At 46.4% G+C, this 72089-nt stretch overlaps 1 protein-coding gene and 1 long non-coding RNA gene across 2 annotated transcripts in view; both read left to right on the forward strand.

Annotated features, from left to right (window-relative positions):
• Window positions 1-4763: 4763 nt before the first annotated feature.
• LOC130121153 (uncharacterized) lies at window positions 4764-55917 on the forward strand. The gene is made up of 3 exons (XR_008811025.1): window positions 4764-4970; window positions 17221-17505; window positions 55577-55917. It is a non-coding gene; the product is annotated as an uncharacterized LOC130121153 (long non-coding RNA).
• A 7127-nt stretch (window positions 55918-63044) lies between these two features.
• LOC130112942 (protein yippee-like 1) overlaps window positions 63045-72089 on the forward strand; it is a 16108-nt gene continuing 7063 nt past the window's right edge. Inside the window, exons 1-3 of the mRNA XM_056280467.1 lie at window positions 63045-63078; window positions 63167-63293; window positions 64194-64302. Coding sequence (XP_056136442.1) covers window positions 63045-63078; window positions 63167-63293; window positions 64194-64302 — 270 coding nt within the window. The remainder of the gene's footprint in view (window positions 63079-63166; window positions 63294-64193; window positions 64303-72089) is intronic.

The raw sequence follows: 72089 nt of genomic DNA on the forward strand, positions 1-72089 counted from the left end.
CCCATGACACCGCGTTGTAAGTATCGAACCCATGACATCACGTTGTAAGTATCGAGCCCATGACATCTCGTTGTAAGTATCGAACCCATGACACCACGTTGTAAGTATCGAACCCATGACACCGCGTTGTAAGTATTGAACCCATGACATCACGTTGTAAGTATAGAACCCATGACATCACGTTGTAAGTATAGAACCCATGACATCGCGTTGTAAGTATCGAACCCATGACATCTCGTTGTAAGTATTGAACCCATGACATCACGTTGTAAGTATTGAACCCATGACATCTCGTTGTAAGTATTGAACCCATGACATCTCGTTGTAAGTATTGAACCCATGACACCGCGTTGTAAGTATCGAACCCATGACATCTCGTTGTAAGTATTGAACCCATGACATCTCGTTGTAAGTATTGAACCCATGACATCTCGTTGTAAGTATTGAACCCATGACACCGCGTTGTAAGTATTGAACCCATGACACCGCGTTGTAAGTATTGAACCCATGACATCTCGTTGTAAGTATCGAACCCATGACATCACGTTGTAAGTATCGAGCCCATGACATCACGTTGTAAGTATCGAACCCATGACACCGCGTTGTAAGTATCGAACCCATGACACCGCATTGTAAGTATCGAACCCATGACATCTCGTTGTAAGTATCGAGCCCATGACATCACGTTGTAAGTATCGAACCCATGACATCTCGTTGTAAGTATTGAACCCATGACATCTCGTTGTAAGTATCGAACCCATGACATCTCGTTGTAAGTATTGAGCCCATGACATCACGTTGTAAGTATTGAACCCATGACATCTCGTTGTAAGTATTGAACCCATGACATCTCGTTGTAAGTATTGAACCCATGACACCGCGTTGTAAGTATTGAACCCATGACACCGCGTTGTAAGTATCGAGCCCATGACATCACGTTGTAAGTATCGAACCCATGACACCGCGTTGTAAGTATCGAACCCATGACACCGCATTGTAAGTATCGAACCCATGACATCACGTTGTAAGTACTGAACCCATGACATCTCGTTGTAAGTATCGAACCCATGACATCACATTGTAAGTATCGAACCCATGACATCTCGTTGTAAGTATCGAACCCATGACATCTCGTTGTAAGTATTGAACCCATGACACCGCGTTGTAAGTATCGAACCCATGACATCTCGTTGTAAGTATCGAACCCATGACATCTCGTTGTAAGTATCGAGCCCTGGACATCTCGTTGTAAGTATTGAACCCATGACATCACGTTGTAAGTATTGAACCCATGACATCTCGTTGTAAGTATTGAACCCATGACACCGCGTTGTAAGTATCGAACCCATGACATCTCGTTGTAAGTATCGAGCCCATGACATCACGTTGTAAGTATCGAACCCATGACACCGCGTTGTAAGTATCGAACCCATGACACCGCGTTGTAAGTATCGAACCCATGACACCGCGTTGTAAGTATCGAACCCATGACATCACATTGTAAGTATCGAACCCATGACATCTCGTTGTAAGTATCGAACCCATGACATCACATTGTAAGTATCGAACCCATGACATCTCGTTGTAAGTATCGAACCCATGACATCGCGTTGTAAGTATTGAACCCATGACATCTCGTTGTAAGTATTGAACCCATGACACCGCGTTGTAAGTATCGAACCCATGACATCTCGTTGTAAGTATCGAACCCATGACATCTCGTTGTAAGTATTGAACCCATGACATCGCGTTGTAAGTATCGAACCCATGACATCTCGTTGTAAGTATTGAACCCATGACACCGCGTTGTAAGTATCGAACCCATGACATCACGTTGTAAGTATCGAACCCATGACACCGCATTGTAAGTATCGAACCCATGACATCTCGTTGTAAGTATTGAACCCATGACATCACGTTGTAAGTATCGAGCCCATGACACCGCGTTGTAAGTATCGAACCCATGACACCGCGTTGTAAGTATTGAACCCATGACATCACGTTGTAAGTATCGAACCCATGACACCGCGTTGTAAGTATTGAACCCATGACATCACGTTGTAAGTATCGAACCCATGACATCACGTTGTAAGTATTGAACCCATGACATCCCGTTGTAAGTATCGAACCCATGACACCGCGTTGTAAGTATCGAACCCATGACACCGCGTTGTAAGTATTGAACCCATGACATCACGTTGTAAGTATCGAACCCATGACACCGCGTTGTAAGTATTGAACCCATGACATCACGTTGTAAGTATCGAACCCATGACATCACGTTGTAAGTATCGAACCCATGACACCGCGTTGTAAGTATTGAACCCATGACATCACGTTGTAAGTATCGAACCCATGACATCACGTTGTAAGTATTGAACCCATGACATCTCGTTGTAAGTATCGAACCCATGACATCTCGTTGTAAGTATTGAACCCATGACGTCACGTTGTAAGTATCGAACCCATGACATCACGTTGTAAGTATCAAGCCCATCACATCACGTTGTAAGTATCGAACCCATGACATCTCGTTGTAAGTATTGAACCCATGACGTCACGTTGTAAGTATCGAACCCATGACATCTCGTTGTAAGTATTGAACCCATGACGTCACGTTGTAAGTATCGAACCCATGACATCACGTTGTAAGTATCGAACCCATGACATCACGTTGTAAGTATCGAGCCCATGACATCTCGTTGTAAGTATTGAACCCATGACGTCACGTTGTAAGTATCGAACCCATGACATCTCGTTGTAAGTATTGAACCCATGACATCACGTTGTAAGTATCAAGCCCATCACATCACGTTGTAAGTATCGAACCCATGACATCTCGTTGTAAGTATTGAACCCATGACATCACGTTGTAAGTATCAAGCCCATCACATCACGTTGTAAGTATCGAGCCCATGACATCTCGTTGTAAGTATCGAGCCCATGACATCACGTTGTAAGTATCGAACCCATGACATCACGTTGTAAGTATCGAGCCCATCACATCACGTTGTAAGTATCGAGCCCATGACATCTCGTTGTAAGTATTGAACCCATGACGTCACGTTGTAAGTATCGAACCCATGACATCTCGTTGTAAGTATTGAACCCATGACATCACGTTGTAAGTATCAAGCCCATCACATCACGTTGTAAGTATCGAGCCCATGACATCTCGTTGTAAGTATCGAGCCCATGACATCACGTTGTAAGTATCGAACCCATGACATCACGTTGTAAGTATCGAGCCCATGACATCTCGTTGTAAGTATTGAACCCATGACATCTCGTTGTAAGTATCGAGCCCATGACATCACGTTGTAAGTATCGAACCCATGACATCACGTTGTAAGTATCGAGCCCATGACATCTCGTTGTAAGTATTGAACCCATCACATCTCGTTGTAAGTATCGAGCCCATGACATCTCGTTGTAAGTATCGAACCCATGACATCACGTTGTAAGTATTGAACCCATGACGTCACGTTGTAAGTATCGAACCCATCACATCACGTTGTAAGTATCGAACCCATGACGTCACGTTGTAAGTATCGAGCCCATGACACCGCGTTGTAAGTATTGAACCCATGACGTCACGTTGTAAGTATCGAGCCCATGACATCTCGTTGTAAGTATTGAACCCATGACGTCACGTTGTAAGTATCGAGCCCATGACATTGCTCTGAACTCAGAGAACTTCCGGTTCTAAGTGTACTGGATCGTGCGCCGCAGCAAGATACTGACGTCGCTGCGCTCGGTTTAATGGGTTTAATGGGTTGTGTTATCGTCCCGCTCGCCCGCCATATCTCGGTCAATAGGGCTCATGCCACGTGAGCTGATGACAAATACCGTGAAGGCGGCGCGTCCATTTCACAAGCTTCACGCGCAGACGCGTGGTTTGCGGAGCCGGCTGGTCTTGGCGTCGTGCATGGGGCCGTGCAGGTCCTGCCAGCGCGTCCGGTCGCCTCATGGCATCTGTTGGCAATGTTGCACATATTGCAAACGGTGGGCTCATGTTGTGTTGTCAACACCCCCACCTCCCCCCCCCCACCCCAAAAACAACACCGACCACAGTGGTGTGTAGGTGAGTGGTCGCTGTTCTAATGGACGGCAGCTCGCTGGTTTAACGGGCTGTTGCAGAATGATGTAATGTAGGTCTTTAATTATTATGGTGAGGTATTGCAGCTGTGCAGGGTGGTGAAGCGATGGTGGACCAGAACAGCTGTATCAAAGAGTGGAGGAGGGGGAGGAGGGGGAGGAGGGGTGGTGGTTTGGGATGGTGGTCCTTCCCCTTCATGTCTTTAAGGACCAAACTGGTGTTGTTTGATATTAATATGAAAGATGCGTGTCACGGACATGTCTATCACCCCGTCAGGGAGACGGCGGGAGGGGGGGGCACCTAGCCACCCATTAGACTCATCAGCGTGGTATCGGTAACCACCGGGTGGAGGGCCGTTGGGCGAGTGGTGTCCGTGGTGTCCACTCGTCCTGTGCGGTATCGGACCCACGTCGTGATAATTCGGCAGCGGAAGAGGTGAAGCGCCGTGAGGGGAGGGTGTCATGTTCCCAGGCTGGCGCTGTATTTATTTACACATCCGGGTGCCTGGGCGCCCCGCCCCCTCCACTCCGTGGCGCACAGGACACCCAGCACGCCCATTGGCTGCCGCCGCTGTCAGTCAGCGTCAGGCTCGTCCCACGGTGACGTCGCCGTATGAAAGTAAGCAGGCCAGTCCCCATCACGAACACAAAAGAGTCAACAAAGAGATGGTAGACACCGACACCTAACACAACGGACACACAACCCGTCATCCGGCAGCCCTGAGCCACATGGAGCGGCGGCCCGCGAGGATTTATTAACGAGTCACCACGAGGGAGGGCAGCGTCGCTCCGTGCTATGAAAGACACACGTTTAAACCCAAAGAGCAGTCACGTCTTACCCAGCTGCGTTTTGCTCAGATCCGGCTCAGGCGGTGAGTAGCTCGCGCGCGCGCAGGCGCGTGTGTGTGTGTGTATAGATGTATGGATGTATAGATGTATGGATGCATGGATGTATAGATATACATGTGTGAGTAAAACGCGGGTTAAGGGGGAGATGCATCTCCAGCCATACGAGCGAGGAGCACGCGGGGTCCTCAGCTGGCGTCGCGCGGCTCTTTGTTGGGAATAAACTCGGGGCTCCGCCGCCGAGCACGTGTCACCTTATTATCCACAACAGGTTATGACACGAGCCTGACACGAGCCTGACACGAGCCTGAGCGTGAAGGCAGTCAGCGGTGTTGTGTTTCTTTGTTTGTGTGTGTGTGTGTGTGTGTGTGTGTGTGTGTGTGTGTGGTGGTGGTGGTGGGGGGGGGGCTTTGTTAGGATGTTCTTCCTGTTAGCAAGACGCGCGCCGCCGTGCGTCTCTTGTTTAGGATCTGCTGCATAAAACAACATCATTAGCATAAACAACATCATTAACATGATGTTTAACCAGCATCATTAGCATAAACAACATCATTAACACGATGTTTAAACAGCATCATTAACATAAACAACATCATTAACACGATGTTTAAACAGCATCATTAGCATAAGCAACATCATTAACGTGATGTTTAAACAGCATCATTAGCATAAACAACATCATTAACATAACATCATTAACATGATGTTTAAACAGCATCATTAGCATAAACATCATTAACACGATGTTTAAACAGCATAATTAACATAAACAACACCATTAACACGATGTTTAAACAGCATCATTAGCATAAACAACATCGTTAACATAACATCATTAACATGATGTTTAAACAGCATCATTAGCATAAACATCATTAACACGATGTTTAAACAGCATAATTAACATAAACAACACCGTTAACACGATGTTTAAACAGCACCATTAACATAAACAACATCATTAACACGATGTTTAAACAGCATCATTAGCATAAACAACATCATTAACACGATGTTTAAACAGCATAATTAACATAAACAACACCATTAACACGATGTTTAAACAGCATCATTAACATAAACAACATCATTAACACGATGTTTAAACAGCATCATTAGCATAAACAACATCATTAACATAACATCATTAACATGATGTTTAAACAGCATCATTAGCATAAACACCATTAACACGATGTTTAAACAGCACCATTAACATAAACAACATCATTAACACGATGTTTAAACAGCATCATTAGCATAAACAACATCATTAACATGATGTTTAAACAGCACCATTAGCATAAACAGCATCATTAACATGATGTTTAAACAGCATCATAAACAGCATCATTAACATGACGTTTAAACAGCATAATTAACATAAACAGCATCATTAACATGATGTTTAAACAGCATCATTAGCATAAACAACATCATTAACACGATGTTTAAACAGCATCATAAACAGCATCATTAGCATAAACTACATCATTAACTTGATGTTTAAACAGCACCATTAGCATAAACAACATCATTAACACGATGTTTAAACAGCACCATTAGCATAAACAGCATCATTAACATGATGTTTAAACAGCACCATTACCATAAACAACATCATTAACATGACGTTTAAACACCATCATTAGCATAAACAGCATCATTAACATGATGTTTAAACAGCATCATTAACATAAACAACATCATTAACATGATGTTTAAACAGCATCATTAGCATAAACAACATCATTAACACGATGTTTAAACAGCACCATTAGCATAAACAGCATCATTAGCATAAACAACATCATTAACATGACGTTTAAACAGCATCATTAGCATAAACAACATCATTAACTTGATGTTTAAACAGCACCATTACCATAAACAACATCATTAACATGACGTTTAAACAGCATCATTAGCATAAACAACATCATTAACACGATGTTTAAACAGCACCATTAGCATAAACAGCATCATTAACATGACGTTTAAACAGCACCATTAGCATAAACAACATCATTAACATGACGTTTAAACAGCATCATAAACAGCATCATTAACATGACGTTTAAACAGCACCATTAGCATAAACAACATCATTAACATGACGTTTAAACAGCACCATTAGCATAAACAGCATCATTAACATGACGTTTAAACAGCACCATTAGCATAAACAACATCATTAACATGACGTTTAAACAGCACCATTAGCATAAACAGCATCATTAACATGACGTTTAAACAGCACCATTAGCATAAACAACATCATTAACATGACGTTTAAACAGCATCATTAGCATAAACAGCATCATTAACACGTTTAAACAGCACCATTAGCATAAACAGCATCATTAACATGACGTTTAAACAGCACCGTTAGCATAAACAGCATCATTAACATGACGTTTAAACAGCACCATTAGCATAAACAACATCATTAACATGACGTTTAAACAGCATCATAAACAGCATCATTAACATGACGTTTAAACAGCACTATTAGCATAAACAACATCATTAACATGACGTTTAAACAGCACATTAGCATAAACAGCATCATTAACATGACGTTTAAACAGCACCATTAGCATAAACAACATCATTAACATGACGTTTAAACAGCATCATTAGCATAAACAGCATCATTAACACGTTTAAACAGCACCGTTAGCATAAACAGCATCATTAACATGACGTTTAAACAGCACCGTTAGCATAAACAGCATCATTAACATGACGTTTAAACAGCACCATTAGCATAAACAACATCATTAACATGACGTTTAAACAGCATCATAAACAGCATCATTAACATGACGTTTAAACAGCACCATTAGCATAAACGGCATCATTAGCATAAACAACATCATTAACACGACGTTTAAACACCATCATTAGCATAATCATTAACATAAACAACATCATTAACATGATGTTTAAACAGCATCATTAGCATAAACAACATCATTAACACGATGTTTAAACAGCACCATTAGCATAAACAGCATCATTAACATTATGTTTAAACACCATCATTAGCATAAACAACATCATTAACACGACGTTTAAACACCATCATTATTATAATCATTAACATAAACATCATTAACATGATGTTTAAACAGCACCATTAGCATAAACAACATCATTAACACGACGTTTAAACACCATCATTATTATAATCATTAACATAAACAACATCATTAACATGATGTTTAAACAGCACCATTAGCATAAACAACATCATTAACACGATGTTTAAACAGCACCATTAGCATAAACAGCATCATTAACATTATGTTTAAACACCATCATTAGCATAAACAACATCATTAACATGATGTTTAAACAGCATCATTAACATAAACAGCATCTGCTACTACTTTCAGCTGTTCCCGTTAGGGGGCGCCACAGCGGATCATCCGTTTCCATCTCTTCCTGTCCTCTGCATCTTCCTCTGTCACACCAGCCACCTGCATGTCCTCCCTCACCACATCCATAAACCTCCTCTTTGGTCTTCCTCTTCTCCTCTTCCCTGGCAGCTCCATATTCAGCATCCTTCTCCCAGTATACCCAGCATCTCTCCTCCACACATGTCCACACCATCTCCATCTTGTCTCTCTTGCTTTGTCTCCAAACCGTCCAACCTGAGCTGTCCCTCTAATATACTGGTTCCTAATCCTGTCCTTCTTCATCACTCCCAATGAAAATCTTATCATCTTCATCTCTGCCACCTCCACCTCCAGCTCCACCTCCTGTCTTTTCATCAGTGCCACTGTCTCCAAACCATACAACATAGCTGGTCTCACTACCATCTTGTAAACTTTCCCTTTAACTCTTGCTGGTACCCTTCTGTCACACATCACTCCTGACACTCTTCTCCACCCACTCCACCCTGCCTGCACTCTCTTCTCCACCTCTCTCCTGCACTCCCCGTTACTTTGGACAGTTGACCCCAACTATTTAAACTCATATTCCCTCATCACCTCCACTCCTTGCATCCTCACCATTCCACTGTCCTCCCTCTCATTCACGCATAGGTATTCTGTCTTGCTCCTACTGACTTTCATTCCTCTTCTCTCCAGTGCATACCTCCACCTCTCCAGGCTCTCCTCCACCTGCACCCTACTCTCACTACAGATCACAATGTCATCGTCCATGGAGACTCCTGCCTGATCTTGTCTGTCAACAAGAAAGGGCTCAGAGCCGATCCTTGATGTAATCCCACCTCCACCTTGACCCCATCTGTCATTCCAACAACCACCTCACCACTGTCACACTTCCCTCATACATATCCTGCACCACTCCTACATACATCTCTGCTACTCCTGACTTCCTCATACAATACCACACCTCCTCTCTCGGCACCCTGTCGTATGCTTTCTCTAAATCCACAAGACACAATGTACCTCCTTCTGACCTCCTCTATACTTCTCCATCAACATTCTCAAAGCAAACATCACATCTGTGCTCCTCTTTCATGGCATGAAACCATACTGCTGCTCGCTGATCGTCACCTCTCCTCCTCTTAACCTAGCTTCTATTACTCTTTCCCATATCTTCATGCTGTGGCTGATCAACTTTATACCTCTGTAGTTGCTACAGTTCTGCACATCACCCTTGTGCTTGAAAATCGGTACCAGTATGCTTCTTCTCCACTCCTCAGCCATCCTCTCACTTTCCAGGATTGTGTTAAACAATCTAGTTAAAAACTCCACTGCCATCTCTCCTAAACACCTCCATGCCTCCACAGGTATGTCATCAGGACCAACTGCCTTTCCACTCTTCATCCTCTTCATAGCTGCCCTCACTTCCTCCTTGCTAATCCGCCACACTTCCTGATTCACTATCCCTACATCATCCAACCTCCTCTCTCTCTCATTTTCTTCATTCATCAGCCCCTCAAAGTATTCCTTTCACCTTCTCAGCACACTCTCCTCACTTGTCAGCACATTTCCATCTCTATCCTTCATCACCCTAACCTGCTGTACATCCTTCCCAGCTTGGTCCCTCTGTCTAGCCAATCGGTACAAGTCCTTTTCTCCCTCCTTAGTGTCTAATCTGTCATACAACTCACCATACGCCTTTTCCTTTGCCTTTGCCACCTCTCTCTTCCCTTTACGCTGCATCTCCTTGTACTCCTGTCTACTTTCTTCATCTCTCTGACTATCCCCCTTCTTCTTTGCCAACCTCTTCCTCTGTATAATTTGCTGTACTTCCTCATTCCACCACCAAGTCTCCTTGTCTTCCTTCCTCTGTCCTGATGACACACCAAGTACCTTCCTAGCTGTCTCCCTCACTATTTCTGCAGTGGTTGTCCAGCCATCTGGCAACTCTTCACTACCACCCAGTGCCTGTCTTACCTCCTGCCTGAACTCCACACAACAGTCTTCCTTCTTCAACTTCCACCATTTGATCTTCGGCTGTGTCTTCACTCGCTTCCTCTTCTTGGTCTCCAAAGTCGTCCTACAGACCACCATCCGATGCTGCCTAGCTACATTCTCCCCTGTCACCACCTTGCAGTCTCCAATCCCTTTTAGATGGCGCCTTCTACATAAGATATAGTCCACCTGTGTGCACTTTCCTCCACTCTTGTACGTCACCCTGTGTTCCTCCCTCTTCTTGAAATATGTATTCACCACAGCCATTTCCATCCTTTTCACAAAACCCACCACCATCTGTCCTTCCACATTTCTCTTCTTGACTCCATACCTTCCCATCACCTCCTCATCACCTCTGTTTCCTTCCTTCCTCCTTTTTCATCCATCTCACACCCTACTTGCGGGGCATATGTGCTGATAACATTCAGCAACACACCTCTGATTTCCAGCTTCATACTCATCACTCTGTCTGACACTCTCTTCACCTCCAGCACGCTCTTGACATACTCTTCCTTCAGAATTACCCCTACCCCATTTCTCCTCCCATTCACACCATGGTAGAAGAGTTTGAACCCACCTCCGATACTCCTGGCCTTACTCCCCTTCCACCTGGTCTCTTGCACACACAGTATGCCTACCTTTCTTCTCTCCATCATGTCAGCCAGCTCTCTCCCTTTACCAGTCATAGTGCCAACATTCAAAGTTCTGACTCTCACCTCCACATGCCTACCCTTCCTCCTCTCTAGCTGCCTCTGGACATGCCTTCCCCCTCTCCTTCTCCTTCACCCAACAGTAGCATAGTTTCCACCGACACCCTGCCGGTTAACAATACCGGTGGCGGTCGTTGGTAACCCGGGCCTCGACCGATCCGGTATGTAAGTCTTATTTATGATCCGCATATTTCATTTGGTAAAGATTTTACGCCGGATGCCCATCCTGACGCAACCCTCCCCATTTGTCCGGGCTTGGGACCGGCACTAAGGATGCACTGGCTTGTGCATCCTCAGTGGCTGGGTTATTAACATAAACAGCATCATTAACATAAATAACATCATTAACAACATCATTAACATGATGTTTAAATAACATCATTAACAAAATCATTAACATGATGTTTAAACAACATCATTAACAAAATCATTAACATGATGTTTAAACAACATCATTAACATAAACAACATCATTAACAACATCATTAACATGATGTATAAAGCAGCGTTATTAACATGATGTTCAGGGTGTATAAAGCAGCGTTATTAACATGATGTTTGGGGTGTATAAAGTGGCGTTATTAACATGATGTTTAGGGTGTATAAAGCAGCGTTATTAACATGATGTTCAGGGTGTATAAAGCAGCGTTATTAACATGATGTTTAGGGTGTATAAAGCAGCGTTATTAACATGATGTTTAGGGTGTATAAAGCAGCGTTATTAACATGATGTTTAGGGTGTATAAAGCAGCGTTATTAACATGATGTTTAGGGTGTATAAAGCAGCGTTATTAACATGATGTTTAGGGTGTATAAAGCAGCGTTATTAACATGATGTTTAGGGTGTATAAAGCAGCGTTATTAACATGATGTTTAGGGTGTATAAAGCAGCGTTATTAACATGATGTTTAGGGTGTATAAAGCAGCGTTATTAACATGATGTTCAGGGTGTATAAAGCAGCGTTATTAACATGATGTTTAGGGTGTATAAAGCAGCGTTATTAACATGATGTTTAGGGTGTATAAAGCAGCGTTATTAACATGATGTTCAGGGTGTATAAAGCAGCGTTATTAACATGATGTTTAGGGTGTATAAAGCGGCGTTATTAACATGATGTTTAGGGTGTATAAAGCGGCGTTATTAACATGATGTTTAGGGTGTATAAAGCGGCGTTATTAACATGATGTTTAGGGTGTATAAAGCGGCGTTATTAACATGATGTTTAGGGTGTATAAAGCGGCGTTATTAACATGATGTTCAGGGTGTATAAAGCGGCGTTATTAACATGATGTTCAGGGTGTATAAAGCATCGTTATTAACATGGTGTTCTGGGTGTATAAAGCGGCGTTATTAACATGTTCAGGGTGTATAAAGCGGCGTTAATAACATGATGTTTAGGGTGTATAAAGCGGCGTTATTAACATGATGTTTAGGGTGTATAAAGCGGCGTTATTAACATGATGTTTAGGGTGTATAAAGCAGCGTTATTAACATGGTGTTTAGGGTGTATAAAGCAGCGTTATTAACATGGTGTTTAGGGTGTATAAAGCGGCGTTATTAACATGATGTTTAGGGTGTATAAAGCGGCGTTATTAACATGATGTTTAGGGTGTATAAAGCGGCGTTATTAACATGATGTTCAGGGTGTATAAAGCGGCGTTATTAACATGATGTTTAGGGTATATAAAGCAGCGTTATTAACATGGTGTTCAGGGTGTATAAAGCAGCGTTATTAACATGATGTTTAGGGTGTATAAAGCGGCGTTATTAACATGGTGTTTAGGGTGTATAAAGCGGCGTTATTAACATGGTGTTCAGGGTGTATAAAGCGGCGTTATTAACATGGTGTTCAGGGTGTATAAAGCGGCGTTATTAACATGATGTTTAGGGTGTATAAAGCAGCGTTATTAACATGATGTTTAGGGTGTATAAAGCAGCGTTATTAACATGATGTTTAGGGTGTATAAAGCGGCGTTATCAACATGGTGTTTAGGGTGTATAAAGCGGCGTTATTAACATGATGTTTAGGGTGTATAAAGCGGCGTTATTAACATGGTGTTTAGGGTGTATAAAGCGGCGTTATTAACATGATGTTTAGGGTGTATAAAGCGGCGTTATTAACATGGTGTTCAGGGTGTATAAAGCAGCGTTATTAACATGATGTTTAGGGTGTATAAAGCAGCGTTATTAACATGATGTTTAGGGTGTATAAAGCAGCGTTATTAACATGGTGTTTAGGGTGTATAAAGCAGCGTTATTAACATGATGTTTAGGGTGTATAAAGCAGCGTTATTAACATGATGTTTAGGGTGTGTAAAGCAGCGTTATTAACATGATGTTTAGGGTGTGTAAGGCAGCGTTATTAACATGATGTTTAGGGTGTATAAAGCAGCGTTATTAACATGATGTTTAGGGTGTATAAAGCAGCGTTATTAACATGGTGTTTAGGGTGTATAAAGCAGCGTTATTAACATGATGTTTAGGGTGTATAAAGCAGCGTTATTAACATGATGTTTAGGGTGTATAAAGCAGCGTTATTAACATGATGTTTAGGGTGTATAAAGCAGCGTTATTAACATGATGTTTAGGGTGTATAAAGCAGCGTTATTAACATGATGTTTAGGGTGTATAAAGCAGCGTTATTAACATGATGTTTAGGGTGTATAAAGCAGCGTTATTAACATGGTGTTTAGGGTTTATAAAGCAGCGTTATTAACATGATGTTTAGGGTGTGTAAGGCAGCGTTATTAACATGATGTTTAGGGTGTATAAAGCAGCGTTATTAACATGATGTTTAGGGTGTATAAAGCGGCGTTATTAACATGATGTTTAGGGTGTATAAAGCAGCGTTATTAACATGGTGTTTAGGGTGTATAAAGCAGCGTTATTAACATGATGTTTAGGGTGTATAAAGCAGCGTTATTAACATGGCGTTTAGGGTGTATAAAGCAGCGTTATTAACATGATGTTTAGGGTGTATAAAGCAGCGTTATTAACATGATGTTCAGGGTGTATAAAGCAGCGTTATTAACATGATGTTTAGGGTGTATAAAGCAGCGTTATTAACATGATGTTTAGGGTGTATAAAGCAGCGTTATTAACATGGTGTTTAGGGTTTATAAAGCAGCGTTATTAACATGATGTTTAGGGTGTATAAAGCAGCGTTATTAACATGATGTTTAGGGTGTATAAAGCAGCGTTATTAACATGATGTTTAGGGTGTATAAAGCAGCGTTATTAACATGATGTTTAGGGTGTATAAAGCAGCGTTATTAACATGATGTTTAGGGTGTATAAAGCAGCGTTATTAACATGATGTTTAGGGTGTATAAAGCAGCGTTATTAACATGATGTTTAGGGTGTATAAAGCAGTGTTATTAACATGATGTTTAGGGTGTATAAAGCAGCGTTATTAACATGATGTTTAGGGTGTATAAAGCGGCGTTATTAACATGGTGTTTAAGGTGTATAAAGCAGCGTTATTAACATGGTGTTTGGGGTGTATAAAGCAGCGTTATTAACATGATGTTTAGGGTGTATAAAGCAGCGTTATTAACATGATGTTTAGGGTGTATAAAGCAGCGTTATTAACATGGTGTTTAGGGTGTATAAAGCAGCGTTATTAACATGGTGTTCAGGGTGTATAAAGCGGCGTTATTAACATGATGTTCAGAGTGTATAAAGCAGCGTTATTAACATGATGTTTAGGGTGTATAAAGCAGCGTTATTAACATGGTGTTCAGGGTGTATAAAGCAGCAGCAGCAGCGTGTTTTGTTAACCTGTCCACACAACATACTGGGTTGTGTGTCCACACAACATACTGGGTTGTGTGTCCACACAACATACTGGGTTGTGTGTCCCTGTGGACAGCATGCTGATGGATGCTTACAGAATGAAAGCTAATTTAGGGTTGGACTTGTTGCCAAGTGATCAGTTCTGGGCTCGGAAACGTGTCATGTAGCAGCACCCCGCGGTCTGGCAAAGCGAGCTGCGCAGTTTGTTGTTGTTGTTTTTTTGTAGGGATGCAAAAAAACAACAACAAAGCAGCTCTGTAGACAGTGTTTGTGTTATTGTTGCCTGCCATTCATGCAAAGGGAAAAAGAGGTGTGCGTCACATCATCCCCATTTCCGACACATTACGTCTCTGGTTGGCGGGGGCGGGGGGGGGGGCACAACCAGCATGGTGTGTGTGTGTGTGTGTGTGTGGGGGGGGTGTTCACCTTTCCACGTGCAGTTGTTTGGATCTGTGCAGTCAAGTTGAATCATTCAGAAGATGGTAATCTAAAGTTTTATGGAGCCCAGGATGTTGGATGTTGTCGTCTCTACAGAGGCATGGCGGTGGTTTTCGTTCCACATGTCCAGACGTCGCCCTGGCAGACCACCAGACATCGTGTGCATGCGTGCATGCATGCAGACGTCAAGGCTTCCTGTTGAGTTGCGGAAGCCTCATTGTTCGCACAACTGGCTGCAGGCATGCCTTCTCTTCCTGTTTCTGCAGGTTGGAAAGTTCTAGCTCCCTACAGGAGTTTCTAAGATACAGCCGTATTACAACAGTGGATAAAAGTCGTTAGAGTGCAAGCTCTGTGATGGCAGATATTTTACATGGGTGTCAGGCTTCATGGTTCACCAGACCATAATGCCCCTCTCCTCCCCTCTTTGTATTTGGTGGAGGTAAACACAGAGACAGGTGACAGGGCCAGGAGTCTGCCTTCTGTTTATTTGCATTTACTGTGAACTCGTCTCAAAGCCTTACTTGGGGCACACAGTTCAATGTCAGGTGTTTTAAAAAGTCCGTGGCCAAAACTGAAAGGGGTTACAGTCCGGTGTTTGACTGGCCACCCTTGGTTTCAGCTGCTATGAGATGTTTTTGTGTTTTGAAGAACAAGGTTCCTGTTTTGGCTCTTTTTCCCCCTTCCATCCTCGGCTTTACTTAGTTGCCCAATACAAAAACCCTGTGTTGGAGACAGGCGGTGGCCTGTCCTTGTTGGGGAAGTGTTTGTATTGGTCAAACAGCTGATCATCTGTGACTCACATGTCCTTTGCGTTGCCACAGTGAAAAATGTTCAGGTGTTGTTCTGTATGAACAACATGGCAGCGTTCTGTGTGAGTTACGGGCCGGAAGCGGGTTTACATAGATCACAACTGTCACAGTGGTGTGTGACGGCTGATGTCAGACAGTTTTCAGGGTTAGTGCTGGCCAACTTTGACGGTTATTGTTTTTCCCCAGCAGAAACATTTTTGAATAAAATCTGTGTAAATCCTCGAACACCTCCGACGCTCATCAGAAACCCCCTCCACAGACTTCATTTGTCATCCGAGGTATCTGCTAGTCTGACTCCTAAATTTGTTCGTCTTTTCTCAAATGGTTGCATGGAAATTGCAATGGGATGTGGGAATTACCACGAGCTCCTGATAAACCTTCCCCCGTCCAACACAAGTCATTTCCTCACTGAACGCAAGAAAACTGGCATGCTGCGACATACAGACAGCAAAGAGCCTTTAAAGGAAAGAGGTCCAACTGCCATTAGCTGTGTCACAGCTGGGATGCATTGCACAAAATCATGTTGATTGTCTGCTTACGCAGGCCCCGAATCTCGGGTGGATTCCATGGAGGGAGTTCTTAGCTTGAGCACAGCTAAGGTAAAACAACCTGGCTTCCAACTGGACTCTTGCACGAGCAGTTGTTACATTTGGAAGAAAAAAAATGCAGAATCTGTAGTGAGTTGTGTTTGCTCTTACTCCTCAAATATGTACTTTTGGAAGTTTAGTTTTTGCTCAAAGTGAATAATTCATTGTGTATTTATGTTTTTCGGTCTAGTTTTGTATTTATGTGCCCCGTGTTTTATGTGTGCTACATGTATGTGTCCCACTGCTGCATAACCAGTTGCCCTGTGGGGGACAAATTTAAGTTATTGATTGATTGATAGCACCATGCCCCTTCAAATAAACAAGGCCTTGTTTAAAGGGCTCATAGGATTCAGTGACATCACCGCACACCTATCTTGGTCGTCCAAGAACACGCAACCATAATCCTATAATGGATGATTGTAATCAAATGATTGCCTCAGCAAATGAGCCGTGTTTATACTGGCAATGTAATCAGGATTATGAATACTGTAAAGATGAAGTATGGAAACATCTCATCAATCTTAACTCTGTTTCCCACCGCAGGTTTGATTTTCTCCCGTGGTGTCTGTGTGGAGCGTACCACACACCCACTCCACAACAACGACGGCTTTTGCTTGCATCTTCCAGTGTTTCTTCTGTCAGCAAGTCCAGCAGAGCTGCAACTCTTCCAGTGCCAATCCTGACACCAGCGAGGAGCCCTGCCCCATTGACATGGTGAAGATGACCAAGTCCAAGACCTTCCAGGCTTACCTGCCTACCTGCCACCGCACCTACAGCTGCATTCACTGCCGGGCACACCTAGCCAATCATGATGAGCTCATCTCAAAGGTACAAGACTTTTGCGCGAGGTTTGAAAACATCCAAGACAATTGAAACGTGTCAGTTCAGGCCATTCACATTCTCCTCCCTGTCCAGCCCATGAATCTTCCCTGTGTGTTCAGATTTTTGATAATCATAAGTAATGCCTATATGATAACTAAGTGGGTGAAAGAAAATGGCGTCCAGGTGGAGCGACGGTCTGTTGTGTTGCCTACCAACATGGGGATCGCCAATTCAAATCCCCATGTTACCGCCGACTTGGTCAGGCTTCCCTACAGGCACAATTGGTCGTGTCTGCGAGTGGGAAGTTGGATGTGGGTATGTGTCCTGGTTGCTGCACTAGCGCCTCCTCTGGTCAGTCGGGGTGCCTGTTCGGGGGGAGGGGGAACTGGGGGGAATAGCGTGATCCTCCCACACGCTATGTCCCCCTGGTGAAACTCCTCACTGTCAGGTGAAAAGAAGCAGCTGGTGACTCAACATGTATCGGAGGAGACGTGGTAGTCTGCAGCCCCCCCCCCCAGATCAGCAGAGGGGGTGGAGCAGAGACCAGAACGGCTTGGAAGAGTGGGGTAATTGGCAAAAATCAATTGGGGAGAAAAAGAGGGGAAAAAATAAAAGCAAATAATAGAACAGCTAGAACAGTCTAGTAAGTTCAGAAAATTACATCACTTTACTGTAATGCAGCCTTTAAACCCAGGAGAAGACAGCACTTCTGTCATGTCATGATGTTACGATATCCAGAATCCCAGATGAGAGCTAGTCTCATATCACAGTGTTACCATATCCAGAATCCCAGATGAGATCTAGTCTCATATCATGATGTTACGATATCCAGAATCCCAGATGATCCAGATGATATCTAGTCTCATATCACGATGTTACGATATCCAGAATCCCAGATGAGATCTAGCCTCATATCACGATGTTACGATATCCAGAATCCCAGATGAGAGCTAGTCTCATATGACGATATTACGATATCCAGAATCCCAGATGAGATCTAGTCTCATATCATGATGTTACCATATCCAGAATCCCAGATGATATCTAGTCTCATATCACGATGTTACGATATCCAGAATACCAGATGAGATCTAGTCTCATATCACGATGTTACCATATCCAGAATCCCAGATGAGAGCTAGTCTCATATGACTATATTACGATATCCAGAATCCCAGATGAGATCTAGTCTCATATCATGATGTTACCATATCCAGAATCCCAGATGAGATCTAGTCTCATATCACAATGTTACGATATCCAGAATCCCAGATGAGATCTAGTCTCATATCACGATGTTACGATATCCAGAATCCCAGATGAGATCTTGTCTTATATCACAGTGTTACGATATCCAGAATCCCAGATGAGATCTAGTCTCATATCACGATATTACAGTATCCAGAATCCCAGATGAGATCTAGTCTCATATCATGATATTGCGATATCCAGAATCCCAGATGAGATCTTGTATCATATCACGATGTTACCATATCCAGAATCCCAGATGAGATCTAGTCTCATATCACAATGTTACAATACCCAGAATCCCACATGAGATCTTGTCTCATATCACGATGTTACGATATCCAGAATCCCGGATTAGATCTTGTCTCATATCAGTGTTACGATATCCAGAATCCCAGATGAGATCTAGTCTCATATCATGATGTTACGATATCCAGAATCCCAGATGAGATCTAGTCTCATATCACGATGTTACCATATCCAGAATCCCAGATGAGAGCTAGTCTCATATGACGATATTACGATATCCAGAATCCCAGATGAGATCTAGTCTCATATCACAGTGTTACCATATCCAGAATCCCAGATGAGATCTAGTCTCATATCATGATGTTACGATATCCAGAATCCCAGATGATCCAGATGATATCTAGTCTCATATCACGATGTTACGATATCCAGAATCCCAGATGAGATCTAGCCTCATATCACGATGTTACGATATCCAGAATCCCAGATGAGAGCTAGTCTCATATGACGATATTACGATATCCAGAATCCCAGATGAGATCTAGTCTCATATCATGATGTTACCATATCCAGAATCCCAGATGATATCTAGTCTCATATCACGATGTTACGATATCCAGAATACCAGATGAGATCTAGTCTCATATCACGATGTTACCATATCCAGAATCCCAGATGAGAGCTAGTCTCATATGACTATATTACGATATCCAGAATCCCAGATGAGATCTAGTCTCATATCATGATGTTACCATATCCAGAATCCCAGATGAGATCTAGTCTCATATCACAATGTTACGATGTCCAGAATCCCAGATGAGATCTAGTCTCATATCACGATGTTACGATATCCAGAATCCCAGATGAGATCTTGTCTTATATCACAGTGTTACGATATCCAGAATCCCAGATGAGATCTAGTCTCATATCACGATATTACAGTATCCAGAATCCCAGATGAGATCTAGTCTCATATCATGATATTGCGATATCCAGAATCCCAGATGAGATCTTGTATCATATCACGATGTTACCATATCCAGAATCCCAGATGAGATCTAGTCTCATATCACAATGTTACAATACCCAGAATCCCACATGAGATCTTGTCTCATATCACGATGTTACGATATCCAGAATCCCGGATTAGATCTTGTCTCATATCAGTGTTACGATATCCAGAATCCCAGATGATATCTAGTCTCATATCACGATGTTACGATATCCAGAATCCCAGATGAGATCTAGCCTCATATCACGATGTTACGATATCCAGAATCCCAGATGAGAGCTAGTCTCATATCACGATGTTACGATATCCAGAATACCAGATGAGATCTAGTCTTATATCACGATGTTACCATATCCAGAATCCTAGATGAGAGCTAGTCTCATGTGACGATATTACGATATCCAGAATCCCAGATGAGATCTAGTCTCATATCATGATGTTACCATATCCAGAATCCCAGATGAGATCTAGTCTCATATCATGATATTGCGATATCCAGAATCCCAGATGAGATCTTGTATCATATCACGATGTTACCATATCCAGAATCCCAGATGAGATCTAGTCTCATATCACAATGTTACAATACCCAGAATCCCACATGAGATCTTGTCTCATATCACGATGTTACGATATCCAGAATCCCAGATTAGATCTTGTCTCATATCAGTGTTACGATATCCAGAATCCCAGATGATATCTAGTCTCATATCACGATGTTACGATATCCAGAATCTCAGATGAGATGCAGTCTCATATCATGATGTTACGATATCCAGAATCCCAGATGAGATCTAGTCTCATATCACGATGTTACGATATCCAGAATCTCAGATGAGATGCAGTCTCATATCATGATGTTACGATACCCAGAATCCCAGATGAGATCTAGTCTCATATCATGATGTCGTTATAATATCCCTGTATTGCCCAGCCCTAGCTGAAACTTTGAGTCAACATATGAACAAAGCTGTTCGCTTTCACAACTAGAGACAAAGGTTCTTCTACTTTTTGATGACGTCTGAACCGGTGCCATTGACAAGTGAAAGGGATGAAACTTGGACACCACTGTAACTGTACGAAGTATAACGCTCTGGAAAATTCTGATTGAAAATTGTGAGGTGTGTTGAGAATCAAAGCTTACTTCTGTGCTATTGCACAAACTCTGCTTTATTAATAACAGGTGTCAGATTCTTGATGCGCTGAAATCTATACATGATCATAGTTTCTTCATAATCACACATTTATTGACAGAAGTGTCCAAGTTCTGTTATGAAACATGGATTTTTAAGTTCTTTTCGAGCTTGAATTTCCTCATTAAGCCCGGAGCGTTTATGTCTGATCTGATAGTTTGTAAAAATGTGGGTAATCTCATTTCATCGGTTCAGAGCTTGAAAAATATTCAGACTTTCACAAATACTGACAACGTGTGAATGGTATTAATAGCAGGCATTCATGAAAAGTGAATTACTCATACTTGCCCTTTTATTGGGCTTGCCATGATTTGTATACATTCTCTCACAAAACACAGTGTAGGTCAGCTTGTACGTTTTGAACAGTTGAAGTCAGTCTGTGTGGGTACACATACATCGTATACCTTTTATAACTATATGCAATACCAAAACAGGCCAACGTCCACTGCTTAAAGGTAGAACAAGTAGGATTTGTTGGTTGCGGTTTGTAAACACAACATTCAAAGTTGGCCCCTCCCCCCTGGCTCAACATCACCAGAAGGACACGCCCCCTGACCGCAGTTGACAGGACACATCCCAGTGTACAGGCCAAATTCGTGTCACTCTTCATCCACATCCTCTCCTTCAGGGCTCGCTACCGGGTGAAAGCCAACCCCAGATTCACTCTCGTTTTGGAACGAGATTTGTCCGCTTGACGTTTCTCCTTGCTATATTTGCATCTTTTTGCCACTGTGGCCACCGTTTTTGTAGCTTCCTCTTGGATGCATGCTTATGATCTCGATCTGGTACCTGATTGCTACGTTATTATAGAGTGCCACTGGACAAAGGTTAACGCCCAGAAACATCCCGTACACAACAAATTAAGAAAATACAAGGCAGGGGACAGGGTCTCTGCAGATACACACACCGCCGCACACGTCTAGCGGCTCGTAAGAGATGGTGGAGAGGGATTATTTTTGTATAAGTCTACTACTACTGCTTTTGGCTGCTCCAGTTAGGGGGCGCCACAGCGGATCATCCGCTTCCATTTCTTCCTTCCTGTCTTCTGCGTCTTCCTCTGTCACACCAGCCACCTGCATATCCTCCCTCACCACATCCATAAACCTCCTCTTTGGCCTTCCTCTTCTCCTCTTCCCTGGCAGCTCCATATTCAGCATCCTTCTCCCAATACACACAGCATCTCTCCTCCACATGTCTCTCTTGCTTTGTCTCCAAACCGTCCAGCCTGAGCTGTCCCTCTAATACAGGGGTCAGGAACCTTTTTGACTGGGAGAGCCATAAAAGCCAAATATTTCTAAATATATTTCATTGAGAGCCATATAGTATTTTTAACGTATAATAAATGAAATATGTCTTACTTTTAATGCGACTTCTGGTGCTGCATGGCGTATCGAAGTGCCGCTTTATATGTGACCGTTTCATCGATGCAATGTTATCATTGCATATGAGACATACGGCAGATCCTGCTCTCTCCACAAATGCAGATTCCTCTGCGCACGCAGCCTGGAATGCACGGTAACCACCGTCTTTTTTTCTTTTCGCCCTCTTTTCCCTTACAAGGGTTGAAGCGGATAAACTAGTTGTGGCTATCTGATCAAATTGATTTCTTCACCTTTACAATGACCCGGACATGCTCGCGAGCCATTGGTTCCCGACCCGACCCACGGGTGACCCGTGACCCGTGAAATTTATCTTCAAAACTAATTTCTGTTTACTTTAAAATGACACAGTATTATTAAGAAATATCACAAGTATTTTAAAATCAGTTCCAAACTGATTTTTTTTTCAACTCAAAATTGTCTGGGAGCCATATGCCGTCACCGGAAGAGCCATATATGGCTCGCGAGCCATAGGTTCCCGACCGCTGCTCTAATATAATCGTTCCTAATCCTGTCCTTCTTCGTCCCTCCCAACGAAATTCTTATCATCTTCAACTCTGCCACCTCCACCTCCACCTCCTGTCTTTTCATCAGTGCCACTGCCTCCAAACCATATAACATAGCTGGTCTCACTACCATCTTGTAAACCTTCCCTTTAACTCTTGCTGGTACCCTTCTGTCGCACATCACTCCTGACTCTCTTCTCCACCCACTCCACCCTGCCTGCACTCTCTTCTTCACCTCTCTCCTGCACTCCCCGTTACTTTGGACTGTTGACCCCAAGTATTTAAACTCATATGCCTTTGTCACCTCCACTCCTTGCATCCTGACCATTCCACTGTCCTCCCTCTCATTCATGCATAGGTATTCTGTCTTGCTCCTACTGACTTTCATTCCTCTTCTCTCCAGTGCATACCTCCACCTCTCCAGGCTCTCCTCCACCTGCACCCTACTCTCACTACAGATCACAATGTCATCCGCAAACATCATCGTCCATGGAGACTCCTGCCTGATCTCGTCCGTCAACCTGTCCATCACCATTGCAAACAAGAAAGGGCTCAGAGCCGATCCTTGATGTAATCCCACCTCCACCTTGAACCCATCTGTCATTCCAACCACCACCTCACCACTGTCACACTTCCCTCATACATATCCTGCACCACTCTTACATATACTTCTCTGCAACCCCCGACTTCCTCATACAATACCACACCTCCTCTCTCGGCACCCTGTTGTATGCTTTCTCTAAATCTACAAAGACACAATGTACCTCCTTCTGGCCTTCTCTATACTTCTCAATCAACAGTCTCAAAGCAAACATCACATCTGTGGTGCTCTTTCATGGCATGAAACCATACTGCTGCTGCTGATCATCACCTCTCCTCTTAACCTAGCTTCTATTACTCTTTCCCATATCTTCATGCTGCTGCTGATCATCACCTCTCCTCCTCTTAACCTAGCTGCTATTACTCTTTCCCATATCTTCATGCTGCTGCTGATCATCACCTCTCCTCTTAACCTAGCTTCTATTACTCTTTCCCATATCTTCATGCTGCTGCTGATCATCACCTCTCCTCCTCTTAACCTAGCTTCTATTACTCTTTCCCATATCTTCATGCTGCTGCTGATCATCACCTCTCCTCCTCTTAACCTAGCTTCTATTACTCTTTCCCAACCTCATGCTGTGGCTGATCAACTTTATACCTCTGTAGTTGTTACAGTTCTGCACATCACCCTTGTTCTTGAAAATCAGTACCAGTATGCTTCTTCTCCACTCCTCAGGCATCCTCTCACTTTCCAAGATTGTGTTAAACAATCTACAAACCCCAATTCCAATGAAGTTGGGACGTTGTGTAAAACATGAATAAAAACAGAACACAATGATTTGCAAATCCTTTTCCACCTATATTCAGTTGAATACACTACAAAGACAAGATATTTAATGTTCAAACTGATAAACTTTATTGTTTTTTACAAATATTCCCTCATTTTGAATGTGATGCCTGCAACACGTTCCAAAGAAGCTGGGACAGGGGCATGTTCACCACTGTGTTACTCCACCTTTCCTTTTAACAACACTCAATAAGCGTTTGGGAACTGAGGACACTACTTATTGAAGCTTTGTAGGTGGAATTCTTTCCCATTCTTGCTTGATGTACGACTTCAGTTGCTCACCAGTCCGGGGTCTCCGTTGTCGTATTTTGTGCTTCATAATGCACTACACATGTTCAATTGGAGACAGGTCTGGACTGTAGGCAGGCCAGTCCAGTACCCGCACTCTTTTACTACGAAGCCCCGCTGGTGGACCACCTGCAGAATGTGGCTTGGCATTGTCTTGCTGAAATAAGCAGGGACGTCCCTGAAAAAGACGTCGCTTGGATGGCAGCCTATGTTGCTCCAAAACCTGTATGTACCTTTCAGCATTAATGGTGCCTTCACAGATGTGCAAGTTACCCATGATGCCATGGGCACTAACACCCCCCCATACCATCACAGATGCTAGCTTTTGGACTTTGTGCTGATAACAATCTGGATGGTCCTTTTCCTCTTGAGCCCGGAGGACACGACGTCCATGATTTCCAAAAGCAATGTGAAATGTGGACTCGTCAGACCACAGCACACTTGTCCACTTTGCGTCAGTCCATCTCAGATGAGCTCGGGCCAGAGAAGCCGGCGGTGTTTCTGGGTGGTGTTGATATCTGGCTTTGGCTTTGCATGGTAGAGTTTTAACTTGCACTTGTAGATGTAGCGACCAACTGTGTTAACTGACGATGGTTTTCCCAAGTGTTCCTGAGCCCACGTGGTCATATCCTTTACACAATGATGTGGGTTTTTAATGCAGGGCCACCTGAGGGGTCGAAGGTCACGGGCATTCAGTGTTGGTTTTGGGCCTTGCCGCTTACGTGCAGAGATTTCTCCGGATTCTCTGAATCTTGTGACGATATTATGGACTGGAGATGATGAAACCCCTAAATTCCTTGCAGCTGTATGTTGAGAAACATTGTTCTTAAACTGTCGGACTATTTGCTCACGCAGTTGTTCACAAAGTGGTGAACCTCACCCCATCCTTGCTTGTGAACGACTGAGCCTTTCGGGGATGCTCCTTTTATACCCAATCATGACACTCCCCTGTTTCCAGTTAACCTGTTCACCTGTGAAATGTTCCCAACAGGTGTTTTTTGAGCATTCCTCAACTTTCCCAGTCTGTTGTTGCCCCTGTCCCAGCTTCTTTGGAACGTGTTGCAGGCATCACATTCAAAATGAGGCAATATTTGCAAAAAACAATAAAGTTTATCAGTTTGAACATTAAATATCTTGTCTTTGTAGTGTATTCAACTGAATATAGGTGGAAAAGGATTTGCAAATCATTGTATTCTGTTTTTATTCACGTTTTACACAACGTCCCAACTACATTGGAATTGGGGTTTGTAGTTAAAACCGCCACTGCCATCTCTCCTAAACACCTCCATGCCTCCACAGGTAGTATGTCATCAGGACCAACCGCCTTTCCACTCTTCATCCTCTTCATAGCTGCCCTCACTTCCTCCTTGCTAATCCACTGAACTTCCTGATTCACTATCCCTACATCATCCAACCTTCTCTCTCTCTCTCTCATTTTTTCATTCATCAGCCCCTTATGCTACGTTCAGACCAAAGGCGGCGCGAATTGTTTTTGCGGCGCGAATGCATGCAAAACCAATGGGAGGAGGCGAATGGGCGGGAATAATTCGCGGCGAAATTACGGGCGGCGCGAATTGGGCGAATCGAGCGACGAACGCGCCTTCGCGGGAGTTCAAAAATGTCCAACTCGGGCGAATATTTCGCCAGGCGACAGCCAATCACCTTCAAGTAGGGTTAGAACCCGCCTTCATGTTGGGAAAGAAGACACGCCCCCTACCCAGAATTCTTTTCGGACGCCGTCCAAACGCAACTCCAGAACGAGCCGGTGAAATTCGCCAAGCTGGGCACGTCTCCGGTTTACGCTATGAACCCAAACCGAACGCTGACGCCGGTTTGGGAGGCGCAAGTTGATATAAAGCAGAGCCGCCGCAACTGATCTCTGTCGCTCATCCATGATGATCACAAGGAAACACAAACTGCTGGTGTGTGGTGTTTGTCGTGTGTGGTCTAGCAAACTTGCTAGCAGCGTCGGTGTAACTAGACTGCTTGTTGTGACGTCAACACAGCGAATTCGCCTTCTGTTCGAACACACGTGGCGGAGCTGGCGGCCAAACAGGGGCGAACAAAGCGGCGCCAACTCTCTGGCCGCCTTTGGTCTGAACGTAGCTTGAGACTGCTCGTCCCACCTACTCAGCACACTCCCCTCGCTCGTCAGCACATTTATATACACACTGCGCACAGTCTATTCACTCCTTTTTAGGAAAGTCCTACCCGTTGTACCTCTAAGAACAGCAATAATGGGCATCCGGGTGGCGGGGCGGTCTATTCTGTTTCCTACCCACACAGGGATCGGTGGTTCGAATCCCCGTGTTGCCTCCGGCTTAGTCGGGCCTCCCTACAGACACAATTGGCCGTGTCTGCGGGTGGGAAGCCGGATGTGGGTATGTGTCCTGGTCGCTGCACTAGCGCCTCCTCTGGCCACTTGGGGCGCCTGTTCGGGGGGGGGGGACTGGGGGGAATAGCGTGATCCTCCCACGTGCTACATCCCCCTGGTGAAACTCCTCACTGTCAGGTGAAAAGAAGCGGCTGGTGACTCCACATGTATCGAGGGAGGCATGTGGTAGTCTGCAGCCCTCCCCGGATCAGCAGAGGGGGTGGAGCAGAGACCGGGACGGCTCGGAAGAGGGGGGTAATGGACCAAGTACAATTGGGGAGCAAAAGTGGGGGGGGGAGAACAGCAATAACTTAGCACAAAATCATGAAGTCTAACAAACGTGGAAACAAGATCATCTAATTCACAGTTTTCTTGAAAGGATTTTGCCAGAGTTTTGATGTGGTTTTGATTTTGAGGACACAGTGCGGTAAACCTTGTACAAACATGGAGGAAACGGGCTACATCTGGAAAAGGAAAAACAAGTGTAGACAAGCTCACAGCTCCTCATGTAGCAGATGCAGTGCAGAGCACCTCCCTCACAACTGTCTGAACTAGATTACGTGTACAGACTGACCTCAGGTCCGAGTTAGTGGTCTAAGTAAGGATTATCTCTGTCAGCTTTTCAGAATGGATCACAAACTTGTCCTCACTTGATCACATCATGAGAAAGAAAAGGAGTTATTTTATAATGTCGCTGAAAGGCAAGGCCTCGGCCAACTGTACCGGAGAGCTGAGTGGAAGTAAACTTCTCTGGGATAAGTCCGCCATCTAGTCCATCTTCATCGCCCCCTCATCAGAGTCATAGCCACACTTAAGGGGTGACAGCTTAACGCCACAACATTTGAGCACCTATTGGTTTTGTATTTAAGGCACTGTTTTTAACCCCCCCCCTTTTTTTTCTCCCCAGTTGTATCCAGCTAATCACCTCACTCCTCCGAGCCATCCCAGTTGCTGCTCCACCCCCTCTGCTGATCTGGCGAGGGCTGCAGACTACCACATGTCTCCTCCCATACATGTGGAGTCGCCAGCCACTTCTTTTCACCTGACAGTTACCTGACCTGTTAAAGGGTTTTTAGGGAGGTGTTCCTTACCCCATGTGAGGGTCTCAGGACAGGTGTTGTGTTGCTGTAAAGCCCCCTGACCTGTTAAAGGGTTTTTAGGGTGGTGTTCCTTACCCCATGTGAGGGTCTCAGGACAGTTGTTGTGTTGCTGTAAAGCCCCCTGACCTGTTAAAGGGTTTTTAGGGTGGTGTTCCTTACCCCATGTGAGGGTCTCAGGACAGGTGTTGTGTTGCTGTAAAGCCCCCTGACCTGTTAAAGGGTTTTTAGGGAGGTGTTCCTTACCCCATGTGAGGGTCTCAGGACAGGTGTTGTGTTGCTGTAAAGCCCCCTGACCTGTTAAAGGGTTTTTAGGGAGGTGTTCCTTATCCCATGTGAGGGTCTCATGACAGTTGTTGTGTTGCTGTAAAGCCCCCTGACCTGTTAAAGGGTTTTTAGGGAGGTGTTCCTTACCCCATGTGAGGGTCTCAGGACAGGTGTTGTGTTGCTGTAAAGCCCCCTGACCTGTTAAAGGGTTTTTAGGGTGGTGTTCCTTACCCCATGTGAGGGTCTCAGGACAGGTGTTGTGTTGCTGTAAAGCCCCCTGACCTGTTAAAGGGTTTTTAGGGTGGTGTTCCTTACCCCATGTGAGGGTCTCAGGACAGATGTTGTGTTGCTGTAAAGCCCCCTGACCTGTTAAAGGGTTTTTAGGGTGGTGTTCCTTATCCCATGTGAGGGTCTCAGGACAGATGTTGTGTTGCTGTAAAGCCCCCTGACCTGTTAAAGGGTTTTTAGGGAGGTGCTCCTTACCCCATGTGAGGGTCTCAGGACAGATGTTGTGTTGCTGTAAAGCCCCCTGACCTGTTAAAGGGTTTTTAGGGTGGTGTTCCTTACCCCATGTGAGGGTCTCAGGACAGGTGTTGTGTTGCTGTAAAGCCCCCTGACCTGTTAAAGGGTTTTTAGGGAGGTGTTCCTTACCCCATGTGAGGGTCTCAGGACAGGTGTTGTGTTGCTGTAAAGCCCCCTGACCTGTTAAAGGGTTTTTAGGGAGGTGTTCCTTATCCCATGTGAGGGTCTCATGACAGTTGTTGTGTTGCTGTAAAGCCCCCTGACCTGTTAAAGGGTTTTTAGGGAGGTGTTCCTTACCCCATGTGAGGGTCTCAGGACAGGTGTTGTGTTGCTGTAAAGCCCCCTGACCTGTTAAAGGGTTTTTAGGGTGGTGTTCCTTATCCCATGTGAGGGTCTCAGGACAGATGTTGTGTTGCTGTAAAGCCCCCTGACCTGTTAAAGGGTTTTTAGGGAGGTGCTCCTTATCCCATGTGAGGGTCTCAGGACAGATGTTGTGTTGCTGTAAAGCCCCCTGACCTGTTAAAGGGTTTTTAGGGAGGTGCTCCTTACCCCATGTGAGGGTCTCAGGACAGATGTTGTGTTGCTGTAAAGCCCCCTGACCTGTTAAAGGGTTTTTAGGGTGGTGTTCCTTACCCCATGTGAGGGTCTCAGGACAGATGTTGTGTTGCTGTAAAGCCCCCTGACCTGTTAAAGGGTTTTTAGGGTGGTGTTCCTTACCCCATGTGAGGGTCTCAGGACAGATGTTGTGTTGCTGTAAAGCCCCCTGACCTGTTAAAGGGTTTTTAGGGTGGTGTTCCTTACCCCATGTGAGGGTCTCAGGACAGATGTTGTGTTGCTGTAAAGCCCCCTGACCTGTTAAAGGGTTTTTAGGGAGGTGTTCCTTATCCCATGTGAGGGTCTCAGGACAGATGTTGTGTTGCTGTAAAGCCCCCTGACCTGTTAAAGGGTTTTTAGGGTGGTGTTCCTTATCCCATGTGAGGGTCTCATGACAGATGTTGTGTTGCTGTAAAGCCCCCTGACCTGTTAAAGGGTTTTTAGGGAGGTGTTCCTTACCCCATGTGAGGGTCTCAGGACAGTTGTTGTGTTGCTGTAAAGCCCCCTGACCTGTTAAAGGGTTTTTAGGGAGGTGTTCCTTATCCCATGTGAGGGTCTCAGGACAGGTGTTGTGTTGCTGTAAAGCCCCCTGACCTGTTAAAGGGTTTTTAGGGAGGTGCTCCTTACCCCATGTGAGGGTCTCAGGACAGATGTTGTGTTGCTGTAAAGCCCCCTGACCTGTTAAAGGGTTTTTAGGGTGGTGTTCCTTACCCCATGTGAGGGTCTCAGGACAGATGTTGTGTTGCTGTAAAGCCCCCTGACCTGTTAAAGGGTTTTTAGGGTGGTGTTCCTTATCCCATGTGAGGGTCTCAGGACAGTTGTTGTGTTGCTGTAAAGCCCCCTGACCTGTTAAAGGGTTTTTAGGGTGGTGTTCCTTACCCCATGTGAGGGTCTCAGGACAGATGTTGTGTTGCTGTAAAGCCCCCTGACCTGTTAAAGGGTTTTTAGGGAGGTGCTCCTTACCCCATGTGAGGGTCTCAGGACAGATGTTGTGTTGCTGTAAAGCCCCCTGACCTGTTAAAGGGTTTTTAGGGTGGTGTTCCTTACCCCATGTGAGGGTCTCAGGACAGATGTTGTGTTGCTGTAAAGCCCCCTGACCTGTTAAAGGGTTTTTAGGGTGGTGTTCCTTACCCCATGTGAGGGTCTCAGGACAGATGTTGTGTTGCTGTAAAGCCCCCTGACCTGTTAAAGGGTTTTTAGGGTGGTGTTCCTTACCCCATGTGAGGGTCTCAGGACAGATGTTGTGTTGCTGTAAAGCCCCCTGACCTGTTAAAGGGTTTTTAGGGTGGTGTTCCTTATCCCATGTGAGGGTCTCATGACAGATGTTGTGTTGCTGTAAAGCCCCCTGACCTGTTAAAGGGTTTTTAGGGTGGTGTTCCTTATCCCATGTGAGGGTCTCAGGACAGATGTTGTGTTGCTGTAAAGCCCCCTGACCTGTTAAAGGGTTTTTAGGGAGGTGTTCCTTACCCCATGTGAGGGTCTCAGGACAGATGTTCTGTTGCTGTAAAGCCCCCTGACCTGTTAAAGGGTTTTTAGGGTGGTGCTCCTTATCCCATGTGAGGGTCTCAGGACAGGTGTTGTGTTGCTGTAAAGCCCCCTGACCTGTTAAAGGGTTTTTAGGGTGGTGTTCCTTATCCCATGTGAGGGTCTCATGACAGATGTTGTGTTGCTGTAAAGCCCCCTGACCTGTTAAAGGGTTTTTAGGGAGGTTCTCCTTACCCCATGTGAGGGTCTCAGGACAGATGTTGTGTTGCTGTAAAGCCCCCTGACCTGTTAAAGGGTTTTTAGGGAGGTGCTCCTTACCCCATGTGAGGGTCTCAGGACAGATGTTGTGTTGCTGTAAAGCCCCCTGACCTGTTAAAGGGTTTTTAGGGTGGTGTTCCTTATCCCATGTGAGGGTCTCAGGACAGATGTTGTGTTGCTGTAAAGCCCCCTGATCGTTAAAGGGTTTTTAGGGTGGTGTTCCTTATCCCATGTGAGGGTCTCAGGACAGATGTTGTGTTGCTGTAAAGCCCCCTGACCTGTTAAAGGGTTTTTAGGGTGGTGTTCCTTACCCCATGTGAGGGTCTCAGGACAGATGTTGTGTTGCTGTAAAGCCCCCTGACCTGTTAAAGGGTTTTTAGGGAGGTGTTCCTTACCCCATGTGAGGGTCTCAGGACAGATGTTGTGTTGCTGTAAAGCCCCCTGACCTGTTAAAGGGTTTTTAGGGTGGTGTTCCTTACCCCATGTGAGGGTCTCAGGACAGGTGTTGTGTTGCTGTAAAGCCCCCTGACCTGTTAAAGGGTTTTTAGGGTGGTGTTCCTTACCCCATGTGAGGGTCTCAGGACAGATGTTCTGTTGCTGTAAAGCCCCCTGACCTGTTAAAGGGTTTTTAGGGAGGTGTTCCTTACCCCATGTGAGGGTCTCAGGACAGATGTTGTGTTGCTGTAAAGCCCCCTGACCTGTTAAAGGGTTTTTAGGGTGGTGTTCCTTACCCCATGTGAGGGTCTCAGGACAGATGTTGTGTTGCTGTAAAGCCCCCTGACCTGTTAAAGGGTTTTTAGGGAGGTGTTCCTTATCCCATGTGAGGGTCTCAGGACAGATGTTGTGTTGCTGTAAAGCCCCCTGACCTGTTAAAGGGTTTTTAGGGTGGTGTTCCTTACCCCATGTGAGGGTCTCAGGACAGGTGTTGTGTTGCTGTAAAGCCCCCTGACCTGTTAAAGGGTTTTTAGGGTGGTGTTCCTTACCCCATGTGAGGGTCTCAGGACAGATGTTGTGTTGCTGTAAAGCCCCCTGACCTGTTAAAGGGTTTTTAGGGTGGTGTTCCTTATCCCATGTGAGGGTCTCAGGACAGGTGTTGTGTTGCTGTAAAGCCCCCTGACCTGTTAAAGGGTTTTTAGGGAGGTGTTCCTTACCCCATGTGAGGGTCTCAGGACAGATGTTGTGTTGCTGTAAAGCCCCCTGACCTGTTAAAGGGTTTTTAGGGAGGTGTTCCTTATCCCATGTGAGGGTCTCAGGACAGATGTTGTGTTGCTGTAAAGCCCCCTGACCTGTTAAAGGGTTTTTAGGGTGGTGTTCCTTATCCCATGTGAGGGTCTCATGACAGATGTTGTGTTGCTGTAAAGCCCCCTGACCTGTTAAAGGGTTTTTAGGGAGGTGCTCCTTACCCCATGTGAGGGTCTCAGGACAGATGTTGTGTTGCTGTAAAGCCCCCTGACCTGTTAAAGGGTTTTTAGGGTGGTGTTCCTTACCCCATGTGAGGGTCTCAGGACAGATGTTGTGTTGCTGTAAAGCCCCCTGACCTGTTAAAGGGTTTTTAGGGAGGTGCTCCTTACCCCATGTGAGGGTCTCATGACAGATGTTGTGTTGCTGTAAAGCCCCCTGAGCTGTTAAAGGGTTTTTAGGGTGGTGTTCCTTACCCCATGTGAGGGTCTCAGGACAGATGTTGTGTTGCTGTAAAGCCCCCTGACCTGTTAAAGGGTTTTTAGGGTGGTGTTCCTTACCCCATGTGAGGGTCTCAGGACAGATGTTGTGTTGCTGTAAAGCCCCCTGACCTGTTAAAGGGTTTTTAGGGTGGTGTTCCTTATCCCATGTGAGGGTCTCAGGACAGATGTTGTGTTGCTGTAAAGCCCCCTGACCTGTTAAAGGGTTTTTAGGGTGGTGTTCCTTACCCCATGTGAGGGTCTCAGGACAGATGTTGTGTTGCTGTAAAGCCCCCTGACCTGTTAAAGGGTTTTTAGGGAGGTGTTCCTTACCCCATGTGAGGGTCTCAGGACAGATGTTGTGTTGCTGTAAAGCCCCCTGACCTGTTAAAGGGTTTTTAGGGTGGTGTTCCTTATCCCATGTGAGGGTCTCAGGACAGATGTTGTGTTGCTGTAAAGCCCCCTGACCTGTTAAAGGGTTTTTAGGGTGGTGTTCCTTACCCCATGTGAGGGTCTCAGGACAGATGTTGTGTTGCTGTAAAGCCCCCTGACCTGTTAAAGGGTTTTTAGGGAGGTGTTCCTTATCCCATGTGAGGGTCTCAGGACAGATGTTGTGTTGCTGTAAAGCCCCCTGATTGTTAAAGGGTTTTTAGGGTGGTGTTCCTTACCCCATGTGAGGGTCTCAGGACAGATGTTGTGTTGCTGTAAAGCCCCCTGATCGTTAAAGGGTTTTTAGGGTGGTGTTCCTTACCCCATGTGAGGGTCTCAGGACAGATGTTGTGTTGCTGTAAAGCCTGCTGAGGCACATTTGTAATTGTGATATTGGGCTCTACTAATAGAATTGAGTTGAAAGTGAGGAGTTTCACCAGGGGGACGTAGCACATGGGAGGATCACGCTATCCCCCTCCCCCCCGAACAGGCACCCTGATCGACCAGAGGAGGCGCTAGTGCAGCAACCAGGACACATAGCCACATCCAGGTTCCCACCTGCAGACACGGCCAATTGTGTCTGTAGAGACGACCGACCAAGCCAGAGGTAACAAGGGGATTCGAACCGGCGATCCTCATGTTGGTAGGCAATGGAATAGACCTCCACGCCACCCGGACGCCCATCTGAGACCCATGTTCATGACGATGTTAAGGTTACACAGTGTGTTTATGAGTCTGTGTAAAGGCAGCTGCCACTGACTTCCTGTCGTCTCCTGGTATTGGATGCAGTAACGGTGCGGCAAGTCACCTTTTTATTAAGGCCTTTTTAAGATTTGTTTGAGAGTAAGGCAACTTTATTTAATGCATAGCTTCCTTATCCCCTCTTTTCCCTGTTGTGCCCCTGTTCGCTCCGTCGTGTCGGGCCTGACGTTGTGCCGGTCCACTGTGGCGGGCCGGTACGTAAGACAGGACTGCTGGTGGTGCTGACGTGTCGGTGCAGCACAGAGGAGCGGCTCGGTCTCCCCCCACGGTCTTTACATCGCTGTTTTTGATTCTGCTGCTCCTTTCAAGTGTAAAAAAAGTCCAATCCAGAAGAGTTCCCCCCTGGCTGAGACCTTTCAGTTACAAAAGAGTTTATTTTTTTCTCCTGAATTGAATAAAAATCAAGACAGCCTCCCGGCTGCGGCTCCGCCTCGCTGGCTGGGCTTTGGCTATTCACACAAGCGCAGTGAAATGCTTTAAACCCACTTTCTGTTTGTGCCACGGGAGCGAAAGGAGATCCGCTCACATGGCGTCTCCTGCGCCTCCTCTTGCCGCTGCACTCAGCAGCTCACACATGCACACAGTTAGTCTTAGAAATCAGTGTTTAATCGGTCATCAACACCTGTCCAGCCACTGGAACCTTCTTCAGGTACCTGTTTTGAAAGAGGAAGCGGCTCCGAGCCTCGTACTGAAATCTGCTGCCTACCTGACCTGCAGAGCCCGACGGCCCGTCTCCACACGCTGCTCTTCAGCTTGTCTAATGTCAAAGGTTGACTTCAGAAGAAATGTGCCATCACAGTTAAGTTACAGAACACGTCTGGTTACCGGGACATGGGGGGGGGGGTATTTTTTGTTCTGCTTTTTTTTTTTTTTTTTTTGCTGCACATTTCCTGTACCGTTTGGCCAGTACAACAGTATTCCCGATGAATCATCCTGATCAGCCAGGTGTTCATTGTCTATATTCTGAGCTCTACTAGTTAAATTTGCCGTATGTTAGTTATCGTCCATGGCAATGATGCGCAGTCCTGTGCCACAGGAAGTCACCAAAATGCACCGTTTCCTTCCAAAGCAACACTTACGGTCATATAGGCTGGAGTGGAAACCTGCCTGCTGCTGCACAGCGCCCCACATGCTGCGGGGTCGAGTAGAACTTATCTGCAGAGGTTTATGAAGAGCCCTGTTGATCGTTGAATCAGTCTCTAGAACAGAGGTTCTCAACCTTTTCAAGTCGTGACCCTCCAGAATAATCAGGTTGGTGTTCACAACCCCCCCACCCCCGACCCAGGACATTTAACTCGCAGCACCCCGATGCAAACACACTGACCGCTCATAAACTGTCCGCCCGAGACTGTTAAGGGATTACTGTAAGGCCACCAAGCTGACACAGGAGGACCATTGCTCCCCCAGACAGAACATCAGCTGATTCCATTTTGGCTTTAATTGGTGTTTTTAGATATATTGAAATAATGGCACCTCATGTGTACACACACTTTGACTCTCACAAACACACTCAATAACATCTAAGGCAAATTACACCAATCAGCCAAGACATTAAAACCTCTGATAGGTAAGTCAATAACATTGATTATCTTGTCACAATGGCACCTGTCAAGGGGTGGGATATATTAAGCAGCAAGTGAACAGTCACTTCTTGAAGTTGATGTGTTGGAAGCAGGAAAAATGGGCCAGCGTAAGGATCTGAGCGACTTTGGCAAGGGCCAATTTGTGATGGCTAGACAATTAAGTCAGAGCATCTCCAAAACGGCAGGTCTTGTGGGGTGTTCCCAGTGTGGTGGTCAGCACCTACCAGAGGTGGTCCAAGGAAGGACAACTGCTGAACCAGCAACAGGGTCACGGGCCCCCAAGGCTCTTTGATGCACGTGGGGAGTGAAAGCTAGCCTGTCTGGTCCAATCACAGGAGAGCTACTGTAGTTCAATTTACTGAAAAAGTTCATGCTGGCTATGATAGACAGGTGTCACAGCACACAGTGCATCACAGCTTGCTGCGTATGAGGCTGTGTCGCTGCAGACCCCATGGTGACCCCTGTCCACTGTTGAAAGTGCCTACAATGGGGCACGTAAGCATCAGAACTGGACCATGGAGCAGTGGCAGAAGGTGGCCTGGTATGATGAATCCCATTTTGTTCTACATCATGTGGATGCCCAGATTGGTGTGCGCTGATTACCAGAGGAAGAGATGGCACCAGGATGCACTATGGGAAGAGGACAAGCCGGCGGAGGCAGCGTGATGCTCTGAGCAACGTTCTGCTGGGAAACCTTGGATCCTGGCATTCATGTGAACGTTACTTTGACATGTACCATCTACCTAAACATCATTGCAGACCAAGTACACCCCTCCACACCCCAAAGTTATTCCCTGATGGCAGTGGCCTCTTTCAGCAGGATAATGTGCCGCCACACTGCAAACATTGTTGAGGAATGGTTTGAGGAACATGACAATGATTTCAAGGTGTTGCCTTGGCCAGTAAATTCCCCAGATCTCAATCCAATTGAACATCTGTGGGATATGCTGGAAAAACAAGGCCACCACCTTGAAACTTTCAGGACTTAAAGGATCTGCTGCTAACGTCTTGGTGCCAGGTATCTGAGGACACCTTCAGAGGTCTTGTGGAGTCCATGCCTCAATGGGTCAGAGCTGTTTTGGTGGCACGAGGGGGACCTACACAATATTAGGATGGCACAGTGGCCCAGTGGTTAGTACTGTTGCCTCACAGCAAGCAGGTCCTGGGTTCGAACCCCAGGCCATCTCAAGTCCTTTCTGTGTGGAGTTTGCATGTTCTCCCTGTGTCTGTGTGGGTTTCCTCCGGGTGCTCCAGTTTCCTCCCACCATCAAAAGACATGCATGTTAGAGTTAATACTCCTGCCTGTGCCCCTGAGCAAGGCAGTGGAAAGAAGAGCTGGAGTTGGTCCCTGGGCGCTGCAGCTGCCCACTGCTCCTAAACAATACGATGGTTACATGCAGAAGACAAATGTGTTGTAAGAATAAAATTCGTTGTAACAATACAATGACAAAGTAAAGTTCTTGGCAGGTGGTTTTAATGTTTTGGCTCATCTGTTCATCTCAGCAGAACAGGCAATGTAATGGAAAAACCATTTCCTAGTCCATCCATCCATCCATCCATCCATCCATCCATCCATCTATCCATTATCCAAGCTGCTTTTCCCAATCAGGGTCACGGGATGCTGGAGCCTATCCCAGCAGTCATTGGGCAGCAGGCGGGGAGACACCCTGGACAGGCAGCCAGGCCATCACAGGGCCCACACATTCACACCTAGTCTAAAATTTCAATGTAAAATTCCTAGTGTAAAATATGTTGTTTTATTTTTCCCATGGTGCCACAGAAGTGCCGCTGTGGGCTATATGCATCGCGTCCTACTAAACGTTAGTGTTTGGTATATGAACTATATACTACATTAGCCTTGTTGTTCTGGGCTGCACCTGTTATTAGAGTCTGCTGTTGTCCTCGCTGTCCAATTTTCTCGACAACTTCATGCCCAGTAGCCACCAAGGCCGCTGGATCCCAGGGTCCTCTTAAGAAGCTGACGCTTCAAATGCATCCCTGTTTGTACGGAAGCCATTACTGCTGTTGTATGTCTTCAGCTTCATCATTCGACAATAAGTTGGATATATTTTTAAAGGTGATGAGGATTTCTTTTCAATTTCTGCAACATTCAACGCCTGCAGTGTTTTTTCATGCGGATTGTGATATGAAGAATGGTTATCTTCCACTCGTACAGACGTTTAGTGCTGTACTGTCTCCTAACGCTGCTCTCAAACAAGTCCGGAAGTATACTGAGGTCCAGCGCAAAGCTCCCTGCCTCTCATACTGTGGTGGCATAGCCCTTGAAGATACAGTACTCATATCTCTCACATCAGGTGTGCCGTGGGTGGAGATGGTTTCATGCTGTTCTCCCTGCGACCATCTGGCCACCCCAGGAAAGGGGTTGCGACCCCCCAGGTTGAGAACCAGAGTTATGAAGACCAGTTACATTTAGCTGAGTCTGCCAAGTGTAATGTGCTAACCGCGTTCTGTGTACTGTATAGTTATAGTATGGATGGTATGCAGTTATACTATAGTATGTATAGTAGGCAGTTATACTAAAGCAGTTATACTATAGTATGTATAGTAGGCAGTTATACTATAGTATGTATAGTATACATTTATACTATAGTATGTATGGTAGGCGGTTATACCATAGTATGTATAGTATGCAGTTATACTATAGTATGTATAGTAGGCAGTTATACCATAGTATGTATAGTATGCAGTACACACCGCATACTGTATAAGTATGCAGAATGTACTAAAGGTTCAGACACCACTCCTATCTTCAAATGAGAGAAAGCTCTACTGGGCATGGGGACACAACACTGGTGAACAAGTGCACTTTTCATATCTAATAGATCCGGCGTTCCGGTGGCGTGGAGGTCCGTTCCGCTGCCTACCAACACGGGGGTCGCCGGTTCAAATCCCCATGTTACCCCCGGCTTGGTCGGCCGTCCCTACAGACACAATTGCCTGTGTCTGCAGGTTGGAAGCCGGATGTGGGTATGTGTCTTGGTCGCTGCACTAGCGCCTCCTCTGGTCAGTCGGGGCGCCTGTTCGGGGGGAGGGGGAACTGGGGGAATAGTGTGTTCCTGCCACGCGTTACGTCCGATACATGTGGAGTCGCCAGCCGCTTCCTTTCACCTGACAGTGAGGAGTTTCACCAGGAGGACGTAGCGTGTGGGAGGATCACGCTATTCCCCCCAGTTCCCTCTCCCTCCTGAACAGGCGCCCCGACTGACCAGAGGAGGCGCTAGTGCAGCGACCAGGACATGTACCCACATCTGGCTTTCCACCCGCAGACACGGCCAGCTGTGTCTGTAGGGACGCCCGACCAAACCAGAGGTAACACAGGGATTCGAACCAGCGACCCCCGTGTTGGTAGGCAATGGAATAGACGGCTATGCTGCCCAGACGCCCCGCCCCCATGTGAGTTCTCTGGCTTTCAGTCCTGTATATGAAGGGGGGGGGGGCAGATGAGGAGATGTCGGGAGAGGCTTTTGGCTGCAGCGCCGGTTGTGTTCAAGAGGGAAGTGATGCAAGACGTCAGACGAGCGAGAAGGTTCAGCAAGCAGGTCAAGTTAACACAACCTGCCTGGTGGACACACACGTTTCAATGAGAAGTATCTTTCCCAGAACACCGATGTTCCTCCAACTCTACCCCACCCCCCCACCCCCACCCCCGTCAGCGTGCCAGGGGGGGGGGTCCTATTTTGTCGTGGCTTTTTGTCAGTTGAACGATGCTTGTAGTTGACATCATCAGTGCAACTTTGACCTGCAAGTGTGCATCGCTGCTTTCTGGGAGAGGTGTTCGTCAAGGCGCCAGTCTTGTCGGCCGGAAGGCCTACAGCAGCAGCAGCGGTGAGGGAGGTTCTGTCTTGTTTGGTCTTTCTTGTTTCGTGTCACGCCACGTGGTTCCCCGTGGTGCCGGTGGGACAGGAAGGCCTACAGCAGCAGCAGCGCTGAGGGAGGTTCTGTCTTGTTTGGTCTTTCTTGTTCCCTGTCACGCCACGTGGTTCCCCGTGGTGCCGGTGGGACAGGAAGGCCTACAGCAGCAGCAGCGGTGAGGGAGGTTCTGTCTTGTTTGGTCTTTCTTGTTTCGTGTCACGCCACGTGGTTCCCCGTGGTGCCGGTGGGACAGGAAGGCCTACAGCAGCAGCAGCGCTGAGGGAGGTTCTGTCTTGTTTGGTCTTTCTTGTTCCCTGTCACGCCACGTGGTTCCCCGTGGTGCCGGTGGGACAGGAAGGCCTACAGCAGCAGCAGCGGGGAGGGAGGTTCTGTCTTGTTTGGTCTTTCTTGTTCCCTGTCACGCCACGTGGTTCCCCGTGGTGCCGGTGGGACAGGAAGGCCTACAGCAGCAGCAGCGCTGAGGGAGGTTCTGTCTTGTTTGGTCTTTCTTGTTCCGTGTCACACCACGTGGTTCCCCGTGGTGCCGGTGGGACAGGAAGGCCTACAGCAGCAGCAGCGGTGAGGGAGGTTCTGTCTTGTTTGGTCTTTCTTGTTCCCTGTCACGCCACGTGGTTCCCCGTGGTGCCGGTGGGACAGGAAGGCCTACAGCAGCAGCAGCGCTGAGGGAGGTTCTGTCTTGTTTGGTCTTTCTTGTTCCCTGTCACGCCACGTGGTTCCCCGTGGTGCCGGTGGGACAGGAAGGCCTACAGCAGCAGCAGCGCTGAGGGAGGTTCTGTCTTGTTTGGTCTTTCTTGTTCCCTGTCACGCCACGTGGTTCCCCGTGGTGCCGGTGGGACAGGAAGGCCTACAGCAGCAGCAGCGCTGAGGGAGGTTCTGTCTTGTTTGGTCTTTCTTGTTCCCTGTCAGGCCACGTGGTTCCCCGTGGTGCCGGTGGGACAGGAAGGCCTACAGCAGCAGCAGCGCTGAGGGAGGTTCTGTCTTGTTTGGTCTTTCTTGTTCCCTGTCACACCACGTGGTTCCCCGTGGTGCCGGTGGGACAGGAAGGCCTACAGCAGCAGCAGCGGTGAGGGAGGTTCTGTCTTGTTTGGTCTTTCTTGTTCCCTGTCACACCACGTGGTTCCCCGTGGTGCCGGTGGGACAGGAAGGCCTACAGCAGCAGCAGCGCTGAGGGAGGTTCTGTCTTGTTTGGTCTTCCTTGTTCCCTGTCAGGCCACGTGGTTCCCCGTGGTGCCGGTGGGACAGGAAGGCCTACAGCAGCAGCAGCGCTGAGGGAGGTTCTGTCTTGTTTGGTCTTTCTTGTTCCCTGTCACACCACGTGGTTCCCCGTGGTGCCGGTGGGACAGGAAGGCCTACAGCAGCAGCAGCGGTGAGGGAGGTTCTGTCTTGTTTGGTCTTTCTTGTTCCCTGTCACACCACGTGGTTCCCCGTGGTGCCGGTGGGACAGGAAGGCCTACAGCAGCAGCAGCGCTGAGGGAGGTTCTGTCTTGTTTGGTCTTCCTTGTTCCCTGTCAGGCCACGTGGTTCCCCGTGGTGCCGGTGGGACAGGAAGGCCTACAGCAGCAGCAGCGGGGAGGGAGGTTCTGTCTTGTTTGGTCTTTCTTGTTCCCTGTCACACCACGTGGTTCCCCGTGGTGCCGGTGGGACAGGAAGGCCTACAGCAGCAGCAGCGGTGAGGGAGGTTCTGTCTTATTTGGTCTTTCTTGTTCCCTGTCACACCACGTGGTTCCCCGTGGTGCCGGTGGGACAGGAAGGCCTACAGCAGAAGCAGCGCTGAGGGAGGTTCTGTCTTGTTTGGTCTTTCTTGTTCCCTGTCACACCACGTGGTTCCCCGTGGTGCCGGTGGGACAGGAAGGCCTACAGCAGCAGCAGCGGGGAGGGAGGTTCTGTCTTGTTTGGTCTTTCTTGTTCCCTGTCACACCACGTGGTTCCCCGTGGTGCCGGTGGGACAGGAAGGCCTACAGCAGCAGCAGCGCTGAGGGAGGTTCTGTCTTGTTTGGTCTTTCTTGTTCCCTGTCACGCCACGTGGTTCCCCGTGGTGCCGGTGGGACAGGAAGGCCTACAGCAGCAGCAGCGCTGAGGGAGGTTCTGTCTTGTTTGGTCTTTCTTGTTCCCTGTCACACCACGTGGTTCCCCGTGGTGCCGGTGGGACAGGAAGGCCTACAGCAGCAGCAGCGCTGAGGGAGGTTCTGTCTTGTTTGGTCTTTCTTGTTCCCTGTCAGGCCACGTGGTTCCCCGTGGTGCCGGTGGGACAGGAAGGCCTACAGCAGCAGCAGCGCTGAGGGAGGTTCTGTCTTGTTTGGTCTTTCTTGTTCCCTGTCACACCACGTGGTTCCCCGTGGTGCCGGTGGGACAGGAAGGCCTACAGCAGCAGCAGCGCTGAGGGAGGTTCTGTCTTGTTTGGTCTTTCTTGTTCCGTGTCACGCCACGTGGTTCCCCGTGGTGCCGGTGGGACAGGAAGGCCTACAGCAGCAGCAGCGCTGAGGGAGGTTCTGTCTTGTTTGGTCTTTCTTGTTCCCTGTCACACCACGTGGTTCCCCGTGGTGCCGGTGGGACAGGAAGGCTTACAGCAGCAGCAGCGCTGAGGGAGGTTCTGTCTTGTTTGGTCTTTCTTGTTCCCTGTCACACCACGTGGTTCCCCGTGGTGCCGGTGGGACAGGAAGGCCTACAGCAGCAGCAGCGGGGAGGGAGGTTCTGTCTTGTTTGGTCTTTCTTGTTCCCTGTCACACCACGTGGTTCCCCGTGGTGCCGGTGGGACAGGAAGGCCTACAGCAGCAGCAGCGGGGAGGGAGGTTCTGTCTTGTTTGGTCTTTCTTGTTCCCTGTCACACCACGTGGTTCCCCGTGGTGCCGGTGGGACAGGAATGCCGGGGAACCGGTCGCACCGCAGAGCTTCAAGCAGGCAGACACGCACACACACATGGGTGGATTCATTTCTGCAGAGTTGGAGTCTCCAGCTCCGCATAACGTCGAGGAGTCACTTGCTCTGTTTGCTGTGCCACCCTTCCTCTCCACGTGTAGTGACAAGTGTCACCCTGCAGGCGGCGCCGTGTCTGTTTCCCTTGGCAGATGCGGATGCGGAGCACTTGAATTCACCAGAGCGAAAAAAGCTTGTTAATTTAACAGAAGTGTATCTTCTAAAATACTCTTAGATTGACCTGCCCACACACAACAAGATTCACACACACACACACACACACACACACACACACACACACACACACACACACACACACACACACACACACTCACACCTCTTTGCTGCAGTTAAAGCTGCAGTCTGTGACTTCTCAACAGCAATATGTCTGTCATGTTTTGATCCCACTGAACAGTGGTGATGTGGTGGTTCTTCTGGATGCTCAGTATCCCAGCAGAACCCTGTTGTGGTGTAGCGGGTGTAGCAGAACCCTGTTGTGATGTAGTGGATGTAGCAGAACCGTGTTGTGGTGTAGCGGATGTAGCAGAACCCTGTTGTGGTGTAGCGGATGTAGCAGAACCCTGTTGTGATGTAGCGGATGTAGCAGATCCCTGTTGTGGTGTAGCGGATGTAGCAGAACCCTGTTGTGATGTAGCGGATGTAGCAGATCCCTGTTGTGGTGTAGCGGATGTAGCAGAACCCTGTTGTGATGTAGCGGATGTAGCAGATCCCTGTTTTGATGTAGCGGATGTAGCAGATCCCTGCTGTGATGTAGTGGATGTAGCAGAACCCTGTTGTGGTGTAGCGGATGTAGCAGAACCCTGTTGTGGTGTAGCGGATGTAGCAGAACCCTGTTGTTATGTAGCGGATGTAGCAGAACCGTCTTGTGATCTAGCGATGTAGCAGAACCGTCTTGTGGTGTAGCGGATGTAGCAGAACCGTCTTGTGGTGTAGCGGATGTAGCAGAACCGTCTTGTGATGTAGCGATGTAGCAGATCCCTGTTGGGGTCTAGCGGATGTAGCAGAACCGTCTTGTGATGTAGCGGATGTAGCAGAACCGTGTTGTGATGTAGCGGATGTAGCAGAACCGTGTTGTGATGTAGCAGATGTAGCAGAACCGTGTTGTGATGTAGTGGATGTAGCAGAACCCTGTTGTTATGTAGCGGATGTAGCAGATCCCTGTTGTGATGTAGCGGATGTAGCAGAACCCTGTTGTGATGTAGCGGATGTAGCAGAACCCTGTTGTGATGTAGCGGATGTAGCAGATCCCTGTTGTGATGTAGCGGATGTAGCAGAACCCTGTTGTTATGTAGTGGATGTAGCAGAACCCTGTTGGGGTGTAGCGGATGTAGCAGAACCCTGTTGTGGTGTAGCGGATGTAGCAGAACCGTCTTGTGATGTAGCGGATGTAGCAGAACCCTGTTGTTATGTAGCGGATGTAGCAGATCCCTGTTGTGGTGTAGCGGATGTAGCAGATCCCTGTTGTGATGTAGCGGATGTAGCAGAACCGTCTTGTGATGTAGTGGATGTAGCAGATCCCTGTTGTGGTGTAGCGGATGTAGCAGAACCGTCTTATGATGTAGTGGATGTAGCAGATCCCTGTTGTGGTGTAGCGGATGTAGCAGAACCGTCTTGTGATGTAGTGGATGTAGCAGATCCCTGTTGTGGTGTAGCGGATGTAGCAGAACCATCTTGTGATATAGTGGATGTAGCAGAACCATCTTGTGGTGTAGCGGATGTAGCAGAACCCTGTTGTGATGTAGCGGATGTAGCAGAACCGTCTTGTGGTGTAGCGGATGTAGCAGATCCCTGTTGTGATGTAGTGGATGTAGCAGAACCGTCTTGTGGTGTAGCGGATGTAGCAGAACCGTGTTGTGATGTAGCGGATGTAGCAGAACCCTGTCGTGGTGTAGCGGATGTAGCAGAACCCTGTTGTGATGTAGCGGATGTAGCAGAACCGTGTTGTGATGTAGCGGATGTAGCAGAACCCTGTTGTGATGTAGTGGATGTAGCAGATCCCTGTTGTGATGTAGCGGATGTAGCAGAACCGTGTTGTGGTGTAGCGGATGTAGCAGAGCCGTGTTGTGATGTAGCGGATGTAGCAGAACCATCTTGTGATGTAGCGGATGTAGCAGAACCGTCTTGTGATGTAGTGGATGTAGCAGAACCGTCTTGTGATGTAGCGGATGTAGCAGAACCATCTTGTGATGTAGCGGATGTAGGCGCCGGAGAGAAACAGACCTGCAGACCTGTTGACACTGATTTGGGACTACAGACCAGGTGTAGCAGCCATTGTGGTGGTGTGCCGTCAGCTCAGCAGTAAACAGTTCCACCCTTGTAGAAATGGATGCTGGGAGCAGAGCTCATGCAGGCGGTGTCGTGTATTACAGGCTGGTCTTCCTGTTTGAGTCCTTCTTCCTGTTTGAGTCCTTCTTCCTGTTTGAGTCCTTCTTCCTGTCTGAGTCCTTCTTCCTGTTTGAGTCCTTCTTCCTGTCTGAGTCCTTCTTCCTGTTTGAGTCCTTCTTCCTGTCTGAGTCCTTCTTCCTGTTTGAGTCCTTCTTCCTGTTTGAGTCCTTCTTCCTGTCTGAGTCCTTCTTCCTGTCTGAGTCCTTCTTCCTGTTTGAGTCCTTCTTCCTGTTTGAGTCCTTCTTCCTGTTTGAGTCCTTCTTCCTGTCTGAGTCCTTCTTCCTGTTTGAGTCCTTCTTCCTGTTTGAGTCCTTCTTCCTGTTTGAGTCCTTCTTCCTGTCTGAGTCCTTCTTCCTGTCTGAGTCCTTCTTCCTGTTTGAGTCCTTCTTCCTGTTTGAGTCCTTCTTCCTGTCTGAGTCCTTCTTCCTGTCTGAGTCCTTCTTCCTGTTTGAGTCCTTCTTCCTGTTTGAGTCCTTCTTCCTGTCTGAGTCCTTCTTCCTGTTTGAGTCCTTCTTCCTGTTTGAGTCCTTCTTCCTGTCTGAGTCCTTCTTCCTGTTTGAGTCCTTCTTCCTGTTTGAGTCCTTCTTCCTGTTCGAGTAGGAACGTGTTTGCCGCTGCACCAGTGTTCATCCTGCCCACTCATCACATTTCACCGGTGGTATGGGGAGGCTGGAGAGTGTCTCCATGATAGAGATGACTGGTAATATAAGGCGTCCGGGTAGCATAGAGGTTTATTACGTTGCCTACCAACCCGGGGATCGCCAGTTCGATTCCCCGTGTTACCTCCAGCTTGGTCGGGCGTCCCTACAGACACAATTGGCCGTGTCTGCGGGTGGGAAGCCGGATGTGGGTATGTGTCCTGGTCGCTGCACTAGCGCCTCCTCTTGTCAGTCGGGGCACTCGTTCAGGGGGGAGGAGGGGAGTGTGATCCTCCCATGCGCTACATCCCCCTGGTTAAACTCCTCACTGTCAGGTGAAAAGAAGTGGCTGGCAACCGGGACGGCTCGGAAGAGTGGGGTAATTGGCCGGTTATGATTGGGGAGAAAAAGCGGGGGAAAGAAAATAGGATGTGTGTTATTATTATTATTATCTATATGAGTGTTGTGTAGGCTGGCTGCATGAAAATAGGATGTGTGTTATTGTTATTATTATCTATATGAGTGTTGTGTAGGCTGGCTGCATGAAAATAGGATGTGTGTTATTATTATTATTATTCTCTATATGAGTGTTGTGTAGGCTGGCTGCATGAAAATAGGATGTGTGTTATTATTATTATTATCTATATGAGTGTTGTGTAGGCTGGCTGCATGAAAATAGGATGTGTGTTGTTGTTATTATTCTCTATATGAGTGTTGTGTAGGCTGGCTGCATGAAAATAGGATGTGTGTTATTGTTATTATTATCTATATGAGTGTTGTGTAGGCTGGCTGCATGAAAATAGGATGTGTGTTATTATTATTATTATTATTCTCTATATGAGTGTTGTGTAGGCTGGCTGCATGAAAATAGGATGTGTGTTATTATTATTATTATTCTCTATATGAGTGTTGTGTAGGCTGGCTGCATGAAAATAGGATGTGTGTTATTATTATTATTATCTATATGAGTGTTGTGTAGGCTGGCTGCATGAAAATAGGATGTGTGTTGTTGTTATTATTATCTATATGAGTGTTGTGTAGGCTGGCTGCATGAAAATAGGATGTGTGTTGTTGTTATTATTATTATCTATATGAGTGTTGTGTAGGCTGGCTGCATGAAAATAGGATGTGTGTTGTTGTTATTATTCTCTATATGAGTGTTGTGTAGGCTGGCTGCATGAAAATAGGATGTGTGTTGTTGTTATTATTCTCTATATGAGTGTTGTGTAGGCTGGCTGCATGAAAATAGGATGTGTGTTGTTGTTATTATTCTCTATATGAGTGTTGTGTAGGCTGGCTGCAGGCTCCAGACGGATAAGCTAGCAGGTTGAGGGCAAAGTCAGGTGGCAGCTTTCACGCTAACGTCTCGCTGCCGTGTGTCTTCAGTGGCCACGCCAGCCCGCAGTGGCCACTGAAGACACACTGCAGCTGGCGTGGCCACTGCGGGCTGGCGTGGCCACTGAAGACACACGGCAGCTGGCGTGGCCACTGCGGGCTGGCGTGGCCACTGCGGGCTGGCGTGGCCACTGAAGACACACGGCAGCTGGCGTGGCCACTGCGAGCTGGCGTGGCCACTGCGGGCTGGCGTGGCCACTGCGAGCTGGCGTGGCCACTGCGGGCTGCAGTGGCCACTGCGGGCTGGCGTGGCCACTGCGGACTGGCGTGGCCACTGCGGGCTGGCGTGGCCACTGCGAGCTGACGTGGCCACTGCGGGCTGGCGTGGCCACTGCGAGCTGGCGTGGCCACTGCGGGCTGGCGTGGCCACTGCGGGCTGGCAGTGGCCACTGCGAGCTGGCGTGGCCACTGCGGGCTGGCGTGGCCACTGCGAGCTGGCGTGGCCACTGAAGACACACGGCAGCTGGCGTGGCCACTGCGAGCTGGCGTGGCCACTGCGGGCTGGCATGGCCACTGCGGGCTGGCGTGGCCACTGCAGGCTGGCGTGGCCACTGCGAGCTGGCGTGGCCACTGCGGGCTGGCGTGGCCACTGAAGACACACGGCAGCTGGCGTGGCCACTGCGGGCTGCAGTGGCCACTGCGGGCTGGCGTGGCCACTGCGAGCTGGCGTGGCCACTGCGGGCTGGCGTGGCCACTGCGGGCTGGCGTGGCGGGTTTTAGAGGTGTTGGTCTACACTGAAGCAGCCCAGGTGCAGGAGGGGGCGTTTCAGTCAGGACTTGTGTGGATATTGTGAGTCGACAGTACATGGATGAAGGGCCACACATGTTATGAAAAGTCTCAAGGTCAGTTTCATGGCTCATTGTCCAGACATGTCCTGGTGTACTGATGCCGTGTGCGGTTCCGGTCCGCTGGCCTGCACTGTCTTCTGTTTCAGATTGGCGTCACTCTTTCCTCTGTTTCACATACATTTAATATTATGTCAAAATATGATACGTGGGCAGCAGGGAGATGTGGGACGTGGGGAACCGACCCTACATCAGAACAGTTCAAATAAAGGCATGATGTTGACCGGTGTACGGCCTGCCCTAGCAGACGCTGAACTTTGACCTCCTTTAAGGAATCATTTGAACGTGTCTCAGCTGGAGAAAGAAAGGCTTTGTGGCCCAGTGGTGCAGGCGTGGAGACTGGTGCTGGCTTTTTACTGGGCCGGTAAGGTCACTCTTGACAAATGACATCACTAGCCAGCGCTATCCACTTTGATAGTAAGGAGATTTGCTGGGGATCCTCCACATAGACAGTCTGTCCCCCCTCTCCGGGATCCCACATCACAAACCCTTTGCAGAATCTCAGCTGGTCTGCCTCAAGCTGATCAGCTGATCTGTCTTGTTTGAGTTCGGACATGTTTCACCTGATGCGTTTCCCGCTGCGTAGTCGGACCTCCAGCTGACGTGTGGCCAGGTGCGGCGTACCAGTAGCAGAGTTGTGGTATCAAGGTCTTCACTATCACAGTGGCCTGCAGATCTATTTATAATCGCTCCTTTCCCCGCCACCCCTCCCGGGCATGTGTGTGAGCGGTGGTGCAAGACAGCGTCTCCTCAGCATCAACAGCTCCTAAGCCGATTATGTTACTTAGGAGAAGATGACACCGTAGTCACCGTGCCAAGGGCCAGTCCCCCGTCCATAGTAGATTTGTAGTCCATACTATTATTATTATTATTATTATTGCTATTATTATTATTACTTTGAGCCGGCGCGTTTTACCTCCTCGCTTTGAAAGGGAATTTATTTCACATTACTGTGTCCAGTTGTGTGACTTCTCGCGTTGTGCCTGAAAGACGAGGTGAAAATAACTTACTCAGCCATGCCGGCAAATCCGGTTCGGTAAAGAAAGAGCTGCTGTGGGTTTGTCGGGTTTGGTGTTCTTATGACCAGGTGTGTCTATATATCCAGCAGCACATTCCCGGAGAGCTTGCCAACAAGCACTGTGGCAGAAAGAGGATTAACCTGGGCACGCCGGCCAGAAGGAAGTCTGGCACAGCACCGCGCCCTACCTTACTCCAAGCCACCCATCCTGAACCAGCCATTATCCCAGCTGCTTCTCCAACAAGCAGTGTGGCAGAAAGAGGATTAACCTTGGCACGCCGGCCAGAAGGAAGTCTGGCACAGCACCGCGCCCTACCTTACTCCAAGCCACCCATCCTGAGCCAGCCATTATCGCAGCTGCTTCTCCAACAAGCAGTGTGGCAGAAAGAGGATTAACCTTGGCACGCCGGCCAGAAGGAAGTCTGGATCAGCACCGCGCCCTACCTTACTCCAAGCCACCCATCCTGAACCAGCCATTATCGCAGCTGCTTCTCCAACAAGCAGTGTGGCAGAAAGAGGATTAACCTGGGCACGCCGGCCAGAAGGAAGTCTGGCACAGCACCGCGCCCTACCTTACTCCAAGCCACCCATCCTGAGCCAGCCATTATCGCAGCTGCTTCTCCAACAAGCAGTGTGGCAGAAAGAGGATTAACCTTGGCACGCCGGCCAGAAGGAAGTCTGGATCAGCACCGCGCCCTACCTTACTCCAAGCCACCCATCCTGAGCCAGCCATTATCGCAGCTGCTTCTCCAACAAGCAGTGTGGCAGAAAGAGGATTAACCTTGGCACGCCGGCCAGAAGGAAGTCTGGATCAGCACCGCGCCCTACCTTACTCCAAGCCACCCATCCTGAACCAGCCATTATCCCAGCTGCTTCTCCAACAAGCAGTGTGGCAGAAAGAGGATTAACCTGGGCACGCTGGCCAGAAGGAAGTCTGGCACAGCACCGCGCCCTACCTTACTCCAAGCCACCCATCCTGAACCAGCCATTATCCCAGCTGCTTCTCCAACAAGCAGTGTGGCAGAAAGAGGATTAACCTGGGCACGCCGGCCAGAAGGAAGTCTGGCACAGCACCGCCCCCTACCTTACTCCAAGCCACCCATCCTGAACCAGCCGTTATCCCAGCTGCTTATCCTGCTCTCAGGGTCGCAGGGATGCCGGAGCCTATCCCAGCAGTCATTGGGCAACAGGCGGGGAGACACCCTGGACAGGCCGCCAGGCCATCACACAGGGCCCACACACACACACACACACACACACACACACACACACACGCACACCTACGACAATTTAGTACGGCCGACTCACCTGACCTACATGTCTTTGAGTCACCTGACCTACATGTCTTTGAGTCACCTGACCTACATGTCTTTGAGTCACCTGACCTACATGTCTTTGAGTCACCTGACCTACATGTCTTTGGGTCACCTGACCTACATGTCTTTGATTCACCTGACCTACATGTCTTTGGGTCACCTGACCTACATGTCTTTGAGTCACCTGACCTACATGTCTTTGGGTCACCTGACCTACATGTCTTTGAGTCACCTGACCTACATGTCTTTGGGTCACCTGACCTACATGTCTGGGTCACCTGACCTACATGTCTTTGGGTCACCTGACCTACATGTCTTTGGGTCACCTGACCTACATGTCTGGGTCACCTGACCTACATGTCTTTGGGTCACCTGACCTACATGTCTTTGGACTGTGGGAGGAAACTGGAGCCCCTGGAGGAAACACACGCAGACACGGGGAGAACATGCAAACTCCACACTGAGGACAACCTGGGACGACCCCAAGGTTGCACTACCCTGGGGCTCGAACCCAGGACCTTCTTGATGTGAGGCGACCGCGCTAACCACTGTGCCACTGTGCTGCAATCCGGAACCATAAGGCTCATAGAAATCACACAAGAAGTCACTGAGCAGGAAGTCACCGAGCAAACATGGCACATTGACCAATCAGAACCATCCATTCCAGTCAGTCGGTTGTTTCTGTTGCACTTTTATACCTCTGTCATAATCAGTTATGTGACTGCAAGCACAAGGGGTGTGCTCCATGTACAGGAATACCTTGACGTAAGTCGGGGCGTGGCACGTTAGCCTAGCTGATGACCCCAGTGTGAATTGACCCTGTATCTGTGGTACTCGCTGAGCTGGCTGTTGGTAGGGGAGCGCAGAATGGTGTCATGATAACCACAGGGCATTTTAGATGACACAATGATCCATCACAATATGGCAATGTCAGAATGTCACGCAAAAAGCAATACCAATGAAAGCCAATAAACCACATTATTGAATTATCACTTTTTCTTTTTTTCCCTTCTTTTCAACAAGGGGAGTGAGTCAAGTGAATTCTCTCATTCACGTATAGGTACTCTGTCTTGCTTCTACTGACTTTCATTCCTCTTCTCTCCAGTGCATACCTCCACCTCTCCTGGCTCTCCTCCACCTGCACCCTACTCTTGCTACAGATCACAATGTCATCTGCAAACATCATCGTCCATGGAGACTCCTGCCTGATCTTGTCTGTCAACCTGTCCATCACCATTGCAAACAAGAAAGGGCTCAGAGCCGATCCTTGATGTAATCCCACCTCCACCTTGAACCCATCTGTCATTCCAACCGCACACCTCACCATTGTCACACTTCCCTCATACGTATCCTGCACCACTCCTACATACTTCTCTGCTACTCCCGACTTCCTCATACAATACCACACCTCCTCTCTCGGCACCCTGTCATATGCTTTCTCTAAATCTACAAAGACACAATGTAACTCCTTATGGCCTCCTCTATACTTCTCCATCAACATTCTCAAAGCAAACATCACATCTGTGGTGCTCTTTCATGGCATGAAACCATACTGCTGCTCGCTGATCATCACCTCTCCTCCTCTTAACCTAGCTTCTATTACTCTTTCCCATATCTTCATGCTGTGGCTGATCAACTTTATACCTCTGTAGTTGTTACAGTTCTGCACATCACCCTTGTTCTTGAAAATCGGTACCAGTATGCTTCTTCTCCACTCCTCAGGCATCCTCTCACTTTCCAAGATTGTGTTAAACAATCTAGTTAAAAACCCCACTGCCATCTCTCCTAAACATCTCCATGCCTCCACAGGTCATCTGGACCAACTGCCTTTCCACTCTTCATCCTCTTCATAGCTGCCCTCACTTCCTCCTTGCTAATCCACTGCACTTCCTGATTCACTATCCCTACATCATCCAACCTTCTCTCTCTCTCATTTTCTTCATTCATCAGCCTCTCAACATACTCCTTCCACCTTCTCAGCACACTCTTCTCGCTTGTCAGCACATTTCCATCTCTATCCTTGATCATCCTAACTTGCTGCACATCCTTCCCAGCTTGGTCCCTCTGTCTAGCCAATCAGTACAAGTCCTTTTTTCCTTCCTTAGTATCTAACCTGTCATACAACTCACCATACGCCTTTTCCTTTGCCACCTCTCTCTTCGCTTTACGCTGCATCTCCTTTTACTCCTGTCTACTTTCTTCATCTCTCTGACTATCCCCCTTCTTCTTTGCCAACCTCTTCCTCTGTATACTTTGCTGTACTTCCTTATTCCACCACCAAGTCTCCTTGTCTTCCTTCTTCTGTCCTGATGACACACCAAGTACCTTCCTAGCTGTTTCCCTCACTATTTCTGCAGTGGTTGTCCAGCCATCCGGCAACTCTTCACTACCACCCAGTGCCTGTGTTAACTCCTGCCTGAACTCCACACAACAGTCTTCCTTCTTCAACTTCCACCATGTAATATATAATGTGTTACATATATATATAAAGTCTAGTGAGTCAATTAAATTCTTTATGAGACAGTACAAGCCTTTTTCATATATATATGTGCATTGTGCATTTTAACTTCTGGAGTGATTCTGAATGGCTGGTTCATCTAGAATAGAGTAAGTATCATCTTTCTTGCTTAACAAGTTGCTACTAGTCTTATTCCAGCTGCTTGAGTATTAGTCCTTTTGTCTATACATCTGCTGCTGGTTCCTAGTGGGATCTTATTCTAGCTGTAGCTGTCTTATTCTATCTACTTACTTGTCTTATTTACTTATTCTAGCTGTAGCTGTTTTTCACCTAGTGTGCCCTTAAATATTTCTTGTTGCCTAGCTGTTTTGACTTAGCTATCCTTTTAGCTTATAAATATATTCCTTGGTAACTTGCTGTTGGCAGTTTTAATAGTATTGTGTGAGGTTTGATAGAGTTTTACATAAGTGACCAGTTTCTGGGCAATAGGCCTCTTTTCAGTGTACCTCTTTGGCCAATTGGGTGTTAAGTGGCCAGGGTGTGGCTTGCACTCATGGCAGACAATTAACAATCAGTGTTCTTTAAATCACTGCTGCTACTTCCACGCCTCAGGCAAACAAGCCTAGGTTGAACAAAGGCTAGAGTAAACAAATGCAAGCGCGACTCTTGAAGCCAAGACTTTGTCTAGCATGGACTGCTCTTTTTAGATCCGGTCAGTCATCTGTATTTTGTGGACCTAGTATAGACTATGTGTTTCCTTCGCATTCCTGTCCTTTCTGTTCCCGGGGCTGGCATAGACGTTGGGTCACTCCTAGGTGCTGTGACCCCACCAATCTCATCTATCCCACTCTCTCCACTCACGTTGAGCAGGTGGTGATGGGAGGGCTCTGGAATTGCCAGTCTGTGGTGCCGAAAGCTGAGTTTATCTCAGGCTATGCATCCTTGCTCTCCCTTAACTTTCTTGCTCTAACTGAGACCTGGATCATGCCAGAAAACACTACCACACCCGCAGATCTGTCTGATGTGCACTCTTTTTCTCACAATCCCAGAGCTGGGAGGCGGGGTGGTGGTACTGGCCTGCTGATCTCCCTGAAATGGAAATACTCTCTTGTTTCCATTCCACAATTTTCTCCGCCCTCTTTTGAATGTCATGCTGTTACTGTCTCTTATCCAGTCAAACTCAACATTGTGGTTGTGTACCGCCCACCAGGCCCCCTTGGTGAGTTTCTGGAGGAGCTTGACACACTTGTCTCGCACTTCGCTGTTGATGACTCTGCACTTATCCTTCTCGGTGACTTCAACATCCATACTAACAAGCTAGATCCTCTTCTCTCTTTCCTCTCCTTTGACCTTCACCTCTCACCCTCTCCTCCTACCCACAAGGCCGGCAACCAGCTGCACCTTATCTTTACTAGACACTGTCCTATTTCCAATCTCTGTGTTACTCCCCTCCAGCTCTCTGACCACTATTTCATGTCCTACTCTCTCTCCCTCTCTTCACCCCCCTCAGCCCCTTCCCCTACCCACATGGTTTCCACCCATAGACACCTCCGCTCTCTCTCCACCACTGATCTTTCTTCCTCTGTTGCCTCTATCCTCCCTACACCTGAATCTTTCTCTCTCCTACCCCCTGACACAGCTACTGATCTTCTTCTCTCTACCCTCTCCTCTTCTCTGGACAATCTCTGTCCCCTCACCTCCAGGCCTGCATGCCCAACTCCACCTGCCCCTTGGCTGACCGACTCAGTACGTACTGACAGACGGAGCCTGAGAGTGGCAGAGCGCAAATGGAGAAAAGGCAAACTCCCAGAGGACCTTCTCAACTTCCAGTCTCTTCTTTCCACTTTCTCCTCCTCCCTTTCTGCTGCGAAGGCTGCCTTCTATCGCTCTAAAATCCTATTCTCTGCCTCTAATCCTAAAAAACTCTTTGAAACCTTCTCTACACTTCTTAAACCCCCACCTCCTCCTCCTCCTCCTTCCTCCCTTCTCCCTGATGACTTCGCTAACTTCTTTGACAAGAAGGTAAATGACATCAGATCCTCCTTTTCTCACCACCCGGTTAGTGCTGCTTGCAGTATCCCACCCTCTGCACCCTCCTTCACCTCTCCACGACCCACCCTATCCCACCTCGCTCCCCTCTCCCCCGATGAGGTTCTAAACCTCATCACATCCAGTCGTCCCACCACATGCTCCCTTGACCCGGCCCCCTCCTCTCTTCTTCAGTCTATAGCACCTGAACTCCTTCCATATCTAACCCACCTCATCAACACGTCCCGCCAGGCAGGATGTTTTCCATCTGCCTTCAAGACTGCTAGAGTCACCCCCCTTCTCAAGAAACCATCACTTAACCCCTCTGATGTCAAAAACTACAGACCAGTTTCCCTTCTACCCTTTCTATCCAAAACTTTCAAACGTGCTGTCTTTAACCAACTTTCTTTGTACCTCCACCAGAACAACCTCCTGGACCCCAACCAGTCTGGGTTCAGGATGGATCACTTAACAGAGACGGCCCTCCTTGCAGTGACAGAATCACTGCACTCTGCGAGAGCAAACTCTCTCTCCTCTGTCCTGATACTCCTGGACCTGTCAGCTGCGTTCGACACAGTGAACCACCAGATCCTCCTCTCTACCCTCGAGGGGCTGGGTGTCACAGGCTCTGTACTCTCAATGTTTGCAACCTACCTGACGGGTCGCTCCTACCAGGTGACATGGAGGGGATCTGTGTCGGAGCCTCGCAAACTGACTACAGGCGTTCCACAGGGTTCGGTTCTGGGTCCTCTCCTTTTCTCCCTGTACACGACATCCCTGGGTTCTGTTATTCGCTCGCATGACTTCTCTTACCATTGTTATGCTGATGACACCCAGCTGATTTTGTCCTTTCCTCCCTCTGACACACAAGTAGAGACACGCATTGCTGCGTGCTTGACTGACATCTCGGAGTGGATGACGACACACAACCTGAAACTCAATCTGGACAAGACAGAGCTGACGTTCCTCCCGGGGAAAGGTTGCCCACACCGAGACCTGACCATCACCATTGACAACACCGTGGTGACGCCAAATCGGACTGTGAGGAAACTGGGTGTGATCCTGGACGACCAACTGTCGTTTGCTGAAAACGTTGCATCGGTTGCTCGCTCCTGCAGATTTCTCCTCTATAACATCAGGAGGATTCGCCCATTCCTCACCGACGAGATGGCACAGGTACTCATCCAGGCTCTGGTCATCTCCCAGCTGGACTACGGCAACTCCCTCCTTGCTGGCGCCCCGGCGTCGGCCATCAGACTTCTGGAGCTTGTTCACAAAGCTGCAGCTTGTCTGGTGTTCAACCACCCTAAGTTCTCCCACACAACTCCCCTTCTCATGTCCCTACACTGGCTCTCAGGAGCTGCTCGCATCCAGTTTAAGACTCTGGTGCTAGCCTACAGGGCAGTGAAAGGAACAGCGCCTTCCTATCTCCAGGCCATGGTCAAGCCCTACACCCCCACTTCAACCACTTCGCTCTGTTGCCTCGGGACGCCTGGTTGCCCCATCGCTCAGAGGTCCCTGCTGCCGATCGACCCGGTCACGGCTCTTTTCTGTCCTGGCCCCACGGTGGTGGACTGAACTCCCCACTGATGTCAGGACAGCAGAGTCGCTGCCCATCTTTCAGCGCTGGTGGAAAACTCACCTCTTCAAGAACTACTGCCCTGTTACTTGTTTTTAGCACTTATTGTACTCACTCATTAAAAAAAAAGAAAGAAAAAGAAAATCTCTTTCTTGCACTTTTACTTTAGTACTGGTTTTGCTCTTAGATGCTTGCTTAGATGCACTTATGACCTCTGATGACTAGTAGTTCTCCTGATTTCCTACGTTAAATGATACACTTGTTGTAAGTCGCTTTGGATAAAAGCGTCGGCTAAATGACTGTCATGTCATGTAATGTAATTTTATATATATATATATATATATATATATATATATATATATATATATACACTACCGTTCAAAAGTTTGGGATCACCCAAACAATTTCGTGTTTTCCATGAAAAGTCACACTTATTCACCACCATATGTTGTGAAATGAATAGAAAATAGAGTCAAGACATTGACAAGGTTAGAAATAATGATTTTTATTTGAAATAAGATTTTTTTTACATCAAACTTTGCTTTCGTTAAAGAATCCTCCATTTGCAGCAATTACAGCATTGCAGACCTTTGGCATTCTAGCTGTTAATTTGTTGAGGTAATCTGGAGAAATTGCACCCCACGCTTCCAGAAGCAGCTCCCACAAGTTGGATTGGTTGGATGGGCACTTCTTTGAGCAGATTGAGTTTCTGGAGCATCACATTTGTGGGGTCAATTAAACGCTCAAAATGGCCAGAAAAAGAGAACTTTCATCTGAAACTCGACAGTCTATTCTTGTTCTTAGAAATGAAGGCTATTCCATGCGAGAAATTGCTAAGAAATTGAAGATTTCCTACACCGGTGTGTACTACTCCCTTCAGAGGACAGCACAAACAGGCTCTAACAGGTACTATTTAATGAAGATGCCAGTTGGGGACCTGTGAGGCGTCTGTTTCTCAAACTAGAGACTCTAATGTACTTATCTTCTTGCTCAGTTGTGCAACGCGGCCTCCCACTTCTTTTTCTACTCTGGTTAGAGCCTGTTTGTGCTGTCCTCTGAAGGGAGTAGTACACACCGGTGTAGGAAATCTTCAATTTCTTAGCAATTTCTCGCATGGAATAGCCTTCATTTCTAAGAACAAGAATAGACTGTCGAGTTTCAGATGAAAGTTCTCTTTTTCTGGCCATTTTGAGCGTTTAATTGACCCCACAAATGTGATGCTCCAGAAACTCAATCTGCTCAAAGAAGTGCCCATCCAACCAATCCAACTTGTGGGAGCTGCTTCTGGAAGCGTGGGGTGCAATTTCTCCAGATTACCTCAACAAATTAACAGCTAGAATGCCAAAGGTTTGCAATGCTGTAATTGCTGCAAATGGAGGATTCTTTAACGAAAGCAAAGTTTGATGTAAAAAAAATCTTATTTCAAATAAAAATCATTATTTCTAACCTTGTCAATGTCTTGACTCTATTTTCTATTCATTTCACAACATATGGTGGTGAATAAGTGTGACTTTTCATGGAAAACACGAAATTGTTTGGGTGATCCCAAACTTTTGAACGGTAGTGTATGTGTGTGTGTGTGTGTGTGTGTATGTATATGTATATGGGTATATATATAAAATCCAGTGAGTCAAGTAATGTAATATATATATATATAATCCAGTAAGTCAAGTAAATTCTTTGAGACAGTACCAGTCTGTTTCATGCCAGAAGCATCATCAGCGTCAGTAAAGCTACTGGAGGACAGAACATACCATTTACTGCCTTGTCTTGCACTTCATGTGCACAACGTCCAACGGGGAAGGGAGAGGTGCAACATTCAAAAACACGTGATCGTCAACGGTCCAATGGGGGGGGGGGTATTTGTATATTGTCATGATTTATTTATAATTACAAAATATGTGTTTATATCTACGTCTGCAACTGCTGGCCAGTTCATTGCTGTTATTCAATGTGGACATTTGTGGTTTGAAGATAATACATTTGTTAATTAGGCATAGATTACACATTTTACTACTGGGTGAATATGTTTTGTTCTTTGAGAGGATTTTCCAGGTGGTTGAATTATTAATGTTTCTGTCCGCCAATGACCAAATATAAGGGCTTAAAGATGTGACATTCCTTAAACGGTTGTTTCTTTTTTTTCCCCACTTAAGTTGTTATTAAGTTTTCAAAAATATATAAATAGAACAGTACAACAACATCAACACAAAAAAGAATACAGTAAAATATACAAACAAATAGAAATAATAATAATACAAAAAACAAAAACAAAAAAACAATAAATACTTGTCTGGAAATATTTCAATATTCAAACAAATATTTTAATTAGGCATTCATTTAGTCAGTGTAATTTCTCATATAATGTTCAATTTTTCAGGTTCTTTTTAAATATACTCTCTTGGATTCTCAAAACATATGTCCACTTGTCCATAACAAAAATGTCTTGGACGTTTCCATCCACTGTTGCTGTTTTGGAGAGTTAACGTTGAGCCACTTTGTGGCAACGGCTTTCTGACTTTGCTTGAAGTAAAACTTTAGCCAAGTAGAGATCTTCTCTCATCACAGCATCATCAGTGTTACCAAGATACACCACAGGACAGGTCTTTGGTATTTAATATCCCAAAATTTTGTTGACACCTACGTTTACATTCTCCCAGTATAACCTTATCTTTGTGCGTTTCCAGAAAACATGTAGTGGTCAACCTCCATGTTGCCACACAACCTCCAGCACTGTTGTTGTTTGTAAAGCTACACATGTGAGCATTAACCCTCTTTTTGAATGTCCCTCTGTTAGACCCACGTATGTCTCTGTTTTGTCGTTGTCCTCTCTCGTCACCGTAGCTTGGTAGATACCTCCCTTTGTCTGGCATTTTCCCTCGAGAGGGCGTGAGTCGTTCACACGACGTTGCAGTTGAGGGGGTCCGGTTGTGATGAAGGTGTCATTGATGTGTTGATGATTGTTGTGTTGTGGGACGATATTATGTGTTGAATGTTAGACGTGCAGCTGTAACTCATGTTGATGGAGTTCCTATTGAACATCTTCCTCAGCTGATGGTCCGGGGTGAAGCACTTATCCACAAGTTCAAAACACTGCTTACCCATGTTTGTGGCCATGGTGTCACTGTAGCGTGGGTTGTACCACTGTTGGTCGGGTTGTACCAGCTGATGTTTCATTTCACCTGGTAGGAGTGTCACGTCTTTAAGCCCTTATATTTGGTCATCGGCAGACAGAAACATGAATTATTCAACCACCTGGAAAATCCTCTCAAAGAACAAAACATATTCAGCCAGTAGTAAAATGTGTAATCTATGTCTAACTGAACAATATTTTATCATCTGCAAACCACAAATGTCCACATTGGATAACAGGAATGAACTGGCCAGCAGTTGCAGACATAGATATAAGCACCTGTTTTGTAATTATAAATAAATCATGCTTCAGCTACTGCCCAAACTTGAAAAAGGCCTTAGTCAACCACAGGGAATTTATGGCACAACTTGAACAGCAATCTTCTTTAGTCTTGTTTTAATTGAACTATTTCAACTTTCAAGCTTGTTGATGATTGTGTTGTTAGGTTGAAAACCTTTACAATACAAAAAGAGAGGGGGAAAATAATGCTGCCATTACTGCTAATTCCATTCCACAAGTACAGAAAAATAAACCTCGTTTTTTACTTAATCATTCGTTTTAAGGGTATGAACGAAGTGAATTTCACTCATATTCTACAGCCTTTACCAAATTAAATCAATATATAACCATACACATTGAACTGATTGCACAGAACATGGCTAACCTCAAGCGAATTGAATTACACGTGAGATAAACTACACAGCAAGGCAGTCTGAGGGACTAACCGTTTTAACATTAGCCCAATACCAGAATGCTAACTAGCAGTGAATTCTAACAGCAATGCTAACCAGCATCTAATTATAAATAAATCATGCCAGTATACAAATACCCCCCATTCGACCATTAGCAATCACGTATTTTTGAATTTTTGAATGTCCACCTCTCCCTTCCCCACTGGACGTTGTGCACGTGATGTGCAAGACGAGGCAGTAGCTGGTATGTTCTGTCCTCCAGTAGCTTTTCTGATGCTGATGATGCTTATAGCATGAAACAGACTGGTACTGTCTCATAAACAATTTACTTGACTCACTGTTTTATACATATAGCGTTTCTTTTCCGAAACCGTCAATGGTGTTGAGTGCTCAACTAATGAGGAGTGTGTGTGTGTATATATATATATATATATATATAACAAGAATTTACTCAACTCACTGGATTATTTTGCTCCTTATTTGTTGAGCACTTTTCCCCCGATGTCCATGCTGGAAAACCACACAATTTGGATGAGCAGGAACAACTTGCCATGGAGGAATGGGCTGAGTCCCTCAAGAGACATGAGCCAACTAGCTAGGAACCACCATAAGAGGGTGTTGTCAGTTGGGAGTCAGAAAGGTTTACTTTTGACTATTAGTTGTCAGAGGGCTAATCATTTTGGCCTTGTTATTTTTGTTTTTTCTTGTTTCAATTCAGCACATCAGTAAAATATCTTAATCAAGCTTAGTGGAGATTTTGTCTTTGTTCTTTTGGAGGCAATTAAACTGTTACCCTTTAGGTTATGATCATTTCCGTGGAAAAGTTAAGAGTTTTGTGTGATTTCATAAAGGGGGCTCATCATTTTGACCTTAACTGTATTTGAAACACTGTGGCCAGTAGCTGGGATGTGTGGTGTTGTCAGTTCATGTTGAGGGAGGATCTACACTTCCGCTTCCGGTGTAGGAAGCGGCATTTCGTTTGATTTCATGTATGCAAGTGCAAGAAGAAAAATGACAAAGTGTTCCCGATTCCTGACTTGAATGTGTGTGTGTGGAGCCATGATGAGCTGAGAGGACTGGTCCATGCACCTTGCCCGGACACAGCCGTGTGAGCCGCGGAGAGCACCGCCTGGTTCAAAACCTGTAGCTAGTAGAACGTGGGGGCAGGCAGAGCGCAGTCCTCACAGCCTGACCGTTGTCAAGAAAGATGACAAACACTGTCCTGCTGTCCTGCTGTCCTGCTGTCCTGCTGCCCTGCTGCCCTGCTGTCCTGCTGTCCTGCTGCCCTGCTGCCCTGCTGTCCTGCTGCCCTGCTGTCCTGCTGCCCTGCTGTCCTGCTGTCCTGCTGTCCTGCTGTCCTGCTGTCCTGCTGCCCTGCTGCCCTGCTGTCCTGCTGCCCTGCTGCCCTGCTGTCCTGCTGCCCTGCTGCCCTGCTGTCCTGCTGTCCTGCTGCCTCATCACCTCCGTCCTCCCACCCAGGCTTTCACTGATGTGTGCTGTGGCTGAAGCAAAGGCAATTTGAACTCTCGCTCACTCTCTCTCTCTCTCTCTCCTCCCCCTCGCTCTCTCTTTATCTCTCCTCCCCCCCCCTCTCTCTCTCTCTCTCTCTCCTCCCCCTCGCTCTCTCTCTCTCTCTCGGTCTCTCCCTTTCTCTCTCTCTCTGTCCCTCTCGCTCTCTCTCTCTCGTTCTCTCTCTGTCCCTCTCACTCTCTGTCTGTCTCTCTCTCTGTCCCTCTCACTCTCTGTCTGTCTCTCTCTCTCTGTCCCTCTCACTCTCTGTCTGTCTCTCTCTCTGTCCCTCTCACTCTCTGTCTGTCTCTCTCTCTCTGTCCCTCTCACTCTCTGTCTGTCTCTCTCTCTCTGTCCCTCTCACTCTCTGTCTGTCTCTCTCTCTCTGTCCCTCTCACTCTCTGTCTGTCTCTCTCTCTCTGTCCCTCTCGTTCTCTCTGTCTGTCTCTCTCTGTCTGTCTCAGCCCTTTTCAGTTGATTTGGTTTTACTTCAAGTCAGCATGGGACTGTGTTTTGTAAATAGTGCCAGCTCTGTGGGTCACCACTCGGATGCAGCCCAACACACTCACCGTGGAGGTGAAAGGTTGCATCTGCAGAATCGTGCACACTGCGCCTGTTCGCCCAGCCTCCGCTGCTGTCTCGCTCAGACTTCTTAAATGTGGTTCGCTTCCTTACATGTCAATGAGAAAACCAGCCAACGTCACATCGCTTTCAGTTCCGTCTGAGGATTCCAGTTGTCGTCATTTCTCAGACAAATCCACGATATGACCCCCCCCCACCCCCCCTGCTGACCCGGGGAGGGCTGCAGACTACCACATGCCTCCTCCCCTACATGTGGAGTCACCAGCCGCTTCTTTCACCTGACAGTGAGGAGTTTCACCAGGGGGACGTAGCGCGTGGGAGGATCACGCTACTCCCCCCAGTTCCCTCTGCCTCCTGAACAGGCGCCCCAACCGACCAGAGGAGGCGCTAGTGCACCGAGCAGGACACATACCCACATCCGGCTTCTATCCCAATGGGTAGACTGCCATGCCACCCGGACACCAGAAATGTTGTTTCTTGATGTCAGTGGAGCGCTCGTGTTGTGACAGTACTGCACATATCCATGTCGCCGCACAACATTACGGATTGTGTCTTTAACTAACAGGTCTGTCGTCGCATTTCAACGGGCGTCCACTCCTAACAAGTGCTCGTTTTTCTCAGTCACTACTTGTATTTGCCCTGCTCCCACAGTGTGGTCGAACTTTTGAAATAAGTTTGGGGTTTGTTTTGTTGTGTTTTTGTGTGGACCACTGTACCGCGCTGTAGGCATTGAATGTGATCTCCAGGATGAAGATGCCCGAGGTTATTGTTTGATGGTTTTTCTGCAGCCCAGTTGTACAGTTTGTCTTCCTCTGATATGAGATGTGAGAAGGAACAAGGAGCGGTTATGGAAGAAGCTAAAGGCCTCCTCTCCAGCTCCCGTGTGTGCTCAGACCAAAATGGCCGCCCTCCTCCCTCCACCTCCGGTTCCCCTCGATGATAGATTGACCTGAGTAGTTCACACGGCAGTCTTCCATAATGTGTCCCGCTCTTGTTTTCTCCGTTGCTCCTTCACGTTTTACCTGACACATGTTCCTCTTCTCTCTCTACAGTCGTTTCAAGGCAGCCAAGGGCGAGCCTATCTCTTTAACTCAGTGTAAGTATATGCACACCTGACTCAACGCAACAAAAAGCAACGGGTAAACATGAAGACGGACGGTCCGTCGTCAAGGGGCCGTGTGTGAACGGGTTTCCATTCTAAGCAGACACCGCCTCAGTAACCAGCTCCTCCCCCCATCTGGGGGGAGGAGGTGGATTGATGGGTGTAATTTAGTCGGTGTAAAGTGTTGTTGGTTTGGAATTAAAACCCGTGCACCCGTCGCTCCGCGACGACACATGATTTAACAGAACCGGGCACCGTCATGTAGTTTAGCAAACAGAGGTTGGACCAAGTCATTGTCTCCTAAGTAACAAGTAAGTCTCAAGTCTTGGCACTCAAGTTCCAAGTCAAGACCAACAAGTCCCAAGTCAAGTACCAAGTCCTAAACCTTGAGATTAAGGTCCTAACCAAGTCTTCGTCAAATTTAATGTCATTTCAAGAGCAGAGTAATGTTTTACACTTGATTTATACAAATCCTGAATGCTTTTGAAATGTGTATTCTCTCCGAGTTGGTGGAAGTGGATCTGTAAGTGTGGAAATGAGGAGCTGACTGGCTGCACACCTTCTAAAGCATCTTATCTTTGGGCTTGGCCAGGGTGTGAAGTCTGTCAAGTCAAAAGGCTCAAGTCCAAGTCAGTCGCAAGTCATTGGTGTTAAAGTCAACCTCCAGCTGCAAGTCTTTTTCAGCTCTGTCAAGTCTAGACTCATCAGATTTGTGACGTGAGTCTGACTTGAGTGCACGTCGTTCGACTCGGGTCCACACCTCTGTTAGCAGGCATCCAAAAATAAGGCCTGTCATAGTCTTGTGCATTCCTGTTTGGAGTTTCCTGCCTTATGTGTGGCCTTTCTTTCTTTCCTTCTTTCTTTCTTTTTTCCACCCGTCTTGTGTATTTGCAGAGTGAACGTGGGATGCGGGCCAGCGGAGGAGCGGGTTCTCCTCACAGGTTTACACGCTGTGGCGGACATTTACTGTGAAAACTGTAAAACAACCCTCGGCTGGAAATACGTAAGTAAATCATCAACTTTTTCTTTTAATCTCACCCCGGCAGCCCCTTTAATCATTTCTTTTCCCTTCTTAGTTGCTGGCGGCTGGCATCTCAGATCAGACATCCTCCTCTCTGAGGTTCTCCTCCTCCCCTCCTTCCACCATATTCTTTGTTTTAGGACTGCTTAACGCCAGTATCCTCTTCGTAGTGGTGTGGAGCTTGTAATTGTGAGCTTCCAGCAGGTCGAACAAGGTGCAGGTTGAAAGAACAAGGAAGAAGTTGTTAATGCAATGACTTTTTTTCTGCAGTTAAAATTTAGGCCGTAAGTTTGAACTCTCGCTGGTCTCCAAGTACATTCAGTAATTACAGAGCGGAGAGGCTGGCTCCAGACGGACACACGAGAGCGGCGGAGAGTCCAACCTGACTGAATGTCAGGCCGTTCTGAGGGAGCTTGTCCGGTTAATTGTCTGCAACAACTGGGAGTCTTTTGTTTTTTACTCGGACTGGACACGATGAGAGACGAGTTGTTATGAAGCTCCTCTATTCCACAAGTGTTCCCTTGTAACTCACTGTTTTTAACTCGGACTGGACACGTTGTGAGACGAGTTGTTTTGAAGCTCCTCTATTCCACAAGTGTTCTCTTGTAACTCACTGTTTTTAACTCGGACTGGACACGTTGTGAGACGAGTTGTTTTGAAGCTCCTCTATTCCACAAGTGTTCTCTTGTAATTCACTGTTTTTAACTCGAACTGGACACATTGTGAGACGAGTTGTTTTGAAGCTCCTCTATTCCACAAGTGTTCTCTTGTAATTCACTGTTTTTAACTCAGACTGGACACGTTGTGAGACGAGTTGTTATGAAGCTCCTCTATTCCACAAGTGTTCTCTTGTAATTCACTGTTTTTAACTCAGACTGGACACGTTGTGAGACGAGTTGTTATGAAGCTCCTCTATTCCACAAGTGTTCTCTTGTAATTCACTGTTTATACTGGGACTGGACACGATGTGAGACGAGTTGTTATGAAGGTCCTCTATTCCACAAGTGTTCTCTTGTAATTCACTGTTTTTAACTCGGACTGGACACGTTGTGAGACGAGTTGTTTTGAAGCTCCTCTATTCCACAAGTGTTCTCTTGTAATTCACTGTTTTTAACTCGGACTGGACACATTGTGAGACGAGTTGTTTTGAAGCTCCTCTATTCCACAAGTGTTCTCTTGTAATTCACTGTTTTTAACTCGGACTGGACACGATGTGAGACGAGTTGTTTTGAAGCTCCTCTATTCCACAAGTGTTCTCTTGTAATTCACTGTTTATACTGGGACTGGACACGTTGTGAGACGAGTTGTTTTGAAGCTCCTCTATTCCACAAGTGTTCTCTTGTAATTCACTGTTTTTAACTCGGACTGGACACAATGTGAGACGAGTTGTTATGAAGCTCCTCTATTCCACAAGTGTTCTCTTGTAATTCACTGTTTTTAACTCGGACTGGACACGTTGTGAGACGAGTTGTTTTGAAGCTCCTCTATTCCACAAGTGTTCTCTTGTAATTCACTGTTTTTAACTCGGACTGGACACATTGTGAGACGAGTTGTTATGAAGCTCCTCTATTCCACAAGTGTTCTCTTGTAATTCACTGTTTATACTGGGACTGGACACGATGTGAGACGAGTTGTTTTGAAGCTCCTCTATTCCACAAGTGTTCTCTTGTAATTCACTGTTTTTAACTCGGACTGGACACGTTGTGAGACGAGTTGTTTTGAAGCTCCTCTATTCCACAAGTGTTCTCTTGTAATTCACTGTTTTTAACTCGAACTGGACACATTGTGAGACGAGTTGTTTTGAAGCTCCTCTATTCCACAAGTGTTCTCTTGTAATTCACTGTTTTTAACTCGGACTGGACACGTTGTGAGACGAGTTGTTATGAAGCTCCTCTATTCCACAAGCGTTCTCTTGTAATTCACTGTTTTTAACTCGGACTGGACACGTTCTGAGACGAGTTGTTTTGAAGCTCCTCTATTCCACAAGTGTTCTCTTGTAATTCACTGTTTTTAACTCGGACTGGACACGTTGTGAGACGAGTTGTTTTGAAGCTCCTCTATTCCTGAAGTGTTCTCTTGTAATTCACTGTTTTTTACTCAGACTGGACACGTTGTGAGACGAGTTGTTATGAAGCTCCTCTATTCCACAAGTGTTCTCTTGTAATTCACTGTTTATACTGGGACTGGACACGATGTGAGAGGAGTTGTTATGAAGGTCCTCTATTCCACACGTGTTCTCTTGTAATTCACTGTTTATACTGGGACTGGACACGATGTGAGACGAGTTGTTATGAAGCTCCTCTATTCCACAAGTGTTCTCTTGTAATTCACTGTTTTTAACTCGGACTGGACACGATGTGAGACGAGTTGTTTTGAAGCTCCTCTATTCCACAAGTGTTCTCTTGTGATTCACTGTTTTTATCTCGGACTGGACACGATGTGAGACGAGTTGTTTTGAAGCTCCTTTATTCCAAAAGTGTTCTCTTGTAATTCACTGTTTTTTACTCGGACTGGACACGATGTGAGACGAGTTGTTTTGAAGCTCCTCTATTCCACAAGTGTTCTCTTGTAATTCACTGTTTATACTCGGACTGGACACGATGTGAGACGAGTTGTTTTGAAGCTCCTCTATTCCACAAGTGTTCTCTTGTAATTCACTGTTTTTAACTCGGACTGGACACGATGTGAGACGAGTTGTTATGAAGCTCCTCTATTCCACACGTGTTCTCTTGTAATTCACTGTTTTTAACTCGGACTGGACACGTTGTGAGACGAGTTGTTTTGAAGCTCCTCTATTCCACAAGTGTTCTCTTGTAATTCACTGTTTTTAACTCGGACTGGACACGATGTGAGACGAGTTGTTTTGAAGCTCCTCTATTCCACAAGTGTTCTCTTGTAATTCACTGTTTTTAACTCGGACTGGAAACGATGTGAGACGAGTTGTTTTGAAGCTCCTCTATTCCACAAGTGTTCTCTTGTAATTCACTGTTTTTAACTCGGACTGGACACGAAGTGAGACGAGTTGTTTTGAAGCTCCTCTATTCCACAAGTGTTCTCTTGTAATTCACTGTTTTTATCTCGGACTGGACACGATGTGAGACAAGTTGTTATGAAGCTCCTCTATTCCACACGTGTTGTCTTGTACTCACTGTTTTTAACTCGGACTGGACACGTTGTGAGACGAGTTGTTTTGAAGCTCCTCTATTCCACAAGTGTTCTCTTGTAATTCACTGTTTTTATCTCGGACTGGACACGATGTGAGACGAGTTGTTATGAAGCTCCTCTATTCCACACGTGTTCTCTTGTACTCACTGTTTTTAACTCGGACTGGACACGATGTGAGACGAGTTGTTTTGAAGCTCCTCTATTCCACAAGTGTTCTCTTGTAATTCACTGTTTATACTCGGACTGGACACGATGTGAGACGAGTTGTTTTGAAGCTCCTCTATTCCACAAGTGTTCTCTTGTAATTCACTGTTTTTAACTCGGACTGAACACGATGTGAGACGAGTTGTTATGAAGCTCCTCTATTCCACAAGTGTTCTCTTGTAATTCGCTGTTTTTAACTCGGACTGGACACGATGTGAGACAAGTTGTTTTGAAGCTCCTCTATTCCACAAGTGTTCTCTTGTAATTCACTGTGTTTAACTCGGACTGGACACGATGTGAGACGAGTTGTTTTGAAGCTCCTCTATTCCACAAGTGTTCTCTTGTAATTCACTGTTTTTAACTCGGACTGGACACGATGTGAGACGAGTTGTTTTGAAGCTCCTCTATTCCACAAGTGTTCTCTTGTAATTCACTGTTTTTAACTCGGACTGGACACGATGTGAGACGAGTTGTTTTGAAGCTCCTCTATTCCACAAGTGTTCTCTTGTAATTCACTGTTTTTATCTCGGACTGGACACGATGTGAGACGAGTTGTTATGAAGCTCCTCTATTCCACACGTGTTGTCTTGTACTCACTGTTTTTAACTCGGACTGAACACGATGTGAGACGAGTTGTTTTGAAGCTCCTCTATTCCACACGTGTTGTCTTGTACTCACTGTTTTTAACTCAGACTGGACACGATGTGAGACGAGTTGTTTTGAAGCTCCTCTATTCCACAAGTGTTCTCTTGTAATTTACTGTTTTTAACTCGGACTGGACACGTTGTGAGACGAGTTGTTATGAAGCTCCTCTATTCCACAACTGTTCTCTTGTAATTCACTGTTTTTTACTCAGACTGGACACGTTGTGAGACGAGTTGTTATGAAGCTCCTCTATTCCACAAGTGTTCTCTTGTAATTCACTGTTTTTAACTCGGACTGGACACGATGTGAGACGAGTTGTTATGAAGCTCCTCTATTCCACAAGTGTTCTCTTGTAATTCACTGTTTATACTGGGACTGGACACGATGTGAGACGAGTTGTTTTGAAGCTCCTCTATTCCACAAGTGTTCTCTTGTAATTCACTGTTTTTAACTCGGACTGGACACAATGTGAGACGAGTTGTTTTGAAGCTCCTCTATTCCACAAGTGTTCTCTTGTGATTCACTGTTTTTAACTCGGACTGGACACGTTGTGAGAGGAGTTGTTATAAAGCTCCTCTATTCCACAAGTGTTCTCCTGTAATTCACTGTTTATACTGGGACTGGACACGATGTGAGACGAGTTGTTATGAAGCTCCTCTATTCCACAAGTGTTCTCTTGTAATTCACTGTTTATACTGGGACTGGACACGATGTGAGACGAGTTGTTTTGAAGCTCCTCTATTCCACAAGTGTTCTCTTGTAATTCACTGTTTTTAACTCGGACTGGACACGATGTGAGACGAGTTGTTTTGAAGCTCCTCTATTCCACAAGTGTTCTCTTGTAATTCACTGTTTTTATCTCGGACTGGACACGATGTGAGACGAGTTGTTATGAAGCTCCTCTATTCCACACGTGTTCTCTTGTACTCACTGTTTTTAACTCGGACTGGACACGATGTGAGACGAGTTGTTTTGAAGCTCCTCTATTCCACAAGTGTTCTCTTGTAATTCACTGTTTATACTCGGACTGGACACGATGTGAGACGAGTTGTTTTGAAGCTCCTCTATTCCACAAGTGTTCTCTTGTAATTCACTGTTTTTAACTCGGACTGGACACGATGTGAGACGAGTTGTTTTGAAGCTCCTCTATTCCACAAGTGTTCTCTTGTAATTCACTGTTTTTAACTCGGACTGGACACGATGTGAGACGAGTTGTTTTGAAGCTCCTCTATTCCACAAGTGTTCTCTTGTAATTCACTGTTTTTAACTCGGACTGGACACGATGTGAGACGAGTTGTTATGAAGCTCCTCTATTCCACAAGTGTTCTCTTGTAATTCACTGTTTATACTGGGACTGGACACGATGTGAGACAAGTTGTTTTGAAGCTCCTCTATTCCAAAAGTGTTCTCTTGTAATTCACTGTTTTTTACTCGGACTGGACACGATGTGAGACGAGTTGTTTTGAAGCTCCTCTATTCCACAAGTGTTCTCTTGTAATTCACTGTTTATACTCGGACTGGACACGATGTGAGACGAGTTGTTTTGAAGCTCCTCTATTCCACAAGTGTTCTCTTGTAATTCACTGTTTTTAACTCGGACTGGACACGATGTGAGACGAGTTGTTTTGAAGCTCCTCTATTCCACAAGTGTTCTCTTGTAATTCACTGTTTTTATCTCGGACTGGACACGATGTGAGACGAGTTGTTATGAAGCTCCTCTATTCCACACGTGTTGTCTTGTACTCACTGTTTTTAACTCAGACAGGACACGATGTGAGACAAGTTGTTTTGAAGCTCCTCTATTCCACAAGTGTTCTCTTGTAATTCACTGTTTTTTACTCGGACTGAACACGATGTGAGACGAGTTGTTATGAAGGTCCTCTATTCCACAAGTGTTTTGTTGTAAGTTATTTTTTTTAACTCGGACTGGACACGAAGTGAGCCGAGTTGTTTTGAAGCTCCTCTATTCCACAAGTGTTTTGTTGTAAGTCACTGTTTTCAACTCGGACTGAACACGATGTGAGACGAGTTGTTTTGAAGCTCCTCTATTCCACAAGTGTTCTCTTGTAATTCACTGTTTTTAACTTGGACTGGACCAGATGTCAGACAAGTTGTTTTGAAGCTCCTCTATTCCACAAGTGTTCTCTTGTAATTCACTGTGTTTAACTCGGACTGGACACGATGTGAGACGAGTTGTTTTGAAGCTCCTCTATTCCACAAGTGTTCTCTTGTAATTCACTGTTTTTTACTCGGACTGGACACGATGTGAGACGAGTTGTTTTGAAGCTCCTCTATTCCACAAGTGTTCTCTTGTAATTCACTGTTTTTATCTCGGACTGGACACGATGTGAGACGAGTTGTTATGAAGCTCCTCTATTCCACACGTGTTCTCTTGTACTCACTGTTTTTAACTCGGACTGGACACGATGTGAGACGAGTTGTTTTGAAGCTCCTCTATTCCACAAGTGTTCTCTTGTAATTCACTGTTTATACTCGGACTGGACACGATGTGAGACGAGTTGTTTTGAAGCTCCTCTATTCCACAAGTGTTCTCTTGTAATTCACTGTTTTTAACTCGGACTGAACACGATGTGAGACGAGTTGTTATGAAGCTCCTCTATTCCACAAGTGTTCTCTTGTAATTCGCTGTTTTTAACTCGGACTGGACACGATGTGAGACAAGTTGTTTTGAAGCTCCTCTATTCCACAAGTGTTCTCTTGTAATTCACTGTGTTTAACTCGGACTGGACACGATGTGAGACGAGTTGTTTTGAAGCTCCTCTATTCCACAAGTGTTCTCTTGTAATTCACTGTTTTTAACTCGGACTGGACACGATGTGAGACGAGTTGTTTTGAAGCTCCTCTATTCCACAAGTGTTCTCTTGTAATTCACTGTTTTTAACTCGGACTGGACACGATGTGAGACGAGTTGTTTTGAAGCTCCTCTATTCCACAAGTGTTCTCTTGTAATTCACTGTTTTTATCTCGGACTGGACACGATGTGAGACGAGTTGTTATGAAGCTCCTCTATTCCACACGTGTTGTCTTGTACTCACTGTTTTTAACTCGGACTGAACACGATGTGAGACGAGTTGTTATGAAGCTCCTCTATTCCACACGTGTTGTCTTGTACTCACTGTTTTTAACTCAGACTGGACACGATGTGAGACGAGTTGTTTTGAAGCTCCTCTATTCCACAAGTGTTCTCTTGTAATTTACTGTTTTTAACTCGGACTGGACACGTTGTGAGACGAGTTGTTATGAAGCTCCTCTATTCCACAACTGTTCTCTTGTAATTCACTGTTTTTTACTCAGACTGGACACGTTGTGAGACGAGTTGTTATGAAGCTCCTCTATTCCACAAGTGTTCTCTTGTAATTCACTGTTTTTAACTCGGACTGGACACGATGTGAGATGAGTTGTTATGAAGCTCCTCTATTCCACAAGTGTTCTCTTGTAATTCACTGTTTATACTGGGACTGGACACGATGTGAGACGAGTTGTTTTGAAGCTCCTCTATTCCACAAGTGTTCTCTTGTAATTCACTGTTTTTAACTCGGACTGGACACGTTGTGAGACGAGTTGTTTTGAAGCTCCTCTATTCCACAAGTGTTCTCTTGTGATTCACTGTTTTTAACTCGGACTGGACACGTTGTGAGAGGAGTTGTTATAAAGCTCCTCTATTCCACAAGTGTTCTCCTGTAATTCACTGTTTATACTGGGACTGGACACGATGTGAGACGAGTTGTTATGAA

This window comes from Lampris incognitus, chromosome 1 (genome assembly GCF_029633865.1).
Source record: "Lampris incognitus isolate fLamInc1 chromosome 1, fLamInc1.hap2, whole genome shotgun sequence".
NCBI classification, from domain to species: domain Eukaryota; kingdom Metazoa; phylum Chordata; class Actinopteri; order Lampriformes; family Lampridae; genus Lampris; species Lampris incognitus.